Genomic DNA, 72,089 nt, shown 5'->3' on the forward strand with positions numbered 1-72,089 from the left:
CCTATCTAAGAGTCTCTTACAATATCCTATTGTATCTGCGTCTACCACTGTCACTGGCAGTGCATTCCACACACCATCCAATCTCTGTGTGAAAAACCTACCCCTGACATCCCCCTTGTACCGACTTCCAAGCGCCTTAAAACTATGTCCCCTCCTGTTAGTCATTTCACTCCCTCTTTCAGATCCACATTCTTTTTGTAGTGAGGTGACCAGAGTTGAACACAGTACTGCAAGTGGGGACTAAATGTCTCCTAATATAGCCTCAACATTCCCTCACAGCTCTTCAACTCAATCCTACGGTTGATGTTGGCCATCATACCAGACGCCTTTTTAACAGCACTGCCAACCTGCGCGGCAGCTTTGAGTGTCGTATGGACACGGACCCCAAGATCTCTCTGACCTTCCACGCTGCCAAGAGTCTTACCATTAATTTTATATTCTGTGTTCAAAATTGACCTGTCGAAATGAACCACTTCTCACGTATCTGTGTTGAACTCCATCTGCCACTTCTCAGCCCAGTTCTGCATCCTATCTATTTCCCGCTGTGATCTCTGACAACGCTGCAGACTACCCACAACACCCCCGACTTCTGTGTCATCAGCGGGGCCTTCTGGGAGTTGTAGTCAATATGTCTTCCTCCCAGCTCGCTCCCTGCACTTTTTTTCTCTGCCACCACAGACATCACCGGAATGGACTCACCGAGGCGTCGGAGGAGAACCACACCCGTCCCTGTGGGCGCCTAGACCGGCGACCACCGACCGCAGCGACTCACTGAACTCCGCCATAGCGATGGAGAGGAGCAGCAGGGGCTGAACAGGGGGCAGATTTCCACTAGCCTATCGCAGGTCAGGCCCGCCTCTGAACCCTGCTGTCATTGGCTGCAATGCGTGTCGGTCAAATGAGAATTCACACGGTGATTAGTTAATATGAACGTCAGTCAGCCTTCCTGTCTCTATGAGCTTGAGTTTGGATTTATATCGGGGATGGGATGCCACTTGTAGGAGGTGGAGTATTTGGTAAAGCAAATTGGGAGAAATGTAAGTTTTTAATGTGATGATGCATCTGTCTACAAGTGACATTATTAAGAAAAAAAGGGCGCAGGTCGTGGTGAGGAAGGATGTGATTTACTGGAGGTCATATTGACATAATATTTGAAGGGATATTTAACTTGGAGTTGTTTGGGGTATGATTTTGAAAATGGGGGGATTTAAAATGATATTAGTATTTCAGGATTGATTAATGAGGGCAAAATGATTTTTACTGAAACATGGAAAGTTGTGTTACTTTCTGGGTCATCTGCTGTCATTCTTAATCAAGATAATTTAAGTGAAGAAGTTAAACAGCGTTGGGATATGTTTCTAAGTGAATACCCTGATGTGTTGGAAGGCAGTTGTAGCAGTGATAATATCATTGACGTAGAGTTTTCTTTGTGCAAATTTTAAAAGTCTATTTTTAATGCAAGTCAGACATCCCCAGGAAAGGGTGATATATGTATTGTAGCTGTATGTAATTCTCTTTTGTGAAAATATTAACATTTTTGAATCGTGTTTAGAGATTGGGCCATCTCCCTCCCTCATGGAATATGGCAGCAGGATTGCCTCTTTTCTGAAACCTGGCAGATCCCAGTTTGATCCTGCTAGTTATGGCCTATATCGTTAATGTCTCATTTATGTAAACTGATGGAATGTATGGTAATCGAACGCTTCAGTTATATTTTAGAAAGAGAGATGATATAGTGTTTTATTAGAGTGGATTTTGGAAGGATAGAATGACATTGGAATCAGTTTCAGGTTTGGAAGATGATTATAAGAAAGCACGGCTAAATAAAGATGTTGTAATAGCAGTATTTTAATATTGTAAATACATATGATATGTTTGGAAGGATTGTTGATTAAATTTTGGAAATTAGGAGTGAGGAGAGATTGCATAATTTATCTGAGTTTTTTATTTGGACGGACTGTGCGGGTACGGGTGGGCATGTTATGTTTGTGTTTCTATGAGATGGAAAATGTGACCCCACAAAGCAGTATTTTAGCCCTTCATTATTTAATATTATGATTAATGGCATTTTCTCTGAGATGGGTACGCTGGGTTAATCCCTTTATTAAGATATATAGCTTTTTTTGATTAGAGGTAGCATTTCAATTTTACTGCAAATAGGATGCAATTTACAATTACTAGATCGAACAGTGGGCGAATAGATGAAGATTTAAAGCTTTCAGTCAGTAAAACACGTTATGTGTTTTACAAACAGGATTAATAGACCTGCACTTGATTTGAAATTATATGGTCAATGGTGAGATTTCCAGGCATGTGGATGGATAATAAGCTGACATGGAAGCACCATATCAGTAAAATAATTGATAACTGTAAAGGAGCATTAAATATCCTCAGGCATCTGTGTGGGTGTTCTTGGAGTGCAACATTAAAATCTTTGTTGACCATTTATATTTGTGTAATTCAATCTGTTCTTGAGTCTGGCTGTGTGGCTTACGAATCAGTTTCATGTTCAACTTTAAAATACTTGGATGTGATACGAGCACAGGCTTTAAGATTTTGCTGTGGTGCAGTAAAGTCGTCCCTTCTTTCGGCTTCATTGGTTGAAATGGGACAATTGCCCCTCCAGCGACAGAGGTTGAAGCTGTTGTTAACAAATTGGATTAATTTGAGAGGGCAAAGAAATTATCATCCTGTGCTAGAGGACATTTGGTTTTCAGTTTTAGATGGCTGGGTTCATATCACGCAGGTAACATGGGTGTATTGTTGGGTGTACTCTACTCAGGTGTAACCTTGAATACAGGGCCACGGTAGGAAACTTTGTCATATGGTGTGAGCAGAATTATCTGCAGCTTAATGTGAAAAAGACTAAGGAGCTGGTGGTAGACCTGAGGAGAGCTAAGATACCAGTGACCCCTGTTTCCATCCAGGGGGTCAGTGTGGACATGGTGGAGGATTACAAATACCTGGGGATAAGAATTGACAATAAACTGGACTGGTCAAAGAACACTGAGGCTGTCTACAAGAAGGGTCAGAGCCGTCTCTATTTCCTGAGGAGACTGAGGTCCTTTAACATCTGCCGGACGATGCTGAGGATGTTCTGCGAGTCTGTGGTGGCCAGTGCGATCATGTTTGCTGTTGTGTGCTGGCGCAGCAAACTGAGGGTAGCAGACACCAACAGAATCAACAAACTCATTCTTAAGGCCAGTGATGTTGTGGGGATGGAACTGGACTCTCTCATGGTGGTGTCTGAAAAGAGGATGCTGTCCAAGTTGCATGCCTCTTGGACAATGTCTCCCATCCACTACATTACGTACTGGGTGGGCACAGGAGTACATTCAGACAGAGACTCATTCCACCGAGATGCAACACAGAGCGTCATAGGAAGTCATTTCTGCCTGTGGCCATCAAACTTTACAACTCCTCCCCGGAGGGTCAGACACCCTGAGCCAATAGGCTGGTCCTGGACTTACTTCATAATTTACTGGCATAATTTACATATTACTATTTAACTATTTATGGTTTTATTAATATTTATTATGTATGGTGCAACTGTAACGAAAACCAATTTCCCTCCGGATCAATAAAGTATGACTATGACTATGACTATTGGATGATACAATATGTCCCACTGTAGCTTTCTCCTTAACCCCATTTTGTGTTTTTTTTTTCAATGACTGTAGTTAATTTTAGGTTACACAAGTGGATTCTGTTCTGCCTGAGAGTCTGTTGGTTCATGAGTTTATTAATGACAGTTACTATCATACAGTAACCATTTTTACAGATGGATTGAAACATAATTTAACTGGGAATGTTAATGTGGCTGTTTTCTTTTTTCTGTGTGTCTGAATTGCAGGTAATGATAAAGAAATCACTTACCAGCCATTTATGGGTATATGAAGCAGAATTCTTTGTCATCATTACAGTGGATGGAGGAAATTGGTCCTTACAAACTTGTAATTTGTTCAGAATCCTTTTCGGGTTTGATGGTTTTTGCAATATCTTCAGGTCAGACATTTTTTACAAGTATATTTAAGTAATTTTCCATATATACAAGATTCTGACCTTATTTTAAAAATGAACCCTTCAGTGAAAGGCTTTATTGGGAAAATTTATAACTTACTATTACGACGGGACAATTCTCCTTTCCTTAACATCAAGCAAGATTGGGAAAGAGAGCTTAATATGACCTTGATATCAGAGGATTGGTTGTGAATTTTGTGCCAGTCATTATCTAATTCAATTTAAAATTGTACATCGTTATTATTTGACGAAGGAGAGATTGTCTAAAATTTTTCCTAATGTAAATAATCAGTGTGATAGATGCAAAACTGAGATAGCTACATTGACACATATGTTTTGGTCGTGTTCTGTATTGAAACAATTTTGGAAATCCATTTTTTCTATAATCTCTAAAGCTTTAAGAATCAATTTACAACCTAATAAATTGACAGTTTTGCTTGGTATAATTCGTCAACATATTCACGGTATTTCTACATCTGACCAGTATGTAATTGCATTTGTCACGTTACTGGCTAGAAGGGCTATTTTATTAAAATGGAATGATGCCTCTGCTCCCACTTTGATACAATGGTTCTTTCAGGTGATTTTATGTGTTATTTTGGAAAAAATTAGCAGTGGAACTATTGATCCTAAATTTGACTTTGAGAAAAGGTGTGGCTCTTTTGCCCGTTATTATCATTTGACTTGAGTTAATTAAGATGGTCCTTTTCTGATGCTTGGTTATATGAATTTGGTTGGCAGTTTGATGACTTTTTTTTAATGGAAGTTTGTATGGCGCAAAGCTCCGGGGTTGTGCTCCAAATGGTTTTTTTTTCCCTTTTTTTTAGTTATTAGGGGTTTTCTCTGTTTTAGTTAGTAGGGGTTCCTTTTTATTCCTTCTTTCCTTTTTTTCCATAAAAAAAGATTTAATACTTTGTTTTTTGATTATTATTGCTTTTCTGTTTAGCCTGGTTGATAATTTAACTTTTACTCTACAAATGGATATGTTATCTTGATTATTTTGATGTATTTTTCTCTGTTGTTGATTTTCAATAATAATTAATAAAAAAGATTTAAAAAGCAAGAAAAGGGTTTGATGAGCCTTAAAACAGGTCATTCTAGCAGTAGGTCAGATTGACTGTTGGGACCTCGTCAAGCAGTATTTCATGTACAAATTTGGTTTATATGTCTGCACCTTATGGGCCCTGCACATCGCACTGGTGAGGGAAATGATGGGGTTGACTGTTTAGCAACACAACCTGTTAAAAGTTCAACTGTGGATATCGACTTTCCACTTAGCAAATCTTAGCTTAGGGGTTGGTAGTGTTAAGAGTTAGGGACTTATGGCAAGACTTGTAGGATAAAGGACAGGCACCTTTACAGAATACATAAACCAGCTGGGTTTATAGAAGAAGGGCTAAAAACAAGAACGGAAGAAATTATATTGACATGACTTAGAATTGCCCAGTCTGTGCTTAATTATGCCTTGTATCTAATTGGAAAACATCATTCTGTGTCGTGTACATTTTATCATTATGAAACTGGTAAACACATACTATTTCAGTGTGAAGCAGATATGGCTGAAAAAAATCAAATGCAGTCTTCAGTACAATCTTTTGGTGGGGTTGGTGGTTTTCAGATAAAAACTTTATTAAGTTCAGGGACTGACTTTAAATTAATTCACAGTATTGAACCGGCAAAGGCCTATAATAACGGTAATGTCACAATTATATCGGGGACATCAATATGCAAAGGATTGGGAAAATCAGGTTGTTGTTCGATCACGATAGGGCATTTGTTGAATGCCTACGAGATGGATTTTTAAAGCAGATTGTGTTTGGGCCTACTTGTGACAAAGGCCATTTTGGATTGGGTGTTGTGTAATAACCCTGATCTTATTTGGGAGCTGAAAGTAAAGGAACCGTTCGGAGGCAGTGATTATAATATAATTGAATTCGTTCTGCAATTTGAGAGGGAGAAGCCTAAGTCACATGTATCGGTCTGGCAATGTAATGAAGGGAATTACGGAGGCATGAGAGAGGAATTTGCCCAGGTGAATTGGAGAAGGATACTGTGGGGATGATGGCTGAACAGAGGTGGCTTTCGTATCTGGGAATAGTTTACAAGGCGCAGGAGAGACATGTCCGACAGAAGAATCTCTCAAATGGCAGGGTTAGGAATTGGTGGCTGACAAGGGAAGTTCAGGACTATGTATTACCAAAGGAAATGGCATATAATGGCAGGATACTGGGTGGTGTGGAGGCGCAGAGGGATTTGGGGGTTCATGTCCACAGGTCACTGAAAGTTGCCTCACAGGTGGATAGGGTAGTTAGGAAAGCTTATGGGGTGTTAGCTTTCATAAGACGAGGGATAGAGTTTAAAAGTCGCGATGTAATGATGCAGCTCTATAAAACTCTGGTTAGGCCACACTTGGAGTACTGTGTCCAGTTCTGGTCGCCTCACTATAGGACGGATGTGGAAGCATTGGAAAGGGTATAGTGGAGATTTACCAGGATGCTGCCTGGTTTAGAAAGTATGCATTATGATCAGAGATTAAGGGAGCTAGGGCTTTACTCTTTTGAGAGAAGGAGGATGAGAGGAGACATGATAGAGGTGTACAAGGTAATAAGGGGAATTGATAGAGTGGATAGCCAGTGCCTCTTCCCCAGGGCACCACTGCTCAATACAAGAGGACATGGCTTTAAGGTAAGGGATGGGAAGTTCAAGGGGGATATTAGAGGAAGATTTTTTACTCGGAGAGTGGTTGGTGCGTGGAATGCACTGCCTGAGTCAGTGATGGTAGCAGATACACTCGTGGAGTTTAAGAGACGACTAGACAGGTATATGGAGGTATTTAAGGTGGCGGTTTATATGGGATGCAGGGTTTGAGGGTCAGCACAACATTGTGGGCTGAAGGGCCTGTACTGTGGTGTACTATGCTATGTTCTGTATAAGGTAGAAAAGGTGAGCAGGATGTTGGATTATTGAAATGCCCATAAAATCCAACAAAAGGCAACGAAAAAAGCCATAAGAATGTTAAAGATGAAATATGAGGGCAAACTAGCCAATAATATAAATCAGGATACTAAAAGTTTAGTTTTCAGTTACATGAAGAGTGAAAGGGAGATGAGAGTTGATATTGGACAATTGGAAAATGATGCTGGTGAGGTAGTGATGGGGATAAAGAAATGGCAGATGAACTTAATAAACACTTTGCATCAGTTTTCACTGTCTTTTCCTGTCAGCACCGCCCCACTTGTCCTATTTAACCTGTCCAGGTGCGGGTGGACTTTAGGACCCGGGGGAGCTCAGGACCCGCCGCCCGCGGCTGCTGCTGAATCTGCGGTGTTTCTGTTCTGTTGTTGGATGCGGTGAACGAGTTAAAATTGACGGATCGATAATTCTCATCTCGTGTTTATTTCACTCTCCGCACATTTATATTTACAGACACTTTACTCCTGACGCCGGTCCCGGGACCCGACCCGTTTACAGAGCCGGAGCGGAACCGGAGCAGATTCTCAGCCACTGGTTTTCATCCCGAGGCCAGAAGAAAGGATAAAGTTTCCCCGTGAATTTATTCCCAGTGAAGGTGTGGAGATGGGACTTGGTCTCCGCGTTGTAAAATGAAACTGTCCCGGACTGGTAACTGAGATAAACTCCCACCCTCCCGGGGATGGAACCGGCAGGGAGACGGGACTCAGGGGAGGGGAGATAGCCGAACACGTCACAATCCCGATATAACACGTCACCAACCCGCCCGATGACCCAGAATCCGGTCTCCGGACTCAGTCTGTCCCCTCCCTCCCTCTCCACAGACTCTGCGGCGACTCCCAGACACCAGAACCGATTCCCCGTCACCTCCACCTCCCAGTAATGTCTCCCCGATGTGAATCCCTCCGATCCCAGCACAGAAGGCCAGAATGTGAATCTCTTCCCGATGTCAGGGAGATCCCTCCAGGTCCGGGTCCGTCTCACACTCTTCCGATCCTCAGACACCTCGAGACACGGATTCGCCGTTTCCACATCCAGGGTGACAGAGACTGGGGGGAGAAGCAGAGAATTAGAGAGTCCCCGGGGATCGGGGGGAGACTCGGGCAGCGCGGCCCCGGGGATCGGGGGGAGACTCGGGCAGCGCGGCCCCGGGGATCGGGGGGGGATTCGGGCAGCGCGACCCCGGGGATCGGGGGGAGACTCGGGCAGCGCGGCCCCGGGGATCGGGGGGAGACTCGGGCAGCGCGGCCCCGGGGACAGGAGGAGACTCGGGCAGCGCGGCCCCGGGGATCGCGGGGGGAGACTCGGGCAGCGCCGCCCCGGGGATCGGGGAAAGGCCGCTAGGCCTCAGGCGCAGTCGGGTGGCCGACACGAACCTTTCCCGAGGTTTGACCGAACAAAAGCGGATGGACAACGAATATCTCCCCAAGGGTTTTCCGCTGGACGGAGAGCAGAGATTTCCCGATCAAACAGACACAAAATGCTGGAGGAACCGAGCGGGTCAGGCAGGAGGTGTGGAGAGAGATGGACAGTCTACGGTTCAGGTCGACATCTTCCCTCAAGGATAGAAATAGACAGCAAACGAGTGCGGGAAAGGGGTGGATTAAGATGGGAAAGAGGTGGGTGAATAGATTTAAACTGGAGGTCACGGAGGCCCATCGGCCCAACTCGTTTGTGCTGACCAACTTGCTCTAGTGAGCTAGTCCCATTTGCCCATTATTCTTTTCACCTTTTCTTATCCACGGCCCTGCCAGGATGTGTTTTAAAACATTCTCCCTGTCCCCATCTCTACAGTTGATCAAGACCCGGTGTAAACAGAGATAACCCTCTTCCCTGTCCATTGTACCATGAATTTTAGTGCCATTAACAAACCTACTAACTATGTCACCGACATTATCATCCAAATCATTAATAGGAATGACAAACAACCCCGGCCCCAGCACTGACCTCTGCAGGTCACAGGCCTCCTGTCCTCTGTGTTTAAGAGACACTTGGACAGACACTTCAATAGGCAAGGCACAGAAGGAGACTGACCTAATGCTGGCCAATGCGATGAATGTAGATGGGTAAATAGGTCAGCACAGATGTGATGGGTCGAAGGGCACATTTCTATGCTGTACGGCGATGGTTCTGTGAACTGAATGGATAAGAACCCCCAAACCCCCCTCTCCCTTCGGGTGCTGGGAATTTCAAACAGACAGTGACCCCTGACCCTTGACTCCTCAGACAGGGAAACATCCTCCCTGTATCCTGCCTGTTGACCCCAGAAGAATTTTTAGTTTCCCTGAGATCTCCTCTCTTTCTTCTGAACAGGGAACAGAGAACATAGAACAGTACAGCACAGGAACAGGCCCTTCATCCAATGTTAACATTCATTTGTGAGTGTGAAGTGTGGAGTGGGGGAGTGTGAAGGTTCGAGACAGTAAAGGAGGTGATAATGGGAAACAGCAGCGGAGAGATAAACGGCAGATTGAACCAGAACCAGGTGGGAGAGGGGTGGAAAGCCTGTGGGTGAACTGTGTGTGTAGACGTAACGAGAAGCTGGAGTGGGACAAAGGTGGAGATGAGGATCCCTTTGTCCCCTTTCCCACAACCCCATCACTCGCAGCCCCTCAAGAGGAAAGGGGAGGAATTTTCAGGGACCCTTAAGCAACACATGTCCTGATGAAGTGTTTCAGTCTGAACTGTTGACTGTTTACTCTTTTCCATCGATGCTTCCTGACCTGCTGAGTTCCCCCAGCATTTTGTGTTTTTTGCTCTACTTTAAATATACTTAATTATTTGCCTCCACAGCTGCCTGTGGCAGATTCACTGTCCTGTGGCTGAAGAAATTCCTCCTCATCTCTGTTCTAAATCGACACCCTCTAGTCGAAGGCTGTGCCTTGTGTTCTCGACCCAGCCGCTATAGGAAACATCCTTCCGACATCCACTCTCTCCAGGTAGGTGTCAGTGAGATCAGGCCAAGACCCTTCATCAGGACCTGTGTTGCTTGGATTACCAGCATCTGCAGATTTTCTCATGTTTGATTTTTAAAGCAGAAGTTGATATGTAAACTTCTTGATTAGTCAGGGTGTCAAATGTTAATGGGGAGGAGGCGGGAGAGTAGAGTTGAGAGGGATATAAATCAGCCATTCTTCTGAACTCCCATGAGTACAGGCCCAGAACCATCAAACACTCCTCATATGTTAACTCTTTTATTCCCAAAATCATTCTGGTGAACCTCCTGGATCCTCTCTAATGCCAGCACATCTTTTCCGATATAAGGGACCCAAAACTGCTCACAATACTCCGTGTGGTCTGACCAATGCCTTATAAACACTCAGAATGACATCCTATTCGAATCCTCTCGAAATGAATGCTAACGTTGAGCTTGCTGAGCTTAACACTGACTCAAACTGCAATTAAACATAAGGGAATCCTGCACAAGGACACCCAAGTCCATTCTGCACCTCTGATTTTTGAATTTTCTCACTGTTTACAAAATCGTCTATGCCTTTATTCCGCCTGCCAAATTGCATGCACGACTTCGCTACTCGATAATCCATCTATCACATCTTTGTCCATTTTCGAATCTGTCTCTGTCCTTCCCCAGACTCTGAGCTTCTGCACCACTACCTTCCCCTTCACCTAACTTCATCTCATCTGCAAACTTGGCCACAAAGGCAACAATTCTGTCATCCAAATCATTCTTTGTCTATCTTGGCTTTGTGTTCCTCGAAGAATTCCAGCAGATTTGTCGGGTAAGATTTCCCCTTCAGGGAAGACACGCTGTCTTTGCCCTATTTTATCATGTGCCTCCATGTACCCAAAAGCAGTTCCATTAATACTGGACTCCAGCATCTTTCCAAGCACACCACATCCAGACTAACTCACCTGTAATTTTCTTTCCTCAGCTGCTCTGCCTTCTTAAAGAGTGAAGTGACCTGTGCAATTTTCATTTGTCTTGAATATCCAATTATCTAGTGATCCCTGAAAGATCATTATAAATGCCCCCATATTCTCTTCAGCTAACTTTCCGAACACTGGGGTGTAGTCCATCTGGTCCAGGTACCCTCAGACCATCAATCTTCCCACGCACTTTCTCCTCAGTAACATCAACAACACTCAATTCTGTCCCCAGACACTCTCACATTTCTGACACACAGCTGGTATCTTCCACAGTGAGGATTGGCACAAAATATTAAATACGCACTTCGACAATGTCCTTTGTCACATGTCTCCTCTCCAGTGTCATTTTCTTGGGGTCCAATATCCACTCTTGTCTCTCTTTTACTCTTTAGAGTTTTGTGTCCTCTTGAGTATTGTAGGCAAGCTTTCCCTCATATCTCATTTTCTCTCCTTCGGGCTTTGTAATTGCTTTCTGTTGATTATCAAAATCTCCTCAATACTTCAACATCCTGCTAATTTTTGCTCTATTGTATGCCCTCTCTTTCACTTTTATGCTGTCTTTGACTTCCCTTGTTAAACAAAGTTACCTCATCCTCTGTGGATAATACTCCTCCGTCTTTGGGATTTATCTATCCAAATTGCCCCCAGAAATTCCAGTCTTTGTTGTTCTGCAATCATCCCTGCTGGCGTCCCCTCCCAATCTACTTTGGTCAGCTCTTCCCTCATGCCTCTGTAACTAACTTTACTCCACTCTAATACCGATACATCTGACTTTATCTCCCTCTCAAACTCCAGGGTGAATTCTATCATTTTATGATCACTGCTTCCTAAAGATTCTTTTCCCTTAGTCTCCCAAATCATATCTAGTTCACTATACAAATCCCACTCTAGAATTGCCTTTCTCCCATTGGGCTCAACCACAAGCAGTTCAAAAAAGCCATCTTGGGGACTTTCTACAAATTCCCTCTCTTGGGATGCAGCACCAACATGATCTTCCCAATCTACCTCCTTGTTGAAATCCCCCATTCCGACTGTCACATTGCATTTTTTTTCCATTTCCTAGTGTAATTTGTATCCCATTTCGATCCTGGCTACTATTTAGAGGGCTGTATATAATTACCATCAGGGTCTTTTTACCCTTGTAGTTTCTTAACTCTACCCACAATGACTCAACATCTTCCCATCCTTTGTCACCTCTCTCTAAGGATTTTATTTCATTTTTTACAACAGAGCCTCCCCATCCCCTCTGCCTACCTGCCTGTCCTTTGAATACAAGGTGTATCCTTGGATGTTGGACTTCAACCAGCATCTCCTTTCAGCCGCAACTCAGTGACGCCAACAACGTTATACCTGCCAATCTCTACCTGTGCTACAACATCATCTACCTTATTCCGTATGCTGGAGCATTCAAATATAACACCTTCAGTCCTGTATTCATCAGCATATTCGACACTGTCCACATGAGCTTAAGCAAGATCTATGATATCAATGATAGACCACAGTTCGGGTATTGTCTGCATGTCCACTTCCCCGAATATAGTGAAACATAGAAACACAGAAAACATAGAACACAATACAGGCCCTTCGGCCCACAAAGCTGTGTTGAACATGTCCCTACCTTAGAACTACCTAGGCCTTACCCATGGTCCTCTATTTTTATAAGCTCCATGTAGCCATTCATGAGTCTCTTAAAAGACCCTGTCGTTTCCACCTGCAGCACCACCACCAGCAGCCCGTTCCGCGCACTCACCATTCTCTGCATAAAAATCATACCTCCGACATCTCTGTATCTCCTTCCAAGCACCTTCAAACTATGCCCTCTCATGCTAGCCATTTCAGCCCTGGGAAAAAGCCTCTGACCGTCCACACGATCAATGCCTCTCATTATCTTGTACATCTCCGTCAGGTCACCTCTCATCCTCCGTCGTTCCAAGGAGAAAAGGCCGAGTTCACTCAACCTATTCTCATAAGGCATACCCCCCTCCAAAAAAAAAACAGGCAACATCCTTGTAAATCTCCTCTGCACCCTTTCTATTGGTTTCCACGTCCTTCCTGTAGTTGTAGTGAGGTGACCAGAATTGAGCACAGTACTCCAAGTGGACTGACCAGGGTCTTATATACGTGCAACATTACCTCTCGGCTCTTAAACTCAATCCCACGATTGATGAAGGCCAGTGCACCGTACGCCTTCTTAACCACAGAGTCAACCCGTGTAGGATGTCATTACACTGGACAGGAAGGTTCAGGAGGATGTTACCGGGACTGGGGGGGTTTGGATTAAAAGTAGAGAGTGTTTAAGCTTGGGCTATTTCGCTGTAGTGTAGAATGTTGATTGTTGATCCCTTATCGAGGTAAATACATTCACAACGGGCTGAGATAAAGTGAGTCTTTTTCTGAGAAATGGGAGTACAGAACCAGAGGGCTCAGATTGAAAGTGAGAGGGGAAGTTTTTATGAGGGATCTGTGAGGCAACATTCCCACAGACAGGTGGGTGGGCAGATGGAATTTGCTGTCAGATGCTGTAGAAACAGGTAAAATTAAAATATTTTAAGATGAACTTACACAGGTACATAGATAGGAAGTGGTCAGAGCGATATTGGACAAACACACACAAGGGGGACGTGCTCAAGAAGGCATCTTGGTCTTGCAGATGTATGAAGTGGTTCGTGGGTTCAAACCCTCCCAGATCATCCTCCTGAGGAATCTCACCCTTGAGTCTGTCTGTGAACTGTTGATGTGACGTCGCATCAGGGGGCAGCTCAGTGCACAGAACAGACTGGGTAAGGACGGCAGATTTCACTCCTAAGTCGGGACGTGGGCATATTTCTTTGACCATGTGTCACACTCAGATATTATGTGTGTGTGTGTGTGTGTGTGTGTGTGTTTGTGGTAAATATCAGTGTGTTTGTGTGTACACATCGAAGGAGAGTGTGCACATTGAAATATTTGTATGGCACAGCGTGTCATCACATGTCTGGTGTGTGCTGCCAATGTGTGACATGTGTGAGTTGTTTAAATAAATAAATTACCGTGTCTGAAGAGAATAGTTTCTAGATTACTGAAGGAAATATCAACGTACATTGCTGCGTCTCTGACTACAATCTGCCAATCCTTCCTGTGTATGTGTGTGTCGGGCTGTTTTGCCAGTCTGGTTATGCTGTGTGTGCTTCTCCTGAGATGAAATCCTGAATGATGTCAATGCTGGTTGCGTTGTCTGGGCTCATTCTCACAATGCTTCAATGTTGTGGTCTGATAACCATAAGCTCATAAGATATAGGAGCAGAATTTGGCCATTTGGCCCACTGTGACTGCTCCACCATTCAATCATGGCTGATCCTTTTCATCTCCTCCTCAGCCCCACTCCCCGGCCTTCTCGCCACAACCTCTGATACTGTGTGCAATCTAGAACCTGTCAAGCTCGGCCTTAAATATGCCCAACGACCTGGCCTCCACGGCTGCCTGTGGTAACAAGTTCTGCAAATTCACCACCCTCTGGCTAAAGAAATTTCTCTGCGTCTCTGTTTTTAAATAAGACACCCCTGTATCTTGAGGCTGTGCCCTCTTGTCCCAGACTCCCCCACCATGAGAAACATCCTTCCCACATCTACTCTGTCTTGGCCTTCCAACATTAAAAAGGTTTCAGTGAGATCCCCCATCATCTTTCTAAATTCCCGCAAGTACAGACCCAGAACCATCAAACATTCCTCGTATGATAACCCTTTCATTCCTGGAATCATCCTTGTGAACCTCCTCTGGACCCTCTACGATGCCAGCACATCCTTTCTCAGATGAGGAGCCCAAAACTGTTCACAATACTCAAGGTAATGCCTCACCATTGCCTTATAAACCCTCAGCATCGCATCCCTGCTCCTGTATGCTAAACTCCTTGAACTGAATGCTAACATTGCATTTACCTTCCTCACAACTGACTCTACCTGCAAGTTAACCTTCAGGGTGCTCTGCAGAAACACTCCCACACCCATCTGCATCTCAGATTTTTGAATTGTCTCCCCATTTTAAATAATCTGCATATTGTGCATGACCATGAATTTCCCAGCATTGTGTATCATTTGCCACTTTCTTGCCCAGTCTCCTCATCCAAGTCCTTCCGCAGCCTACCTGTTTTCTCAACACTACCGGCCCCTCCACCAATCTTATTATACGCCAACGTGTCCTATCTTGTCCAGTATCACCAAGTATTCCATAACCTCATACTTAACAATTGACACTAATGTCTTCCCACCCACAGAGGTGAGGCTAACTGGTCTATAACTTCATTTCTGCTGCCTTCCTCATGACTAAGAGTTGGGTGACATTTGTAATTTCCAGTCCTCTGACACCGCACCAGAGCCCAATGATTTTTGAAAGATCATTTCAAATGCCTCCACAATCTCTACCGCTACCTCTTTCAGAACACTAGGGTGCAGTTCATCTGGTCTGAGTGACTCATGTCCCTTTTTGAGCACCTTCTCCCTTGTAACAGTAACTGTACTCACTTCTCTTCCCTCGCACGCTTCAACACCTGACACAGTGCCAGTGTCTTCCACAGTGAAGACTGATGAAAATACTCATTTAGTTCGTCTGTCATCTCTTTGTCTCCTGTTATTATATATCCAGCCTCATTTTCTAGTGGTCCTACATCCACTCTCATCTCTATTTTATTTTTTCGCAATACTTGAAAATCAATTTGATATTGTTTGTTTGTTTGACCTGCTGCGTTCGCCAGCAACTTTGATGTGTGTTGCTTGATATTGTTTGCTTACTTGTTTTATAAAGACAGGTGTGTAAAAAGGGCCTGAAGGATCATTGGAGACCCAAGTCACCCCAACAACAAACTGTACCAGTCGCTACCATACAGGAACTGGTTCCGCAGCATAAAAGCCAGAACCAACAGGGTCCGGGGACAGCTTCTTCCACCAGGCTATCAGACTGATTAACTCGTGCTGAGACAACTGTATTTCTATGTTATATTGACTAGAATGTTATACATATTATTTATCATCAATTACTATAAACTGCACATTTAGACGGAAGATTTTTCCTGCTTGTTTATAGAAAGGATGTAAGTAGTAAAGTCAATTCAATTCAATTCCATATTTCATTTTTCCCCTCCCAATAATTTTTTTTCAGTTCCTCTCTGTAAGTATTTAAAAGCCTCCCAATTCGCTGTCTTCCTATTAATTTTCACTTTGTTGTATGCCCACGCTTTGGCATTTACATTAGCTTGTCTTCCCTTATCAGCCACGATTGTACTATTTTGCCATTTGAGTATTTATTTATTTTTCGAATATATCTATCCTTCACCTTCCTCATTTTCCCAGAATCTGACATCATTTCTGCTCTGCTGTCATCCCAGACAACATCTCCCTCCATTTTACTTTGGCCAACTCCTCTTTCAGACCACTGTAATTTCTTTTACTCCTCTGGAATACTACAACGTCAGACTTTACTTTTTTCCTTATCAAATCTCAAGTTGAACTCAGTCATGTTGTGAGCATGGCCTCCTCAGGTTTTTTTCCTAAGATATCATCTCCAGTTCAATACACAACATCCAATCCAGTAGAGCTGTTCCCCAAGTTGGCTCAACGACAAACTGCACTAAAAAGTTATCAAATGGCATTCAACAAATTCACTCTCTTGAGATCCATTATCAATCTAATTTTCCCAATTGACCTGCTTGTTGAATTCTCCCATGACTATTGTAACATTGTCTGTTTCATTGGCCTTCTCTATTTCCAGTTGTAATCTGTGGTCCACATCCAGCTACTGTTGGGATCCTGTATATGTCTGTCATCAGTGTCATTTTTACTCTTGCAGTTCCTTCACTCAACCCACAAGGAATCAACATCTTCCAATTCTATGTTACATCTTTCTATTGATTTACCAGGAGACCCATATCACCCCCTCTGCCTACCTTCCTATACCACTGATACAATGTGTAACCTTGGACATTCATCTCCCAACTACAACCATCCTTCAGCCATGATTCCCTGATGGCCACAACATCATACCTGACAATCTGTAATCGAGCAACAAGATCATCCACCCTATTTCTCACACTCCATGCATTGAGATATAACACTTTGGGTACTGTATTTCCTATCCTTTTTCATTCTGCATCCCTAATGCACTGATACTCACCCAGCTGGCTGCAGTTTTGTCCTCGTATCTGGCTGCCCCATCTGACAGTCTGACTGCACACTATCTTTGCATTTTTACCATCAGTCCTATCCCTTCACTCGTTCCTAACCACCCCCCCCCCCAACAAATTAGTTTAAACCCTCCCCAACAGCTCTATCAAACCTCCCTGTGAGAATATTGTTCTCCCTCGGGTCCAGGTGCAACCCATCCCTTTTGAGCAGGTCATTTCTCCACCAGAAAAGATCCCAATGATCCAAAAACCTGAAGCCCTGCCCCCTGCACCAGCTTCTCAGGCATGCTTTAATCTGCCAAATTATCCTGCTCCTACCCTCACCAGCACGTCGCACAGGCAGCAGTCCAGAAATTATAAACCTGAAGGTACTGCTTCTGAGCTTTCTACCAAGCTCTCCAAATTCTATTTTCAGGACCTCTTTGTTTTTACTTCCAATGTCATTGGTCCCAAAATATACCGATATATATGACCACCCCCACTAAAATGATGTAGACACGATCCGAGGCATCCCTGATTCTGGCAACTAGGAGGCAACATACCATTCGGGTGTCCCACTCACATCCACAGATTCTCCTGCCTGTTCCCCGACTGAGTCCCCAATCACTACCACTCCCCTCTTTTCCCTCGAACAACAGTGAGAGTTGCCAATCCAGAAGGAGGGAGACCTGCGTCAATCAGAGTCTGCACTCACAGAGCACGAAGGACTTGTGTATTTTTCTGACAACCCCGGTGACCACACTGATGCCCGCTTTTATTCCCTACAATATCATCAAGTCAGCATTAATTTCCCAGCTCCTGTGGTAGGATTCAAACTCATGTCTTGACATGTTAGTGCAATGTGCCTGGGATCGGGACACAGTGGTTCATCGGCCAGTCCCGTGTATTGGTTGTATTGTGGCTCTGTGCTGGTGTGTTCAGGGGTCTGACATCTCCAGCTGACCATGTGACAGTGACGCCCCCCCCCCCCGGTCGGTGGGGTTGATATGGAATAGACTTCAGTTCCACTTTAACCTAATATTACAGCAATCTTTGCCTCAAATTTGAAATTAATTGTGATCTCACAAACAAGAAGAAATGAATCTTTGTAAGTTTTACCTCGATTAATGCCATCAAGTGTTTCTCTCAGCACTGTGTTCAGCAAATAGATGTGATCAAATTTTTCAACCGGTAGGGCCTCATCTGTCACTGACAATTCCGGGACATCATCATTAATCCTGTAATTAATAAACTGATGGTGATAAACTGCTATTCTGAACTATTTCACAAATCCATACAGGGTTTCAGTAAAGAGCATGTCCTACCTCCTGTTCCGATGAGCTTCCTCCTGAAATAAATAAAACACAAATCTGAATAGACAGAGACTATCGACATCCTGAATTTCATCCAAACCATTACAAGGTGTTGAAAATTCCCACCCCTGCAGTTACTCACACAAACAGACAATACAGAACCAGGGGTTGAAAATTCCCACTCCTGCAGTCACTCACACACACAGACAATACAGAACCAGGGGTTGAAAATTCCCACCCCTGCAGTCACTCACACACACAGACAATACAGAACCAGGGGTTGAAAATTCCCACTCCTGCAGTCACTCACACACACAGACAATACAGAACCAAGGGTTAAATTACAGGAAAGGTTTCTGAAAATTAGATCATTACTGAGAGGATGAAACTTACAGGAAAGACAGGACGGGTTGCGCATTTTCATCTGGATAAGACGTCAGGGTGATAAGATGGAGCAATTGAAGATCAGTGATGGATTTGATCGTGTCATGTGGAGAAAGTATATCTATTTATGGGCAGGAGAAAGTATATCTATTTATAAGCAGATGAAATTCCAGATGGATCTTAATAAATCCCATAAGAAATTTAGTGAAGAGGATGTGGAACTCACTGCCACAGGAGTGTTTGAAGTGGAACAGCAGAGATTGAATGTCATGGGGAAACTGGATAAACACGAGGGACCAGGGAGTTCGGGGCACTGTTGCTGGGTGTGGTGAGTAGGTGGGAGGAGGTTTGTTTAGCAGGGAAACAGATAGGAGAAGATGGACCGAATGGTCTGTTTATGATGGAGAATGGGATATTATTCCGTATGAAGTTTATCTCAGAAAGTAAAGAAACAGTGAATGTTTCCCTAATCTGATGGAAACTGGGTATGGAGGATAAGTCTGATGTGTGGGTCACATTCTTTGTTCTCAGTGATTGACAGAGAGACCCTCACACCCACCGCACCAGACACACTCACAGCCTGTGATTGGAACTGTGTGTTAATGGGAGATTTAGAGGATATTTAACAGGTAATTAAGGACACAGTCTGTAACTCTGTGTTATTTTCAGAGTAGATTACATTCTGTCCTGGGATGTACAGAAGTTGTGGAAGTCCAGTTCTGGGACAGCAACAACTCTGAATAGTTTCATCAATTGTCTGGTGAGAAACAGTTTACTGCCATTTGTAAATGCTGTGTGTAGGAGCAATGCACCTGTTTTCTGTCTGCAGTGTATTCTGTGTTACGTGTTTATTATGGTAACACGTCATGTGAGTGGGGGCGTGGGAAAAGCGAACCGAATAAGTTACATATTCGAACTTTGTTCTCAAAAGTTTTGAGTTGGGGACGGACGGATGTCATATCTTTGTTGAACGATACGTTGCAGCTTAACTTACGATTTATAATGCTTAAGATTCATTGCTTCCAAATTGTACGTTGCTAATAGAGGATTGAATACATATCTTAGACATTTTGGAACATCATCATTGGAGTGATTGGAGGGTGTGTCATTCAAGTATAACAATCTGTGTGAGGTTGCCTGCAGCGGCAATTGATTTGTTAGAACTGGCCACTGTGCTGCGTTTATTTCAAATATACCACTGTTCATTTCGTGCTCTTTGACAGGAACAAATTGAAATATAATCCCTCACCTTGAGAAATATCACACTGTCTTTTTACATAGAAACATAGAAAATAGGTGCAGGAGTAGGCCATTCGGCCCCTCGAGCCTGCACCGCCATTTATTATGATCATGGCTGATCATCCAACTCAGAACCCCGCCCCAGCCTTCCCTCCATACCCCCTGACCCCCGTAGCCACAAGGGCCATATCGAACTCCCTCTTAAATATAGCCAATGAACTGGCCTCAACTGTTTCCTGTGGCAGAGAATTCCACAGATTCACCACTCTCTGTGTGAAGAAGTTTTTCCTAATCTCGGTCCTAAAAGGCTTCCCCTCTATCCTCAAACTGTGACCCCTCGTTCTGGACTTCCCCAACATCGGGAACAATCTTCCTGCATCTAACCTGTCCAATCCCTTTAGGATCTTATACGTTTCAATCAGATCCCCCCTCAATCTTCTAAATTCCAACGAGTACAAGCCCAGTTCATCAATTCTTTCTTCATATGAAAGTCCTGCCATCCCAGGAATCAATCTGGTGAACCTTCTCTGTACTCCCTCTATGGCAAGGATGTCTTTCCTCAGATTAGGGGACCAAAACTGCACACAATACTCCAGGGGCGGTCTCACCAAGGCCTTGTACGACTGCAGTAGTACCTCCCTGCTCCTGTACTCAAATCCTCTCGCTATAAATGCCAGTATACCATTCGCCTTTTTCACCGCCTGCTGTACCTGCATGCCCACTTTCAATGACTGGTGTATAATGACACCCAGGTCACGTTGCACCTCCCCTTCTCCTAATCGGCCACCATTTAGATAATAATCTGTTTTCCTATTTTTGCCACCAAAGTGGATAACTTCCCATTTATCCACATTAAATTGCATCTGCCATGAATTTGCCCACTCACCCAACCTATCCAAGTCACCCTGCATCCTCTTAGCATTCTCCTCACAGCTAACACTGCCACCCAGCTTCGTGTCATCCGCAAACTTGGAGATGCTGCATTTAATTCCCTCATCCAAGTCATTAATATATATTGTAAACAACTGAGGTCCCAGCACTGAGCCTTGCGGTACCCCACTAGTCACCGCCTGCCATTCTGAAAAGGTCCCGTTTATTCCCACTCTGTGCTTCCTGTCTGCTAACCAACTCTCCACCCACACCAATATCTTACCCCCAATACCGTGTGCTTTAAGTTTGCACACTAATCTCCTGTGTGGGACCTTGTCAAAAGTCTTCTGAAAATCCAAATATATCACATCCACTGGTTCTCCCCTATCCACTCTACTAGTTACATCCTCAAAAAATTCTATGAGATTCGTCAGACATGATTTTCCTTTCACAAATCCATGCTGACTTTGTCCGATCATTTCACCACTTTCCAAATGTGCTGTTATCACATCTTTGATAACTGACTCCAGCAGTTTCCCCACCACCGACGTTAGGCTAACCGGTCTATAATTGCCTGGTTTCTCTCTCCCTCCTTTTTTAAAAAGTGGAGTTACATTAGCTACCCTCCAATCCTCAGGAACTAGTCCAGAATCTAACGATCCATCTGTTCCTTTAACTTTGAGATTTCCTCCTGAATCAACCCGATATTCTCTTGAATCTCTCGAATATTTTTCTCCATTCGATTTAGAATCCTCTCCTCTTCCTCCCTGAGATCCCTGAGTAAACTCTGCTCTTTCTCAGTGATAATCTGGCGCAGTTCTGCAAACTGAGACGTGATGTGGGTCTGAACGCTTTGTGACTGTTCCTATCGAATGAAAGGTGAAGATTAATTTACTATATTGCTGTCTGTATTTCCTGATGACGTTAAGGTGACCATTCGGTCCATTAAAATTCATGCTTCTGAATCATTCCCGTCAACCCCATTCCCTCACGTTTTCCTGAAACCTCCCTCATTGACCTATTAACTCCCACCTGATTCACATACAATCTCCCCCACCTTCACAGGGTTAATTGTAATTAACCATTCATCCAGCATGTCCTTGGGATGTGTCTGAAACTGTCGTGGTCACAGGAAGAGCATGCAAACTCCACACAGACAGTACCAGAGGTCAGGATTGTACCCAAATCACTAGAGCTGCGATACTCTGCTATTCTGCATTAAAGGGAGCAAAAGTATACAGTAATATCAGAAAATCCGCTCAGGAAGCCTCATCCGGACTCTGGAATTCTTCTCTTTCTGTTGCTGCTCCTTTTCCTGGAAGTCTGATTTCTTTTTAGTGAGAGAGTCTAAGGAAGATTTTAGCTGATCCTGGAAGTCAGAGAGCGGAAGAAATAGAAAAAAAAAAGGTAGAACAAAAGAAACAGGGGATCAAACCCGACTACCGCACACAAAATGCCAGAGGAACTCAGCATCTACAGTGGCATGCAAAAGTTTGGGCACCCCGGTCAAAATTTCTTTTACTGAGAATAGCTAATCGATTAAAAGATGAACTGATTTCCAAAATGCATAAAGTTAAAGATGACAGATTTCTTTAATGTTCTAAGCAAAAAATGTTTTTTTTTATTTCCATATTTTGCAGTTTCAAAATAACAATAACATTGCGGCCTAAAAGTACTAATTTAACTTCATCAGTCCACAGGACTTGTTTCCAAAATGCATCAGGTTTGTTTGGATGTTCTTTGAACTCTTCAAATAGAACTTTCTGGCCACAATGAGCAAAGGTATGTTTGGAGCAAAAGAGGGTGCAGGATTTCATGAAAAGAATCCCTCTCCAACTGTTCAGCACGGGGGTGGACCGATCATGTTTTGGGCTTGTGTTGCAGCCAGTGGTTTGGGGAACATTTACTGGTAGAGGGAAAAATGAATTTAATTAAATACCAGCAAATACTGGAAGCAAATGTCACACCGTCTGTAAAAAAGCTGAAAAGAGGATGGCTTCTACAACAGGATAATGAACCTAAACGCACCTCAAAATCCACAATGGACTACCTCAAGAGGCGCAAGCTGAAGATTTTGCCATGGCCCTCACAGTCCCTCGACCAAAACATCATCAAGAATCTGTGGATAGACCTCAAAAGAGCAGTGCATGCAAGATGGCCCAAGAATCTCACAGAACTTGAAGCCTTTTGCAAGGTAGAATGTGCAAAAATCAACCAAACATGAAATGACAGACTCAGCTGGCTACAGAAAGTGTTTACAAGCTGTGATACTTGCCAAAGGGGGTATTACTAAGTACTGACCATGCAGGGTGCCCAAACTTTTGCTTCGAGCCCTTTTCCTTTTTTGTTATTTTGAAACTGTAAAAAATGGAAATAAAAACATTTCTTGCTTAAAATTTTAAAGAAATGTGTCATCTTTAACTTCATGCCTTTTGGAAATCTGTTCATTTTTACTCGCTTAGCTATTCACAGGAACAGAAGTTTTGACCAGGAGTGCCCAAACTTTTGCAAGCCACTGTATGCAGGGCAAAGAAACAGTCGGTGTTTCGGGATGTGACCCTTCATTCGGACTGGGAAGGAATGGGGCAGAAGCCAGAGTAAAAAGGTTGGGGATGAGAACCAGCTGACAGGTGACGGGTGAGACAACGTGAGGGAGAACCTGGGTGAGGGTGATGAAGTAAGAAGCTGAGAGGGGACAGGTGGAAGAGGCAAAGAGCTGAAGAAGGAGGAAACTAACACGAGAGGACAATTGGCCATGGAAGTAAAGGGAGGAATTCGGTCTGTTTGGGCCCCTGAATGGTGACGAGGGAGGAGGTGTGGGAGTCAGGTGTATCACCTGTCCCGTTTACAGGTATCGGTGTCAGGAGGGAGATCAGTGGGGAGGAGCGAGTGGATAAGAGAGTTTCGTAGAGAGCGATCTCGACGGAGAGCGGAGAGTTGTGGAAGTGACATGGCGGTGGGATGTGCTTGGTGATAGAATCCCATTGGAGATGGCGAAAGGTGGGGGAATGATGTGTTGTTTACGGAGGCTCGTGCCGTGGATAATGACGATGGGGTGAGTATCAAATTCAGGTTAGTTTTACCTTGTAGATTTTAACAGCTTCTTTAATCGGCAGGAAGCGGTGCTCTCGGTGTTCCTGCGCATCTCTACAGATCAGACAGATCAGTGTCTTGTCCGTTTCACAGAACAGCTTCAGTTCTTCCTCATGTTCCTCGCAGTGAAGTTTACCTTCCTTCCCTTTCGGATTCAGGTTTAAATTTTGAATTTTTTCAACCAGATTTGCTGAGGCCCGACTGGCCCTGAGGGTGCGGTCAGCAATCTCCTCTCTACACTCCGGGCAGGAGTTTCTCTCCTCCTTTTCCCAATACTGTGTGATACAAGAGCGACAGAAGTTGTGCGCGCACTCCAGCGACACCGGATCTGTGAAGAAATCCAGGCAGATGGGACAAATTGCCTCCTCGCTCAAACTCTCGACCTGTTCTTTCGAAGCCATGTTAACTCCTGGCACTTCCTGATTCAGAACGCCGCCGATCCCCTGCAGTACCGCGATTGTCCACTACAGGCGCTGCAGACTCAGCAAATGAACATTACGTTACTGCCTGTGATTTCCACACCAGGGTGGGATCGGAAACACATAAACTGGTCGGAAATGAACACTTGGCCATGGATTGCCCAAGCCCGGCTGCAAAAGGAGGATGGTCGGCATGGGGCTAGTAATCACAGTGCGACAGATACTTCAGGGAACACTGGCGAACTGCTGTTGGCCTGTGCCCCAGTAGGCGTGATGGGCTAATGAAGAAGCGGAACAGAAGTGAAGCCAGAGGGAAGAGCCTGGTTCAGTCTGAGGCAGGACTGAAAGGGACAAGTTCTGAAAAGAGAGGTACAAGAGTCTGCAGGTGCTGGAATCTCGAGTAAAAAAAACGTGATGCTGGAGGAGCTGAGCGGGACAGGCAGCATCTGCGGAGAGGAATGTACAATAGACTTTCTGGGTCGAGATCCTTCATCTGGACTGTCTCAACCCGAAATGCCTGACCCGATGAGTAATTCCAGCAGCTCGTTTTTATTTTTTTTCTCTCTCCAGATCTAAAGAGAGTAAGACTTTGGTGCAAAACGGTGGCAAATATTGAAAGCAACTATTAAATTGGTTCATGCCATGAAACTGGGGATGAGGAGACGATATTGTTCTGTGAGGAGACAGATGCAGTGGTGATGACCGACCTGTGGCTGCAGGAAAAAAAAACACAGGACCGGACATTCTACGTCACAGGGAGCAAAACAGTATTTTTTCGGTGACGTCCTGATCTCAACAGCCCTTCGTGTGAGAAACTTCGTGACTAAACGCATCCAGTGGAGGACCTGGTCTCCCTCACTCAGCCCAGAAGATGAATATTATTATGGTGACTAATGCCCATATGGATATTCAAAAGGGTAAACCGTACAATGCCTTCACCCAATGAATTTACATTCGTTGTTAGTGGGGTATTAAGTGCCATTTTACATTCGTTAAAACCGATAGGACTGTTGTCGCTCATGTGGCCCCCTGGGGTGGTTTACTGCAACAATAATTGAGAAGCTTCCTCAGCCAACCGGGCCCCTCCCTGTCCAGTGGCAAAGGAACCCTAGAGCTCAATGGTGTCCCTGCAGCCGAGAATGTGCCAGTCGGCAGAATTCCTGTACGACAGCGGTTCCCAGCATTTGTTATGCCATGGATCAATGTCACTAACCGTGGATCCCAGGGTGGGAACACCTGCTCTACGGACATCTCGATGTGATGTCAGACCAACACTTTTCGGCAGTCTTTCACCGAGTTGACGATCTTCCAGCAGAGACAAAGATACAATATATACTTGTTTTTATTGTCCCAGGATTGAAATATCACAGACTAGGTGGCATGCATTTACGCTGAGAGGGGTTCAGTTTTAAGGTGATGTGCAGGGTAGGGTTTTGTTGACACAATTGTGGTGGGTTCATGAAATGCCCTTCCAGTGGTGATACTCAAGGCAAATACGACAGAGGTTATCAGGAGGCTCTCGAATAGGTATATGAATGTGCAAGGAATGGACAAGTGGGGATATTACTGGCAGATTATATTAGTTAGGTGGGGCATTAAATGATAAATTAATGACATGTTTCTGGACTGCATTGTTCAGTGCTCGATGTTCATCAGAATGTTGTTCCACCCTTGGACTGGATACAGCAAATCTGGCTGATTATATTAGTTCCTGTGAAACCTTCATCACCCTTTTAGCAATAAATCAAACCTACAATTCCTTTTTGACAGTTCCAGGTAAATTTATTATCAACACGTGCAGACATTACCACATACTTCATAAAGAATCAATTTCTTGCTGCTGTTTAGAAGAAAAAAAACACAACAGCATTTATTAAAAACGACTTCAAAGACAGAGAAACAACTAATGTGTAGGGAAAATAAAGGGTGCAGATAAAAATATGATGATGATATTGAGTTGTGGACTCCTTGAAAGTGAGTCTGTAGTTTGTGGAATCAGTTGAGATTTCTTGGTGAATTAGGTTCAGGAGCCTGATGGTTGTAGGGTAATAACTGTTCCTGAACAGAAGGGTCCAGTATCTCTTTCCCACATGTAGCGGTGAGGAGAGAGCATATCCTGAATGCTGGGCGTCCTTCATGAGAGATGCTGCCCCCTTGTGGCAGAGGTCCGTGTGAGTGTGTTTAATGGTGTAGAGAGGTTTGCCTGTCATGGACTGGGCTGTATCCACCGCTTTCTCTACATTTTCTCTTCACCAGGTTATTTAAGTAAACATGACAGGAGGTCGCCCAGAAATACCATAATGTGGAGCAAATTGAGGAATCAGATGTGCAGAGGGAGTTGGGAGTTGATTTAAAGTCTGAAAGTCAAAATCGCAAATGTCAATTTACTCTTCAGGAAGAGAAGGAGTCGGTAGCTTGAGCCGAGTGGTTGGAAGATATTGGAGTCGATTAGTAAGGATGAGGTTTCGGTGTACTTGGAGCACCATTAGAAAATGGCACAAAGAACTGTTCGGTTTCCTTAAGGGAAAACCTCCCCTGACTAATCTGTTGGAATTTGTTGAGGAAGCAACAAGCAAGATGGACAAAGTAATATCGGTGGATGTTTTGAACTTCGATTTTCAGAAGGTCTGACAAGGTGAGGTTGCTAAAGAAGATAAGAGTGCAGGTATTACAGGAATGATACGAGCATGGACAAAGCATTGGCTGGTTGGCAGCAAAGAGTGGGAATAAAGGCAGCCTTTCCTGGTTGTCTGCAGTGACCAGTGGTATTCCTCAGGGATCAGGGTTGGTCCACTTCTGTTCCGTGTTGTGTCAATGATTTGAATGATGGATTTAATGCCTCGGTGGCAATGTTTGTGGAGAACATGAAGGTTGGTGGAGGGTCAGGAAGTGCTGAGGAAGCAGGGGAGCTACAGAAGGAATTGGATAGATTAGGAGTATGTGCAAAGCAGTGGCGCATGGAATACAGTGTCAGAAGCACATGGCCATGCATTTTGGGAGAAGAAATAATAGTGTAGACTATTTTTCTCGTCAGTGACAAAATTTTAAAATCCATGTTGAAAAGGGGACCTGTGTGGCCTCAGACAGGATTGACTAAAGGTGAACTTGCAGTTTGGGTCATGGTGAGGAAGGCCAATGCTTTGTGAGCATTCATTTCAAGAGGACTAAAATTTAAAAGCAAGTATGTAATGTTGAGGACTGTTGAGGCACTGGTGATGCCTCGCTTGGAGTATTGTAAGAAGTTTTGGTCTCATCATATAGGGAAGGATGTGTTGACATTGGGGAGGGTTCAAAGCAGGTTCACAAAACTGATTCGGACATGAAAGGCTTATATGAAGAGCGTCTGAAGGTACTGGGACTGTGATCACTGGAATTTGAAAAACAAGGAGGAGCTAGTTAAATGCTATTCAATAATAAAACGCCTAAATAGGATGTAGAGAGGATGTTTGTAGTGTGGCAGCCTATGACCAGAGGAGACAGCCTGAGAATAGAGGGACATTCCTTTGCAATGGACATGCGTAGGATTTTCTTTACCAAGTGTGTGGTGAATCTATGGAATCCATTCCCACAGTTGGCTGTGGCGGCCTCGTCATTAGGTGCATTTAATTAAACGTGTGAAGAAGTATAGGAGAGGAGAGTGGACTGTGGGAGAACAGGAAGGTGGAGGGATAACAGAGGAAGGCGATGGAGATGTGAACACAAAACAGGAAGTCTCCAAAGTGGGGATGTTTAAATTTTGTTTATGAACACATAGAGTTGTGTAGGCCCTTTAGGCTCCGTGAGCTGAGCCTCCCAGCGAACCCCCAATTTAATCCGAGCCTAATCATCCGACAATTTACAATGGCCATATATCCATAAGTAGGGCGAAATCTGGACTTTCTGTTCACCTACCTGGATGACATACTTATCGCCAGCCTCTCCGGCCAGGAGCATACAGCACATCTACACCTGCTCTGCCGCCGCCTCAGCGACTACGGCCTGGCTATCAACCGCGCCAAGTGCCAGTTCGGCCTATCCACCATCGACTACTTGGGACACTGGATCGACCGCCATGGAGCTGTTCCTCTGCCGGCGAAAGTTGAGGCCATCCGCCAATTCGCCAGGCCCAGCACTGTTAAAGGTCTGCAGGGGTTTGTTGGGATGGTTAACTTTTACCACCGTTTCCTGTCCTCAGCGGCCCGGAGCATGCGGCCCCTTTTCGGCTTGATGTCCGGCAAGGTCAAAGAGGTCACCTGGACAGAGGAGGCGAAGGCGGCTTTCGAACAAGCCAAGAACGCGCTAGCAAACGCCACGCTCCTGGTCCACCCCCGGGTCGATGTCCCCACTGCCCTCACCGTGGATGCCTCCGACGCGGCAGTTGGCGACGTGCTCGAGCAGCTCATCGAAGGCCAGTGGAAGCCGCTCGCCTTTTTCAGCCGGCACCTACGACCCCCGGAACTTAAGTACAGCGCTTTCGACAGGGAGCTGCTGGCCCTGTACCTTGCCATCCGGCACTTCAGGTACTTCCTGGAGGGGAGAGAGTTCACGGTCTTCACAGGCCACAAGCCCCTCACTTTCGCGTTTGCCAAAGTGTCGGACCCGTGGTCGGGCCGCCAACAGCGCCACCTGTCGTTCATCTCAGAGTTTACCACCACGATCAAGCTCATCTCCGGGAAGAGCAACGTGGTGGCAGACGCGCTGTCACAAACCTCCGTCCAATCGGTGTGTTCTCTGTCTCCGGGACTGGATTATGCGGCGTCAGCCGAGGTGCAACGGCTGGACGGAGAGATGCCGACGTACCGAACCGCAGTGTCAGGACTCCGCCTCGAAGACATACCCATTGGGCCCGAAGGTAATGAAATCCTTTGCGATGTGTCCACCGGGCAACCTTGGCCCATTGTCCCGACCGCTTGGAGGCGCTGCGTTTTCGACATCTTGCACGGTTTAGCTCAGCCTTCCATCGGGCGACCATCCGGCTGATCACAGACAGGTTTGTGTGGCACGGCCTACGCAAAGAGGTCGGGCACTGGGCCAGGACATGCACGCACTGTCAAACATCCAAAATCCAGAGGCACATGAGGGCTCCACCGCAACCCTTCCAGCCGACACAGAGGAGGTTCGAACATGTCCAGGTGGACATCGTCGGCCCACTGCCGGTTTCGAGAGGAGCGAGATACCTGTTCACCATGGTGGGCAGGTTCACGAGGTGGCCGGAAGCTGTCCCACTCGCTGTCACGGCCACGGAGACATGCGCCAGAGCCCTGATTACCACCTGGGTGGCACGGTTCGGACTCCCAGCCCACGTCACTTCAGACAGGGGTGCGCAGTTCACATCGGCTTTGTGGTCTGCTCTGGCACAACTCCTCGGAACCCATCTCCACCGAACGACTGCTTACCACCCGCAGTCTAACGACCTGGTGAAACGTTTCCACAGGCACTGGAAATCGGCCCTGATGGCACGCCTCCGAGGGCCAGACTGGGTGGACGAACACCCCTGGGTGCTGCTTGGTATCCGCACGGCACCCAAGGAGGACCTCGCCGCGTCATCGGCTGAAGTGGTTTACGGTGCCCCGCTCACAGTTCCCGGTGAGCTTGTGCCGGCACCCCATGACCCGGAGGACACACCTGCTGGGGTCCACCTGCTGAGATCTCCCAGCGGCCACCCATTTTACTTCTCCATCCCATTCCCATTCCGATATATCTATCCACGGCCACCTCCGCTGCCGTGATGACGTCACGCTGGGGTTGGAGGAACGACACCCGAGGGAGGCGATGGACGTGCAAGGAGATAAGGCGAGAGCGGGAAAAGGGGATTGGAAATGGTGAGGGAGGTGGGTGGGGGTATTAACGGAGATTTGCGAAATCGAGTTGATGGCCACCCAAACGGAATATAAGGTGCCGTTCCTCGCTGAAAACCTTCCTAATGTCCATGTAGACAACGTCCACTCCCTTGACTTTCCCAGTCAGTCCGTGTCCTCCTCTACCGCAGTGATGAGACCACGTTCAGGCCAGAGGAACAACACCTTCTATCCCGTCTCGGTAGCTTCCAATCTGATGGCATGAAGATAGACATTTCGAACATCTGGTCATTGCTCTCCGCTCATCTTCACCATTCCCTACTCCCATCTCATGTTGTCTCCGCTCCTGCTCATCAGCCCTCTTTGGTGCTCCTCACCCTTTCCGTTCTTCCGTGGTCGTTCGTCTGTCCTCCCGTATCAGATTCCCACTGCTCCAGCTATTTATCTCTGTCATCGATCGACTGACCAGATTTTACCCTCACGCCGTCTCTGTTCCTGTTTCACCTATCACCGACCATCTTGTACATCTTCCTTCACCCCCCCCCACCCCCACCCCCACCCCGCCACCACACCTTCTCACTCCGCTTCTCATCTTTCCTGTCAGTCCTGGTGAAGGGTCTCGGCCCACAATCCGACTGTTGATTCTTTCCCGAAGATTCCACCCGGCCTGCGGAGTTCCTCCACCAATATCTGTGTGTGTTTCTTTGATTTCCCTCACCTGCACATGTTCTCTTGTATGCCTTACCTTCATCCATTTTCATTTAAGTTCCGTGACGTGCTCTATAGGGTTGGTTTGCTGACTTGCGGCGGACCATGTTGACACGCCCTAACCAGTCCATGTCTATCCAAATACTTATAACCGGGTCTGTTAGAATACCTTCCCATATCTTTCTCACAACTGATGTCAGACTCACCCGCCTATAAAGTGGTTTATGTTTAGATCGTTTTTTATCAGCGTGACAACTTTGGCTATACTCTAATCCTCTGGCACCTCTCCTGTCGCTGGCAATGATTTAAATATCACCGGTAGGGCCCCAGCAATTTCGTCATTTGCAAGCCCGAGGGAACACAGAGCACTGACAAATCAATAATCCATGAACCCAATGGCTTGTCCCCCACGGCCACCTGTGCAAATGAACAACAGAGAAGCACCACTCACTGGTGAAAGTAATTCCTTCTCATCTCCATTCTAAAAGGGCGCCCATCCGACTTGAGGCTCTATCTCCCAGTATAGGAAAGATACACCCCATATTCATTCTATTGAGGGCTTTCAACATCTGATAGCTTTTCAATGAGAATGCTCCTCATTCTTCTGACCCCCATCCAGCAGCGGCCCAGAGCTGTCAAATTCACCTGATATGACAAGCCTTACAATCCAGAAAACATTTTCGTGAAACTCCTTTGAACCCGCTCCACTATCAGCATATCCTTTCTTGGATAATGGGGCCGAAACATAAGCAAAATACCCTAAAGCTTTACTGAATCTCAACATTACCTCCTTATTGTTATCTCCTAGTGTTCTCAAAATGAAGTCTAACACCGTTCTGCCTCCTCATCTCTGACTCAAAACGTAAATTAAACTTGAGGGAATGTCCTCCCTCGTATTACCTCGATGTGCTGAAATGCACGAAACAGGCGGTTTGAAATACAAGTGTTTTCACTGTACACAGTGACGATAAGAAACATACAATTGTTTTAAATGACCAAACTCGGGTTGGAGGAGCAACAACCCATATTACTGCCAGGCAACATCCAATCTGCTGGCATGAACGTGATGTCTACAACTTCCATTAATTTATCATTACTCCCTCCTCTCTTTATCCGATTTCTATTCTGGTTACCCTGTCACTCCTTGTCTCTCACCTGCCAATCACCTCATTCTGGTTCCACTCCTCCTCCTTTTCCTCCCCGTTTCACTCTCCTCTCCTAATAGAATCCGGAGCTTCTGCTGCTCCTTACCTCGTCCATCTCCTGTCTCCCAGCTCCTTATTTCAGTTCCATCCATTAATACCCTCCTTAACAATCACGTACCACCTGCTAGCTTGTACTTCTGCCACTCTCCCCAACATCTCATTCTATATTCTACGCCCTTCCTTTCCAGTCCAGTTGAAGGCCCTTTGCCTAAAACGTTGACTGTTCAGTGTTGTCCACAGCTGGCTGATCATTGCGGCTGAACACCACCAGCTGGGAGTGTTGTCCACAGGTTCGATTCATTGCGGGAGGACTCCACCACGAAGGAGTGTTTTACAAAGGGAATCTGCTTGACTCAGCTTTAATATAACCTGCATATGTCGTGAAAATAGTTAACTGGTCCTGCTGCCATAAAGATAACAAATTACACGTCAGCTGCCGGTGATAATAACGCTGATTCTGACTCAGTGCGGCAGAACACCAGCAGCTGAGAGGGTTCTCCAAAGAAATTCTGATATTGAAGCAGGATACGACCAGATGGTGTCAGTCATTGTGGGAGGACACAACCCGGTCGAAGACTCTCCTCCAGCATTTTCTGGGTGTGGCTTGGATTTGCAGCATCTGTTGATTCTCTCTTGTTTGTGACCAGATGGGAGTGGTGTCCACAGGGGACCCGTCATTGCGGCAGGACACCGCCAGGTACTACAGTTGTCCACATGGGGACTGCCATTTAGCAAAGTTACACACACAAACCGCCAGAAGAACTCAGCAGGTCGGGCAACATCTGCGGAAATTAAGGAACTGTCGACATCGGGCAGAGACCCTTCTTCACGGGTGGAAAGGAAATGAGACGACTCTGGAATGAGACAAAGCGGTGGGGTGGGGGAGTGGAAGGAGGGTACCTGGAAGGTCTGGAATCGGGTGGAGAGGATTCTGGAGGGAGACGGTGAATAGCCAGACGGTTTGGTAGACTTTGGTACTAATGACGTAGATATAAAAAGAGAGGAGGTCCTGAACAGAGAATTTAAGGAGTTAGGTCGGACGCTGAAAGGCAGGACTACCACCGTAGTAATCCCACGTGTTAACGAGCGCAAGAATAGTATAATCAGTCATATTAATTCGTGGCTGAGAGACCGGTGTAGGGGACAGGGTTTCAGATTCCTGGATCACTGGAGCCTCTTCTGGGGGAAGAGCGACCTGTACAAAAAGACAAGTTACACCTGAACCGAATGGGGTCCAATATTCTTGCAAGGAGGTTTAATAGAGCTGTTTTGGAGGGTTTAATCTAATTTACCAGGGGGATGGAAATCGGGATAAGGCTGAGATAGGGGAAAAGAGAAATAAATCAAAGATAGCGTGCAACAGAGATGATAAAAAGGACAAGCATGAGACCAGGCTTAATCATAGACGGTGAGATGGGTTACAGGGCAATAGAGTCGTGGTGCAGTCGAAACAGAAAGCAACAAGTAATGGACTGAAGGTGCTATATTCGAATGCATGCAGTATAAGAAATAAAATGGACGATCTTGAAATTCAACTACAGATTGGCCATCTCTGAAACTTGACTGAAGGATGTCTGCCACTGGGAGCTGAAAGTCCAGGGATATATAATGTAGCCAAAAGATAAATTACTAGGCAGAGGGGGTGGCGTGACCATAAGAAACGGATGACATCGGATCGGAAGGTGTAGAATCGCTTTGGGTTGAGTTAATAAATGGCAAGGTTAAAAGGATTGTGATGGCAGTTGTCTACAGACCCCCAAACAGCAGCCGGGATGTAATTTACAAATTACAGCAGAAGATAGAAAAGGCGTGTCAGAAGAGCAAAGCCATGATAATCGTTGGGCATTTTATCATGAAAGTGGATTGGGAAAACCAAATCAGTACTGGACCTCAAGAAAGAGAATTTGTAGAATGTCAATGGGATGGCATTTTGGAACAGCTTGTTGTTGAGCCCACGAGGGAGTCCAATGTGCTGGATTGGGTGCTGTGCAATGATCCAAGAATGATAAAAGAGCTTCAGGGTTAAGGAACCCCTTAGGGAACGGTGATCACAATATGATCGAGTTCAATTTGAAATTTGAGAAGGTGAGATTACAATCCAACATGTGGGTATTTCAGTAGAATAAAGGAAATTACAACGGCATGAGATGGGAACTGGCCGAAGTTGACTGGAAAGCGACACTAGCAGGAGGGATAGCAAAGGAGCAAAGGCTGAAATCTCAGCGACAAGTGAGGGAAGTGCAAGACAGATATATTCCAAATAAGAAGAAATTTCCGAATGGATAGGAAGAAGGAAGAGGTCCTGCAAAGAGAGTTCAGGGAGTTAGGTGCAAGGTTGAAGGACAGGACTCAGGACTGCTACCCGTGCCACATGCTAGTGAGGCTAGAGATAGGAAGATAATGCAGCTAAATAGGTGGCGAAGGAGTTGGTGCAACAGGGAGGGTTTCATTTATTTGGACAATTTGGCCTTGTTCCAGGGAAGGTGGGACCTGTTCCGACGGGACGGGTTGCAGCTGAACTGCAGGGGTCTAACATCCTTGCGGGAAGGTTTGCTTGTGCTGCTCCGGGGGGTTTAAACTAGCTTTGCAGGGGAAAGGGAACCAGAGTGTTAGAGAAGATAGCGAAGTAGAGGAAGATAAAGGTCATGCGAGAACTGCAAGAATAGACAGAAATCAAAGATTTGTATGAGGTAGAAATGCTCTCAGATGCATCTATTTCAATGCAAGGAGTATTGTCGGTAAGGCAGATGAGCTCAGGGCGTGGATTGGCACTTGGGATTACGACATTATTGGTATTAGTGAGACATGGTTGAAGGAACAGCAGGACTGGCAGCTTAATGTTCCGGGGTTCCGTTGATTCTGACGTGACAGAGGGGGAGGGATGAAAGAGGGAGGAGTGGCAATACTAGTCAGGGAAAATATCACAGCTGTGCGTAAACAGGACAGCCTGGAGGGCTCGACTACAGAGGCCATATGGGTGGAGCTGAGGAACGGGAAAGGTGCCACCACACTAATAGGGTTATATTATAAACCGCCCAATAGTCCGAGAGAATTGGAGGAGTAAATCTGTAGAGAGATAGCAGAAAGATGTAAGCAACAGAAAGCTGTAATAGTAGGAGATTTTAACTTTCTGAATATTGTCTGGGACTCCCACATTGTGAAAGGGCTGAATGGCTTGCTGTTTGTCAAATGTGTTCAGGAAAGTTTTCTAGATCAATACATAGAGGTACCAACGAGAGAGGATGCAAGACTTGATCTCCTATTAAGGAACCAGACAGGTCAAGTGTGAGGAATATGTGTAGGAAAACATTTTGGGTCCAGTGACCATAATGTCATTAGTTTCAAGTTAATTATGGATAAAGATAGGTCTGGTTCTTGAGTTGACGTTCTAAATTGGAGAAAGGTCAATTTTCTGGAGATGAGAAAGGATCTATGAAGAGTGGATTGGGATAAGTTGTTTTCTGGCCAGGCTGTGTTCAGTAAGTGGAAGGCCTTCAAAGGCTTTTGTTTGAGAGTGCAGAGTTTGCATGTTCCAGCCAGGATTTAAAGCAAAGTTAACAGGCATAGGGAACCTTGGTTTTCAAGGGCGATCTGGTTAAGCAAAAGAGAGAGGTGTATAGCAGGTGCAGGCAACTAGGAACAAATGAGGTACTTGAAGAGTATAGAAAATGTAAGAAAATACTAAAGAAGGAAGTCAAGAAGGCAAAAAGAAGACATAAGGTTGCTTTGGAGGACAATGTGAAGGTCAACCCGAAGGGTTTCTACAAGTATATTAAAAGGATAGTAGGGGACAAAATTGGTCCCCTAGAAGAACAGAGTGGTCGTCTATGTGTGGAGCCTCAGAAGATGGGGGAGATCTTAAACAGTGTTTTTTTTTTCATCAGTATTTACTCAGGAAGCTGGCAGAGTGTATATGGAAGGAAGGGAAACAAGCAGTAGTGTCATGGAACATATAGAGATTAAAGAGGAGGAGGTGCCTGCTGCCTTACGGCAAATAAAGGGAGATACATCCCCCGGGCCAGACAGGATATTTCCTCGGACGTTGAAAGGGACTAGTGTAGAAATTGTAGGGGTCCTGGCAGAAATACTTCAAATGCCCTTCGCCACCGGTATGGTGCCAGAGGACTGGAGGGTGGCTCAAGTTGTTCCGTTGTTTAAAAAAGGCTCTAAAAGTAAACCAGTTAATTACAGACCGGTGAGCCTACATCAGTAATAGGTAAGTTATTGGAAGATGTTCTGAGAGATCGGATATGCAAGTATTCGGACAGCCAAGGGCTGATTAAGGATAGTCAGCGTGGCTTTGTGCGTGGTAGATCGTGTTTAACGAATCTTGTGGTATTTTTTGAGGAGGTTACAAAGAAAGTAGATGAGGGAAAGGCTGTGAATGTTGTCTACATGGACTTCTGTGAGGCCTTTGACGAAGTCCACATGGGAAGTTAGTTCAGAAGTTTCAGACACTAGGTATCCATGTAGATGTTGTAAACAGAATTCGAAACTTGCTGTGTGGGAGAAGACAAAGAGTGGTAGTGGATATTATCATTTAATTTGAATTAATTTATATGGTTTCCTTCCAATTTGATGTTATATAAATGTGATTTGGCGGCTGCGTTTTGTTTTTTCTTCTGTTTTATATATATAGATGATTGTAAGAAGTATTGCTCCGGGAGTTGGTTCCTAGTGTTGTTGTCGTTTTTTTTTTTTTTTTTTTGTGGTTAGTGTTTTTTATTTTGTTTTTTTTTTGTTACTTGGGGTTCTCTTTTTCCTATTTTTTTTCATTAGCATGCATATTTTTTTTTCTTCAGCTTTATTAATTATATATATATATATATACACACACACATACTAATTTGTTGAACTTTTGTATTTTATAGCTGTAGAAGATTATGTATCAATAAAAAGATTTTAATAATGAAAATGATAATTGCTTCTCAGACTGGAGGCCTGTGACTAGTGGTGTACCTCAGGGATCTGTGCTGGGACCACTGTTGCTTGTTGTCTATATCAATGATCTAGATGATAACATGGAAGATTGGATCAGCAAGTTTGCTGATGACACTAGGATTGGAGGCGTTGTGGACGGTGAGGAAGGCTTTCAAATCTTGCAGAGGGATCTGAACCAGCCGAAAAAATGGTCTAGAAAATGGCAAATGGAAATTAACGCAGACAAGTGTGTGCTGTTCCATTTTGGAAGGACAAATGAAGGTAGGACATGCACAATAAAAGGTAGGACACTGAGGAGTGCGGAGGAGCAAAGGGATCTGGGAGTTCAGATACATAATTCCCTGAAAGTGGTGTCACAGGTAGACAGGGTTGTAAAGAAGGCTTTTGGCATCCTAGCATTCATATATCAAAGTGTTGAGTATAGGAGTTGGGATGTTATGGAGAGGTTGTATAAAAGATTGGTGAGGCCAAATTTGGAATATTGTGTGCAGCTGTAGTCACCTAACTATACGAAGGATATCAGTAAGATTGAAAGAGTGCAGAGAAGATTTACTAGGATGTTGCCCGGTCTTCAGGAATTGAGTTACAAGGAAAGTTTGAACAGGTTAGGACTTTATTCCTTGGAGCGTAGAAGAATGAGGGGAGATTTGGTAGAGGTTTACAAAATAATGAGGGGTATAGACAGAGTGAATGCGAGGAGGCTCTTTCCACTTAGGTTAGGAGAGATAAATACGAGAGGACATGGCTTTAGGATAAAAGGGGAAGGATTTAGGGGGAACTTCTTCACTCAGACAGTGGTGGGAGTGTGGTACTAGCTGCCATATGACGTGGTAAATGCGGGTCACTCTTAGGTTTCAAGAACAAATTGGATAGATAAATGGATGTGAGTGGTCTGGAGGGTTATACATTGGGTGCGGGTCAATGGGACTAGCGGAATAAAGTTTCGGCACAGACCAGAAGGGCCGAATGACCTGTTTTCTCTGTTGTATTGTTCTATGGGTCTATGGAAGAGGGACACTACCTCGACTTACAAGTGAAGTCAGAGCCAAAGTAAAAGCAAAAGTGAGGGCATACAAGGAAGCCAAAGCTAGTGGGAAGATAGAGGATTGCGAAGCTCATAAAAACTTGCAGAATTTAACTGAGAATGTGATTAGGAAGGAAGAGATGAATTATGAAAGGAAGCTAACGACTAATATCAAAGAAGATACCAAAAGCTTTTAAGTCGGTATATAAAGTGTCAAAAAGAGTCGAGGACAGATATATGACCAATGGAAAATGACGCTGGAGATATTGTACTGAGAGGCGCAAGATGGCAGAGGAATTGAATACGTATTTTGAACCAGTCTTCACAATGGGAGACATCTGCAGGATACAGGGCATTCAAGAGTGTCAGGAAAATGCAGTTGGTGCATTTTAAGGTACGACTGGGAAGGAGCTCAGGAAGCTTAATCGTCTGAGGGTGGATAAATCTCCTTGACCTGATAGAATGCAGACTTCGGTTATGAAGGAAGTAGCTGGAGAGATTGCGGAGTCATTAACAATGATCTTTCAGGAATCGATAGATCCTGACATTGTACCGAATGACTGGAAGTTTGCAAATATTGCTCCGTTATATAAGAAGGGTGGGAGGCAGCAGAAAGGAAACAATAGACCCGTTGTCCTGACATCAGTAGTTGGGAATTTGTTGGAATTGAATGTTAGGGATGAGATAACGGAGTACCTGGAGGCACATGACAGGATAAGCCAAAGCCAGAATGGATTCCTGAAAGGAAAATCAGGCCTGGCAAACCGACTGCAATGTTTTGAGGAAATTACAAGCAGAGTCGACAAATGAGATTGAGTAGATGTTATGTACTTCGATTTTCATAAGGCCTTTGACAAGGTGCCGCACATGAGGCTGCTCAGCAAGATGAGAGCCATTGGAATTACGGGGAAGTTACTAGCATGGGTGGAGCATTGGCTGATCGGCAGAAAACAAAGAGTGGGAATAAAGGGATCCTATTCTGGCTAGGTGCCTGTTACCATTGGAGTTCCACAGGCGTCTGTGTTGGGTCAGCTGCTTTTTCCGATGTACGTCAATGATTTGGATTATGGGATTAATGTATTTTTTGGCTTACTCGCCGATGATGCAAAGATAGCTGGGGGAGCGGGTAGTGTTGAATATACAAAGACACTGCAGAGATTCTTAGATAGCTTAGGGGAATGGGCAAAAATGTGGCAAATAAAAAAACAATGTTGGAAAGGGCATGGTCATGCACATTGGTGGAAGAAATAAACGGGCAGACTATTATTTAGTTGGGGAGAGAATTGAAAATGCGGACTTGCAAACGGACTTGGGAGTTCTTGTGCTGGATACCCTAGAAGTTAACCTCCAGGTTGAGTCAGTGGTGAAGAAGGCCAATGCAATGTTGGCATTCAGTACCAGAAGTATAGAACATAACAGCAGTGATGTGATTTTGAGATTCTATTAGTAACTCGAGAGACCACACTTGGACTATTGTGTGCAGTTTTCTGCTCCTTACCTTAGAAAGGACATAGTGACTTTGGAGAGTCACCGCGTAAATAAATGCGTTCGTGGAGCAGCTGAAATCCCTCAATAAAGCCCCGACGAAGATAAAGATCCATTCAGAATCATTGAAATTAACTCCTGTTCCTGAGACCTGATAATAAATGACATTTACAACGTTCGTCATCCACAGGAGGATGAAACTGCCGGAGAGGGTGAAGAGTAAAACCACAGACCTCCTCCTGCTCTCCATCTCCGGGTCACTGCGGTTCTCCCCCTTGCTCTGACCCTTCAGCCCCTTACGGACCCGACTGGCCACTAAAATGTGTCTGACTGTCAGAGCGTTGAGCAGCAGGATCCCAGCGAAAGGGAGGAACGGAGCTAAAACCGCACCGAGCCAGTAAGATACTACCCACACGGGATCAGTGAAAACATTGTCCTTAGGATCACAGAACCAAGGTATATTGTCGATGACCATCCAAGGCTCATATACGAAGACCCGTGGAACGTTTCTCAGACAGGACAGTACGCCGGTTGTTGTTAGAACCGCAGCCGCAGTTTTCCCGGTGCAATATTTTGTTTTCAGCTTCTGGCAGCAAATGGCGACAAACCGGTCAAAGGTGAACGTGACGGTTAACCAGACAGAACAGTCTGTGGCTCTGAACGACAGTACATTGATAACACTGCATACAGGGGTGATGCTCAGAAACCTGGACATATAGTAATAAAGTCAACGGATTCTGTAATGCCCGGGAGTCTGTTGATTCATCAGAGTATAAAGGAAAATTATTATGATATGTCAACCATTAATTCAGACTAAACAAAAATAAATTAAGTAGGACTATTGGTGTGGCAGTTTTGTGCCTAAATTACAGGTAACGATAACGAAAGGACTCGCCAACCATTTATCAGTATATACAGCAGAACTTGTTGTTATCTTTTTAGGCTTGCAGTGGGTGGAGGAATTTTGTCCATGTAAAATTGTAATGTGTTGAGATGCCTTTTCGATTTTGCTGTGTCTTAAGAAGATCATTCTATCAGTGAGTCAGATTTACTATTGGGAACTCATCAAACATTATTTCATTTTGAAAATGTTGTTTTTTTTATGTCCCCTTCTTGTGGGTCCCTGCACACAGAAGTGCTCAGAGGAATGGGCGGGTTGACTGTTTAGTTACACGTTTTGTTAAAAAAATCAGCAATGGATGAAGACCTCCCAATGAGCAAATCAGAAGCTAAGAGGTATGTAGGGTTAACAAGTCGGCTCTTCTGGCGAGACTGAACGGTTAATGGGCACAAGGGGAGACACATTTACATAAAACTGTTAAGTTTGTGGGAGAAAGGAGTAAGAAAAAGGAGGGAAAGAATTATATCGATACGGCTCAGAATTGTTTATACTATGTTCATTTGTTCATTATGTTCTGTTGCAAAACATCGTTCTGGGTCGTGAAGGTTTTGTCATAATGAAACAGTTGAACACATACTACTTCATGGTGAAGCATATCCGGTAGATATAACTCAAATGCAGGCTTCATTACGATCTTTGGGGGGTTGATATCTATAATTTTAAAACGTTCTTAAGTTACGGGAGGGACGAACGTAACTCACAGTATTGTGTTTCATTACGTACAATCTATAGAGTTTGTTGGGGTAATTTAGCTTTCATTAGATAATAAAAGAAGAGTGCGGGTTTTATTCCCAATTCTCCGCACCACACTCCAGTCGAGTTAGTAGCAGGAATGCGCCTTTAAGTTGGAGAGACAACTGCCGTTTATCCAAAACCCGCCCTATTTTTCAAATCAGCCAATCACTCAGTGGGAAGGAGGAGACGGGTGTGATTGATACTGGATTAGTTAATCAGCATCAGACGAGACCTCTGTCGTCTTGTGGGAACGTCGGACTGTGAAATTGGTGGGCCGGAATGGGAATAGATGGGCATATCAGCAGACCAATGAGTGGGCGGCATTCCGGAGTACATCTTGGACTAATATCTGGCTGGGCCAATCAGGTACTGAGATTCCTGGATCCCAAACACACACTCTCCTGATGTGGCGGAGCTGTCGGTCAATGGGATAATCCGCCCGTGAACAACACCTGGGAGATCAGGCAGTAAATGTGAGGAGCTGGAGCCCGTATTGGAGACACAGCGGCCGCCTCTGGCTTGTGCTCAGGACGCGGCTTTATTCATGAACTGAAGCACCGAGGTGACCGGATATTTTACCGCACTGATCACCTGCTCCCTGAATTTCGACTGAGTCACCGCGTAAATAAATGTGTTCGTGCAGCAGCTGACATTCCTCAGCAAAAGCCCCACGTAGTGAAAGATCCGTTCAGAATCATTGAAATCAGATCCTTTTCCTGAGACCTGATAATAAATGACATTTACAAAGTATGTCATCCACAGGAGGATGAAGTTGCCGGAGAGGGTGAAGAGTAAAACCACAGACCTCCTCCTGCTCTCCATCTCCGGGTCACTGCGGTTCTCCCCCTTGCTCTGACCCTTCAGCCCCTCACGGACCCGACTGGCCACTAAAATGTGTCTGACTGTCAGAGCGTTGAGTAGCAGGATCCCAGCGAAAGGGAGGAGCGGAGTTAAAACCGTATCGAGCCAGTCATATCCTACCCACCCGGGGTCAGTGAAATAATTGTCTATGAGATTACAGAACCACGGTACATTGTCGATGATCACCAAGGGTTCCCGTGTGAAGTATCGGGGTATGTTTTTCACACAGAACAGCACGCCGGTTGTTGTCAGAACCATAGCCGCAGTTTTCCCGGTGCAATATTTTGTTTTCAGCTTCTGGCAGCAAATGGCGACCGATCAAAGGTGAAAGTGACGGTGAACCAGACAGAACAGTCTGTGGCTGTGAACGTCAGTACATCGATAACACTGGACACAGGGGTGATGTCCAGTACATTCCACGTGAAGTAATACAAGTTGATTTGAAACAAGACCTCTATGACAATGGTCAGTAGATCGGCCGCTGCCATGGCCACCAGGTAGCGAGTGGTGCAGGTAGAGAGGCCGCACTTTCCCCGGGACAGGATCACAATCGCCACTAAATTCACTGGAGAGGGGGAGGGGGAAAGAGGGAGAGAGAGGGAGACTGGGCATCACTGAACACATTCTTCGGGAATTAACAAAGGTTTATTCAGCTGAAGATCAGGAGTGCTGGAGTCTGTGAACGGCTGCTAACCTAACAGCAGACACGGGTCACCCTGTCTCTGACCTGCCATCTCCAGTGTGGAAAGAAGACGATGCGAGGGCAATCGTCGGCGATAAAAACGAGTTGTTTGAGCAACAATCGGTGCTGATCCCGATTCCAGTCGCCGATGGGGCCGGTTTCACTGATATAACCGTGAATGACCAAGCCTCTGGAAACTCAGCATCTGATGGGGCCGAGAAGGGAGGCAGAGGGGAGCAAGACGCCCAAAATATTGGATGAACTCAGCAAGTCAGGCAGAACTAATGGAATTGCACAATCTCTCCTATCGGGCCGAGACCCTTCTTCACGACGAAGCGTTGCCCCGATTTACGATGGGTCACAGGGAGCAAACAGGAACAACTTAGTAACCTGAGGCTGGATGGCTGCGTTAATGGATTAATTCTACAGCGCAGTTCAATTCGATAAAACACGTCTGCAGATTGGTGGATTCTGGTTCAGGGGATCAGACGCAATTATCAACCAACAGGCAGTGGGATCCGACTGTGACAGACTTTACAGGGAGACGTGAACTATAGGACTATAGTGTAGCTCTGACTAATAGCTCAGAAGCAGCGAACTTCACAATGTGAACCACTCCCAGTCACACCCTCCCGGCGAGCTGCCTGTCCCCAGCACTAGGACTGCTCCAGACAAGGTGTCATTAAATTGACCCGGTATTACCTTGCTGAAGAACCTCGCTCCCCAGAACTGGCACAACTCCAGATAATGTCCCATTAAAACTCGCCTATTCACCCCTTCACATAGAATTGCCTGTCCCCTGCACTGCGACAACTCTGGACAAGGTCCCGCTAAAACACTACCACCCATCCCTTCTCGGAGAGCTGCCTGTCTGTCCCCAGTACTACTACAACTCTGGACAATGTTCCATTAAAACCTCCCTCATCACACATTCCCGGAGAGCTGCCTGCCGACTTCACTGGGACAAGGTCCCGCTAAAACCCTACCACCCATCCCTTCCCGGAGAGCTGCCTGTCTGTCCCCAGCACTATTACAACTCTTCACAATGTCCCACTAAAACCTTTCCCATTACACATTCCCGGAGAGCTGCCTGTCCACTGCAGTGGGACAAGGTCCCGCTAAAACCCTACCACCCATCCCTTCCCGGAGAGCTGCCTGTCTGTCCCCAGCACTACTACAACTCTGGACAATGTCCCATTGAAACCTTCCCCATCGCACCTTCCCGGAGAGCTGTCTGTCCACTACACTGGGACAACTCTGGACAAGGTCCCGCTAAAACCCTACCAGCCATTCCTTCCCGGAGAGCTGCCTGTCTCCAGCACTGGCACAACTCTGGACAATGACCCATTGACACCTTACCCATCACACATTCCCGGAGAGCTGCCTGCCCACTGCACTGGGACAAGGTCCCGCTGAAACCCCGCCACCCATCCCTTCCCGGATAGCTGCCTGTCCCCAGCACTGGGAAAAATCTAGAGAAGGTGTCATTAAAGGCACAGCAACGTTCGAGTCAATCCCGTTAGTTAGAGGAGAGTCGGAGGCTTTGCTCCTCGTGTCATTAAATATGAAAAATCAGACTGTTGCATTAACAGGATCGATATCTCTGACCGATATTTGTGCAACGTTCATCAGGTTGGATGATCGTCAAATTAACACAACCAGGTTCACGGCGGTTAACAGAAACACCAAACATGAATTGCTCTGCTCACTCACCAGGAACTCCAATGACGTCAATCAACACGTAGAATATTTTCTCCACACTCTGGTACCGATCCAACATTGCAGACATTTTCTCTGTCCAGTGATTTGTCTCCCTGTGCTACAGGCGATCTCTCCGAATGAAATGTTAACGCAGCACATACCTGGGGTTTTTAATACCATTTAGCAACTCCACAGGGACAGATTTCAACAGATTTAACAATAAAGGTTTTTAAATGATTTATAAACACATTACATCAGACAGGTTCAATTCCCGGGATGAAACATTGAGATTAATTTAGAGAATTAATTGTGTGAGTTTTTATTTCTTCTAACAAAGATACCCGAACCTTCCGAGCTGCCTTATGAAATAAAAAAAAAGCAAGATAAAATCTGCAGATATTGGAAATCCAAGTAACACACACCAAATGCTGGAGGAACTCAGCAGGTCCCCTTCTAACTCTGACTGAACTCTTCTTCCAGTGCAGCCGAAGGGTCTCGGCCCGGAACGTCGACTGTACTCGTTTTCATTCATACAGCCTGGCCTGCTGAGTTCTTCCAGCTTTTTGCGTCTGTCGCTGTCAGCAATTAAATATTCTCCAATGTAAATGTGTACTTCAATAGAATCATTTGTCAAATACAGAATATTGAAGTATAGCCTGTCATTGTAGCTTGTGAAATTGTATTGAATTACTACTGTTACCATTCTCCTCAAGTGTTTAAACTCTTGATAAAGTTTCTGTCTGGGGGTCTCTACCGAGAGAGTCCCTAAGAAAATGTCTGTTTGTGGTGATGAATAAATACTTTCAGATTCACGAAACTCTCTGACTTCTGCAGTAACTTAGTCACAGTCAGAACCTTTGAGGGCTCCTTCAGGATTCACCCGAAACCTAATGCATGGCCATCAAACTCAGGGACTGTTTGTCTGGTGTTTGATCTCATATTCCCTACCGAAGGCTTTGGATTCTTGGCTGCTGAATTGCGGGTCTTTGTGTGACACAAGTGTCTCTGGCATTCCATGGTGAGTGAATACAGCTTTCAGCTGCTGAAAAAACTGCTGAGGACAGCTTGGACACCTCAGCTTTCCAGGACTGATCAAGAGTGAGAAGATATTTGTCTCTTTTCAGCTCGAAGATGTCTGTGCCCGCAATTTTTCATCGACAGTGTTGGAATTTTGCGCGACGGAAAGGGTTCCGCATGATTTTTGTACAGGTTTCCGCATGCTTCACATGTCTTTACGTAATCTCCTAGCTGTGTGCTCAGACCGGGCCACCACACGGATTGCCTTGCTCTACGGCGACGTTTCTCGATGTCTTGATATCCTTGACTTTTGAGAAGCAGGAATGACGAGTATGGAGCAAACAATCAAGCATGTGAGTATGTTTTCTTGACGCCAGTAAGGTCTGCGTTGGTGAGCTTCTTTTGGAACAGATGGCCAGCGATGCTCACAGTATTGCCTGACCTTGCTGCAGATTTGGAGCAATACACACAGTGTTCTGGAGGAGCTCAGCAGGTCAGGCAGCATCTCTGGATGGGAATAAATAGTCGATGTATCGACCCGACACTCTTCATCAGGTCCCTCCATCAGCAGATTTCGTCCTTTTACATCATCGCGAATTTCGTCCAGTTCACTCTGTGATGCCGGATTGATTTCACTTACCTGAGCGAAATAGATGTTGGCATCTTCCATGAGGGCAGTCAGCTTCAGTGTACTCACTGTTTGCATGGCATCCTCGACAGAGTGTCTAGTGTTTGAAAAGTTTGTCCCAGACATCTTCACTGACCTAACAGAATGGAATAAACTTCATTCTGAATATTTGCAGATGTGGAGGTAAGTCAATCTAAAGCAGGGACTCAGCCCGAAAAATCGACTGTTTACTCTTTCCCTTTGATGCCTCCTGGCCTGCTGAGTTCCTCCAGCATTCCGTGAGTGTTGATTTGGATTTCCAGCATCTGCAGATTGTCTAGTATTTCGAGCTGAGATGGTTAGCAAGTTGCCTGTCGGCTGTTTCAAGTGGGAATTACGACAAGAAAACAAGGCGAGGATGGTAAGGACCCAAGAGCTGGAGTATCCGAGACTAGAATCGAAACACAATATGGGTCTGAAAGGAATGACATATTCCTAGCTAGACGCTAGACAAGAACCCAAAGTCAAGCTGACGTTTGAGCACCGAAGCTCAGTTCAGCTGCTCTTTAAATATTAAAATCCTGGCGCCAAAACATGGACGCCAATTAGTGGAGCAGACATGAATATTTAAAAGGACCGCGACAGTTAGCCATAATTTGGAGAATCGGAGCGTCTGAACCTCGGAAGCTGGCGTGGTTGGCTGCGCATCGTAACAGGGCCCCATGTCCTTTGACCGAATCCTGACGACCCTGGCCACTTGGAGAGATGATGATATTTGACAAGGACGAGCGCCCGATCCACGTTGTCCCCTCCAGGAACCCAGCGGCGTCACTCGGCTCCGAATCTCAGTCAGTCCACGAGGAACTGTCCAACATGCCGAACAGTCCGTGAGTCCCGAGTTCATTTTACCATGAAGACCTGTTCCCCAGCAACAAACATGGGCGACAGCGGGACTGATGGTGGTGGGGCAAACGGGTTGGTATTTATAGGTTTGAGTTTGGAAATGTGGAAGGTGGGATCGATCCCTGGAGCTACAAGGTGTAAGCGGAAGAGTTTACTTTCATGAGAACCTTGAAACATCCAATGAACCTGGGTGCCTATTACTTAGACTCCACCCAGAGGGGCAAATCCTGAGAAGACGCCGAGACCAGGCTGCAAATCTGGTCCCCGTCTTCCCTTGCCATTTGCGCTTATTACGGCCTTCCGGGTGGGGGGAAAAAAAGCATCTCGCCCAAGTCCATTTTCCTGACGAGAGCTTCAGCCACAGTAATCCCAAACTTCAAGAAACCCCCACAGTAACCCCTTCAAGGTCGGCGGAGGCGCGGCAGTGAAGGAGAGAGTGCGGGGATTGGCTGAGCAGGAGCGGTTGATTTAAAAGCCGGTCGTGAGCAGCCAGCAACACAGACCTTCAAGGTCGGCGGAGGTGCGGCAGGTGAAACTAATTACTCAAATTATCAGCTAATATAAGCAAGGTTTGCTCTGGGGAGCGGCCTGTCGAGGCAAGGGACTTGTGAGAAAAGTGAGTCTTTGGCGAGGAGGCTGAGGGAGAAGACTACGCCACAGTTGGAGAGAGGGTGAGAAGTGGTGAAGAAATGACCGCTAGGCTGGTTCAGTGTGCTGCGTGCATGATGCGGGAGGTCAGGGACACTGATGGTATCTCTGGCTCCTACAACTGCGGAAAATGTGTCCAGATTCAGCTTCTGAAGGACCGTGTTGCAGCACTGGAGAGGCAACTGGATGACCTCAGCTTCATCCGGGAAAACGAGAGATTTCTGGACAGGACCTACAGCGAGATCGTTACATCGAGGATAGCGGAAGAGAGAAGAGGAGCGACGATGAGGAAGGAAAGGATGTTTGTAGTACAAGAGACCCCGGGGGATGTACCTCTCGTAAACAGGTTCACCCTCTTGGAAGCTGTCGGGACAGAAGACACTGCCAGCCTGAGAGGCGGTCAGGTCAGCCAGTCAACAACTGGGGCTGAAGCAAAGCCGAGGAGAGACGTCAGGCAGAGCCGTGGTAGTAGGAGACTCCATAGTGAGAGGTGCAGAAAGGGGTTTCTGAGGCAACAGGCGAGATTTAAGGATGGTGTGTTGCCTCCCTGGTGCCGGGATCCAGGATGTCATGGACCGATTGCAGGACATCCTCAAGAGTGAAGGTGAACATCCGGAAGTGGTGGTGCATGTCGGCACAACTGACGTGGGGAAGAAGAGGAAAGACATTCTACAGCGCGACTTCAGAGAACTCGGGAGAAGGCTGAAAAGCAGGACTTCCAGAGTGCTTATCTCCGGTTTGCTTCCAGTTCCTCGTGCTGGAGAGGGCAGGAACAGGGAGATAATGGATCTGAATGTGTGGCTGAGGAACTGGTGCAGGAAGCAAGGATTTACATTCTTGGACCACTGGGGTATGTTTCGGGGTAAGGATGAATTGTTTAAAAGGGACGGGTTGCACCTTAATAAGCGGGGCACCAGCGTTCTGGCAGGTAGGTGTGTTTAAACTAAGTAGTGGGGCGGGGGGCGGGGCGGGAGGGGACGAACTGGAAATATAAGGATGGAGATAAAGGGAAAGTCAGAATAAGAAAAGTTAAGAACGACAGCAGAATCAACAGAGCAGAAAGCTCAAGAAGGGATCGTACAGTATGGCCAAGCGAAACAGGAATTGATATGGGAGGTGAGGGGAGTATTGAATTAAAGGTATTGTATATGAATGCACGGAGTATAAGAAATAAAGTGGATAAGCTTGAGGGACAGTTGGAAATTGGTCAGTATGATGTTGTGGGAATAACAGAGACATGGCTTCAAGTGGACAGGGCCTGAGAAATGAATATTCAAGGTATACGTCCTATCGAAGGGACAGACTGATGGGCAGAGGGGGTGGGGTGACTCTGTTGGTGAGGAATGATATTCAGTCCCTTGCGAGGGGGAACATAGAATCAGCAGACGTAGAGTCAGTATGGATGGAGCTGAGAAATTCTAAGGGTAGAAAGATCATAATTGGAGTTATCTACAGGCCCCCAAACAGTAGTCTGGATATAGGATGTAAGTTGAATCAAGAGTTAAAACTGGCATGTCGCAAAAGTAATGCTACAGCTTTTATGGGGGATTTCAACATGCAGGTAGACTGGAGGAACCAGGTTGGTACTGGACCCCAAGAAAGGGAGTTTGTGGAGCCCCTCCGAGATGGATTCTTGGAACAGCTTGTACTGGAGCCTTGAGAGAGAACGCAATTCTAGATTTAGTGTTGAACAATGAACCGGATTTGATCAGGGTCCTCGAGGTAAAGCAGCCATTAGGAGGTAGTGACCATAATATGATAAGCTTTAATCTACAATTTGAGAAGGAGAAGGGAAAAACGGAAGTGTCAGTATTACAGTTGAACAAAGGGAACTATGGTGCTAAGAGGGAGGAGCTTGCCAAAGTTCAATGGAACAACACCCTAGCAGGGATGACAGTGGAACAACGATGGCAGGTTTTTCTGGGAATAATGCCGAAGGTGCATAATCAGTTCATTCCAAAGAGAAAGAAAGATCCTAAGGGGAGTAAGGGGAGGCCGTGGCTGACAAGGGAAGTAATGGACAGTATAAAAATAAAGGGGAAGTATAACTTAGCGAAGATAAGTGGGAAGCTGGAGGATTTGGAAACTTTTAAAGAGCAACAGAAGGTAACTAAAAAGGCAATACGCGGAGAAAAAAAATGAGGTACGAAGGTAACCTAGCCAAGAATATAAAGGAGGATAGTAAAAGCTTCTTTAGGTATGCGAAAGGGAACAAAAAATAGTTAAGACCAAAACTGGGCACTTAAATACAGAAACGGGTGAATTTATTATGGGGAACAAGGAAACGGCAGACGAGTTGAACAGGTACTTTGGATAACAAGGGAAGACACAAACAATCTCCCAGATATTGCAGTTGCCAAAGGACCTCGGGTAATGGATGAACTGAAGGAAATTTATATTAGGCAGGAAATGGTGCTGGATAGACTGTTGGGTCTGAAGGCTGGTAAGTCCCCGGGACCTGATGGTCTGCATCCCAGGGTACTTAAGGAGGTGACTTTAGAAATCGTGGACGCATTGGTAATCATTTTCTAATGTTCAATAGATTGAGGATCAGTTCCTGTGGATTGGAGGGTGGCTAATGTTGTCCCTCTCTTTAAGAAAGGAGGGCGAGAGAAAACAGGGAATTATAGACCGGTTAGCCTGATGTCAGTGGTGGGAAAGATGCTGGAGTCAATTATAAAAATGAAATTACGACACTTTTGGATGCAGGAACAGGATCGGTCCCAGTCAGCATAGATTTCCGAAGGGGAAATCGTGCTTGACTCATCTTCCGGAATTTTTTGAGGATGTAACTATGAAAATGGATAAGGGAGGGCCAGTGGATATAGTGTATTTGGACATTCTGAAAACCTTTGATAAAGTCCAACATAGGAGATTAGTGGGCAAAATTAGGACCCATGGTATTGGGGGCAGAGTCCTGACATGGAATGAAAATTGGCTGCCTGACAAGAGACAAAGAGTAGCGATTAACGGGTCGCTTTCGGAATGGCAGGCGGTGACCAGTGGGGCACCGCAGGGTTCAGTGCTAGGACCGCAGCTGTTTACAATATACATTAATGATTTGGATGGAAGGATTAAAAGTAACATTAGCAAATTTGCAGATGACACAAAGCTGAGTGGCAGTGTGAAATGTGAGGAGAATGTAATGAGAATGCAGGGTGACTTCGACAGGCTGGGTGAGTGGGCGGATACATAGCAAATGCAGTTTAATGTGGATAAATATGAGGTTATCCACTTTGGTGGTAAGAACAGGAAGGCAGATTATTATTTAAATGGAGTCAAGTTAGGAAAAAGGGAAGTACAACGAGATCTGAGTGTTTCTGTACATCAGTCACTGAAAAGAAGCACGCAGGTACAGCAGGCAGTGAAGAAAGCTAACCGCATGCTGGCCTTCATAACAAGGGGAATTGAGTATAGGAGCAAAAAGGTCCTTCTGCAGCTGTACAGGGTCCCGGTAAGACCACAGCTGGAATATTGTGCGCACTTTTGGTCTCTAAATTTGAGGAAGGACATTCTTGCTATTGAGGGATCACAGTGTAGCTTCACAAGGTTAATTCCCGGGATGGCGGGATTGTCATATGTTGAAAGATTGGAGCGACTGGTCTTGTATACACTGGAGTTTAGAAGGCTGAGAGGGGATCTTATTGAAACATATAAGATTATCAAGGGATTGGACACGCTGGAGGCAGGAAGCATGTTCCCGCTGATGGGTGAGTTCAGAACCAGAGGCCACAGTTTAAGAATTAGGGGTAGGCCATTTAGAACGGAGTTGAGGAAAATCTTTTTCACCCAGAGAGTAGTGGATATGCGGAATGCTTTGCCCCAGAAGGCAGTGGAGGCTAAGTCTCTGGATATTTTCAAGGAAGAGATGGACAGAGCTCTTAAAGATAGCGGAATCAAAGGTTATGGGGATAAGCTGGAACCGGATACTGATTGTGGATGATCAGCCATGATGACAGTGAATGGCGGTGCTGGCTGGAGGGGCCGAATGGCCCAGTCCTGCATCTATTTTCTATTGCCTATTGAATACTGATGTGAAATGTGATTTGGTCACTTATTCCGGCTCCAGGCATACTTTCACTCCTCCACCACTGAGTTGGCTACATCCCTGCTTTCTCTACAGTGCCCCTTATGATTTTAATGTATAGACAAGATGTTCCCTCCAGATAGGGAGGCCGGACATTCCGGCTTTTGAACACTCTGTCCTCCGTGCTGCGCCACCTCGAGCCGGACGTTAATTTGTCCTCCTTTTTTTTTTGGGTCTGACAAAGAAACTTCCATAAATTACCTCAGATATACTTGAAACAGTGGGAAGTGAGAGAGAAAACACCCGTTAATATATTTTTATTGTGTGGAGTTTCCGTTGTCACTACTACTCATGCGCAGAGTACAAGTGACGTCAGCACGTCCGAAAGGCACGTCAAGCTGTTCAGAAAATCCGAGGTCTCTTTTACAAACCTGAAGAAGGCGAGTGCTTACATCTCCCGATTCCATGCAGCAATGCTCACTCAGAACGGGTTTCTTCAATGATGACCTCAGCTTGGAGGAACGAGAAAAACCTTCTGCAAGTGGACTCAGTCAAAGCAGAGCTCCAAATGTGTAACAACTTCTCAGAAGAGTGTCCAGCCATGTACAAAAAAAACTCCTGGCCAACAGAAAACTCCTGGAAATGGCAAGTAAAGGGCAGAAATAAATATAAAAACATAGACATCCGTATCTGGCAGTCCATGGTAGGCCTAAGTAGGCTACTTCCTTTAGTTTGTGAAGTAAGTTAATTTGGTTAGCATATCTGCTTCAGCAGGAGTAAAATGATGATTCATTTCTCTCAATTCTTCATTGATACTGTATGAATACTTGCATGTCATATGCAGAATGATGAATCATTGAATAGGAAAAAGGGCTCTGGCAGAAAATCACTGATTAATGATGAAACAGATAGGTTTTTTCTGGATTTATATAGGCAAAAGAAGGATCATGTTAGATTTTTTTATTTAATAAAATAAGTGATCATTCATTTGCACTTGTTGTTTTTGCAATACGGTTTAAATTTTATTTAAAAAAAGTTGAAACGCACTGTGTAAATAAGGTAACCTATCACCATATATGCAATGTCCTCCTTTTTGGAAATTTAGAAATGGCCACCCTCTCTCCAGGCTTATTTAGCAAAATCAGTCCCTGTCCCTTACCATCTTTCAGCACTGCAGATTATCCTTTTAATTTGCATATTGCTGCACATCCATCAAGGGCATTGTCTAATTTCCACTTTCTAAACATTCCTTATCATTCCTTTTCCTTCTTGACTGCATTTACAACATTCCTGATCATGCAATGTTCTTAGATCTGGATTTTAATCTTTCCCCCTCATATAAACCATTTGGATTTTGAACCACTCAGCTTTAAATAACTCTCACAGGTCAGGTGTGAGTTACAGCCGCTCCCAGTCTCTGCTCTCCCCAGCTCCTACCTACCATGCTTCTCATAAGCTTGCAACACGCACAAAATACTGGGAAAACTCGGCATCTATGGAAAATAGTAAACTGTCAACATTTCGGGCAGAGCCCCTTTCCAGAGACTGGGAAAAAGAAATGAGAGGTCAGGATAAGAAGGTGGTGGAAGGTGAGCAGGACGTACAAGGTGGGAGGTGATCATTAGCTGCCCTTAGTTCAGTAAATTCCTCCAAGATTGTGCCCTTCTCTGAGGATGACTGTTATCAAAATGGTCTCCCACTGAAACTCATCAATTACACGGGTCATGCCCAGTGCAAGGACTGTTCAGTGTCCCTAATGCATCTGCCTTTACCACCATCCCCAGCAGTGAACTCCACACAGTTTCTGTGTTTAAAAGTTATCCTCAGACATTCAACCCCCCGCCCCCCCCCAACATGTTTCTCCAATCACCTTAAAATTGGGCCTCCTTGTTTTAGGGACTTTCCCTTTGGGAAACATTCTCTGGGTGTCCACTTACCTGATGCCTCCTGTCATTTTGTATACCTCCAACAAGTTCCCCCTCATCCTGCTTCCTGCCAAAGAGAAAAGCCCTATCTTACTCCACCTATCCTCCCAAGATACTTTCTGTGAAGTTCAATGTTGAAAGTAAATTTATTGTCAAAGTACAAATTTATGCGGGCATGCACAGTAAGTACAAAGATACACAGAGGAATCAATGAAAAACTGCACACATCAAAGACTGACCAACCCACCAATGTAGAAAAGACAACAAAGAGAAGGAATTGTGTAAATAAACGAAAAGCAAAGCAAAACGGATGATAAATATGCTGTAACTATCAAGAACATGAGCTGTGGATTCCCTGAGAGCGAGTTCATTGTTGTGCTGAGTGACATTATCCCCTCTGCTTCCAAAGCCTGATCGTTGGGGTTTAATAGCTTTTCCTGAACCTGGTGCTGTGGGACCTGAGGTTCCTGTAACTCCTTCTTGATGGCAGCATGGAGAAGAGAGCATCGCCTGGATGGTGGGGTCCTTGAATGTGGATGCAGCTTTCCTGTGACAGCCCTCCTTGTAGATGTGTTCAGTGGTGAGGAGGGCTTTACCTGTGATGGACTGGCTGCATCCACAGCATTTCAATTGTTATTGCATTCAAGGGCGTTGGTGTTTCTAAACCAGACCAGTCAGGCTATTCTCCTTAAATATCTAGAGAACATTATCAAAGTTTTAGATCACACGCTAAATCTGCTGAAACTGACATAGTATAGGCTGTAAATGCTGGTAAGTATTTCCAGGATGCCAACAAATTCCACTCCTCGGAGCCTCTACACTAAGAAAATCTGAGTAAATGTTGGGGAAATTACAGCCACACACTAGTCTTTCCAACTTTACAGAACCTGCCTACGTTTCTGTTCCTCTTTCTGCCAGCAGCATTTCAAAAACCTTTGCAAATTGAAGCAGACATCATTCAAGGTTCTCCTTTGTCAACTCTCTGTTACATCCTAAGAGATGTCCGGTGGGACTGAGGGGATAGATAGTGTTCATGAATTGTAGTACAATATCACGTTTGTACAGTTCCCTGTCCTTGAAGTGTTTAACGGTGGAGTACAGTGCTGGGTGTGTACAGGACCGTGTGCTCACTGCACAGTGCTGTGAGTTTTATTGTTCTGTGTCCTGGTGGTGAAGCTCTAGATATTGTGAAGTTCACTGTCCCTGTAGTCAAACGTTGATTATTCTTGTGCAGTCACATGTACAGGATATGCTTATACCAGAGATAGACCATTCCGTTCCCTTACAGTACGGGTCAGATGTTGTTAAGATTTTTGTTCTTACAGTACGGTGCCAGCAGTTTAAACATCACATTTAACTGCATGTGGTCTGTGCCCCCCAATGGTCTAAATCCCCCAAAGGACTTACCCATCTAAATGGTCTGAGAGACCCAACAGCACCTCCTCTTTAGTATGAACATGCTGGAAAATATCACCATACCGCCTTTCTCATCACGCTTTCCTCCTTGTACACTGAGTGAACACCAGTGTTCATTTACTACCTCACATGCTAACTCTGCTTCCGGGTGTAAACTCCCACCTTTGTCCTTGAGTGTTCCTGTCCTCTTCCCACTCAACTGTTCTTTCTGTGTATGCATAAGATGCCTTGGGATTTCCATTGATCCTCCTGAATGAGGACATTTCCTGGTCACTCTTCACTCTCCTGATTCACTGTGTGACTTCTTTCTTGCTCCCTGTATGTTCCTCCAAGACCCTGTCCAATTTCATCATCCTCGTCCTTGCACATGACTCTTCTTACATTTTTAAACAAATACAATATTCCTCATCACCCTAAGTTCCTGACCATCCCTGTCCCTCTCTACCCTCCTCACAGGGACAGGGAACTAATAAATTCTGACCGGCTGGGCTGTACGTGACTCTCACATGTCAGACAACAGCTAACATCAGCTCCATCCAGTAACAACCAGTAACATCAGCTCCCAGACTACTCTCTATGACACCTGCCCAATTCTTCCACAAACCTAAATTCATCCACCTTCAGGTCCAGTCTCATCCTTAATCAATAACTGGCTGAAACCCTTCGGAATTATAGTCCTTAGATCTTTCCCAGTGGAATTCCAGACATCTCGCTAGGCTCATTGACCAATACAATGTCAAGTATGTCCCCTCCCTGGTGGATCATCTACATACTCTCTCCGGAAACGTTCCTGAGCACAACGAACAAATAATGCTCATCTAAGTATCAGGCAGTAAGGAAGCCTCAGTCATTCTGGGGAGACTATTTACCAACTACAGCTACTCTGTTGTTTTCACATCAGCCCATAACCTGCTGACATATCTGTCCCTCTCTCTTACTGTCTATCGGGAGGCCCGCACTATAATCCCATCACAGTGATTGCATCTTTCTTATTCCTCAGTTCTACCTGCATTGTCTGACTGGATGAGCCTCCGGGATAACCTCAACCTTGTGACATTGTGCCTGATCAGCAACATAGCTCTCCACCCTCATTTCCCTCCCTCTGCACTGTCTGAATCACATGAATCCTGGAATGTTTCGATACCAGTGCTGCTCTTCTCTCGACCAGATCTCTGTAATGGATGAATCACGGTGACATGTACTAATCCAGGCTCTCAGGACATCCGCTTTCACTGTTGTACACCCTGCTCTGAAATAAACGCACTCCTGCCCTCCGGTGCCACTGTGCTCATCAGCCTGGCCGTATCTTGACTTCCTGTTAGGGTTTCTCGACCTCATCTCTACCTTCCGCTCATTGCAACTTACTGACCTGTAGCTCTGGATCCCAACACCCCCTCCATATGCCACATGATAAAAATCATCATCGTGTCTCCTGCAAGCTTCCCTGTGAGAATATTACATCCCCTTCACTGTAACCCATCCTCCTGACACCAGTCCCGCTTATCCTGGAAGAGGGACCAATGATCTTATTTCCTGATGCTCTCCCTCCTGCACCAGATAATTAGCCACATATTTAAGTGTACCAACTTAGTATATCTTATATCGCAAGCATGTGGCATCTGAAGGAATCCTGTAATCACCACGCAAGAGTTCCTATTTCCTAACTTTCTGCCCAACTCCCTTAATTCTCTTTGCAAAACATTGTCTTTCTGTTATTAGTTCTAATAAGAATCACAACCTCCGACTGCTCACCCTGCCTTTTCAGAATGGCCCGAACTGTCTCAGAGACATCCTTGGTCATGGCCTGATAGGGGTGACGCACCATCCTGCAGTCTCACTCATTTCCACAGATACTCCTGTCTGTGTCCCCTGCTAAAATGTTTGCTATATCTGATTCATATCTTTCCATCCCATGTATTTAGGTGCTTTCTCATCGCCTGTTTGTAATGAACATTATTTTAAAAATCATTTATTGTGTTCTTCTTTGATTCAGCTCAGGCAATTTACTTATGCATTCGCAAACAAAGGAGACTCCACACGTGTTGAAACCACGCAATTTGTTAGAACTCATAGTATTTTAATACAGCACAAAAAAAACTAATGTCTACAGTAGTAGCTGTACATAATTCAAAATAATACTTATCATCCACTAAACCAGCCGATCTCAGTGATAGAGTGGAACCACAGATCCCGCAATGTCACACAGCCTGTTTTCTATCTATCTATCTATCTATCCGTCTGTCTGTCTATCTCCCTCTCCCTCACCCTCTCTCTCACTCTCTCCCGCTCTCTCTTTCTGTCTCCCTCTCCCTCTCTCTCTCTCCCTCTCTCTGTCTCTGTCTGTCTGTCTCTCTCTCTCTCATTCTATTTTCTCTACCTCTACCAAACGCCCATTCCCTCGCGCTCACTGTCACGACGTCTTCCCCGCAACCTCTCCCTCACGGTCACTCTAGCGTCGTCTCCGTGGCGCCCTCTCCCTCACGGTCACTCTAGCGTCGTCTCCGTGGCGCCCTCTCCCTCACGGTCACTCTAGCGTCGTCTCCGTGGCGCCCTCTTCCTCAGGTGCTGTCGTGCGCGCCCTTTCCTCGCGATGTCTCATTCACTCTCTCCTTCGCACAAAACAGGGAAAGAGTAAACAGTTTACAAGACTCTGGTGAAGGATCTTGACGCGAAGCGCTGACAGTTTATTCTTTTCCAGAAATGCTGCCTGGCCTGCTGAGTTCCTCCAGCTTTCTGTGTGAGGAAAAGAGTAAACAGTCGACGTTTCGTGGCGAGACCCTTCATCAGGATCTGATTTTGTGTGTGTTGTTTTGTATTTCGTGCGAATGCAGATTCTCTCGTGTTTGTTTTGTTACTCTGTTCATCACATTGTTTCCATTTACCGACAAGTGAGGGGATAGAATAGGGAGCATGAAGGCAGCTGACTTGTAATACCTTACAACATTTATTTCTAATGTTTAATGAGTTTCAAAATCCGATTCATTGGGTATTTCACCACATTCTTCATTTCCTCTCGGAATTTGCTCTGAGTCAGGGCGTAAATACACGTGTTGGTGCAGGAACTGAGAACCTGCAGCATTTCCGCTGTCTGTCCCGTGATGTAACGGGGATCCGTGACAGAATAAAAGAAAACTTTTGAAATCCGTTGATAGATGGAAAATACCACCCTTGTTCCCCACAACAATATGAAACTACCGGTTATGGTGAAGAGCAAAACAATGGATTTGCGTCGGTTCTCCATCTCCCGGTCCTTTTCACTCTTTCCACTCTTTTGTCCCCGGAGCCCCCTGCGGGCTCGACTGGCCGCTAGAATCCGCCTGACAGTCAGGATATTGAACAGCAAAATCAGAAAGAATGGGACACAAGGGGTTAAAATTCGGTGAAACATCTCAATTGCCGCCCATGCGGGAGAGTTTTTGTAACTCGGTGTATGAACACAACCCCAGGGAACACCATCAATTATTTCTCTGGGCCCGAATGCAAAGCCGGAGGGGATAGTCTCCAAACAGGCCAGCACACTCACTGTCCCGATAACCACAGCCGCCGTTCTCTCGGTGCAATATTTTATTTTTAGCTTCTCACAGCAAATCGCCACAAATCGATCGACGGTGAAAGCGACAGTCAGCCAGACTGAGGCGGCAGTGCTCGCATTCATCGACCATAGAATGACTCTGCACACAGAAGTGCTGAACAGGAACGATCGGGGAAAATAAATCGGAGCAGTCCAGTTCAGCAGCGGATGGGAGATAACGACCAGGAGATCGGCCGCTGCCATTCCCATCAGGTAGCGAGTGACACATTTGGAGAGACCGCACTTTCCCCGGGACAGGATCACAATCGCCACCACGTTCGCTGGAAGAGAGACGGGAACAGCAAGTTGAGAAAATACTGAGCAGAAGCCAATGCGGCAGTCTGAGGGGATCCTGTAATATTTCCACTTTATTGTTGTATTTAACGGTGGGAAGATTGAGAGAGAGCATAGAGCTGGCGGAGAGAGAGAAGGAGTTCATACTGTAAAATAATGTCAGTATGGTCTGAATACAGATTCCTTACTGATGTGCGAAATGTGAAGAGACACGGAAAGATAAAACTGGGTAACTACCTCCTCAGGGTCAATACTAGATGGAACATTTTCTGCCGGCCCTTTCCGCGTCTCCTCCTGATGAAATGAATAAAACCCGACGCTGATGGCGAGATTCTTCCGTTTGTCCATTAGCAACTTCCATGGCGATCCTGGTCAGCGACAGAACCGCCGAAGGACGGAATGAAAACAGGAAATGCTGGAAGCACTCACCCAGGCGAAACAGAATATGTGGGAAACAGTTAAAGTATCTCTCCTCAGGATTGTTCTGAGAGAGACCCCGGACACGAGTGTTAACTGGTTTCTCTTCCCATAAAAGCTGCTTGGGGCTCAGTGTTTCCAGCATTCCCAGAGTTTGTTTCCTGTTCCAGCATTTACCACCTCACTGACTTTACAACAGAACACTGACTGATTCGAACAGATACTGCGCAGACTGACACAACCTCACAGACAGACATGACGCCTCCCACTGAACCCATCACAGGGAAGCAGGGGAGAGGAATTCAACGTCCAGCAGCGAACTCGGTGCCGGAGTCAGATGTCTGTAACGGTGTCAGGTGTAGATATAATAGAATACATTTCACAGTATTGATAACTATGAAGCAAGCGTCGGTTGTGTTAATTGACAGCATCGACTTCACTGTGTTGTCCATCATCTGCTTTCTCTTCAGTCATATCTCAGACATTTACTAAAAATCGATTGGATTGATGGGTGCTCCGAAGTGGACAATCACTCACATTCAAATGCAGACGATCAATTGGCATAAGCTCGGCGGGCTGTATAAACACAATATTTGCAAATGCATCTCATTATGAAACACAAACCGCTGGAGGAACGCTGCCTGACCCGCTCAGTCTCACAGAAAGTGGCTGATTGGCTGATTTCCTGCAGCGGTTTGCTTTTAGATAGAAATCCCAGCATCTGTAGTCCCGGTGTTTCCACTCCATTCCTGAAATGCGGAATACCGGGACAGGAATGTGAGAGTTTAAACCAGCGGCAGAATCAATCACGTCATTGGGATTAAACTTCAACATCCACCCACGGCAGCTGACACTGCGGCTTACCGGCAATTCCAAAGGCAGAAATAAATGGATAGTAAACGCCTTGTATTCGCCAGATGACTGGATACACCATTCCAGTGAGCAGCTGTGATCTCTGTTGCTCCTGTACTCCCAGCTCCGGCAGACTGCTGATGCATTCCACGCGGCCCTGATTTATACAGAGGATCTGTCTCCGGAGACGCGGGTATACACCTCACCAACTTTCTCAGTTACAGACCTTTGAACAAACACTTTAATTCAATACCATTGTCTCTATTGTAAATATCGCGGCGATTGAAGACAAATGCATCAAAATTCTTTGTCATTTCCTCAGCATTGTCTCTGGTGGAAATGGGCCGGTAGATTTACTTTCAAAGACTGAGCTTTGTCACGAAGCAGCTACACTTACAGATTTCATCTTTTTGTTGGCTAATTATTCATCCCTGAACGGAGACCAGCGACAATGACCGACCCCTACCTCTGTCCCTGCAGTTTCCCATTTTGAACTGTCCTTCAGTCCTTCAGCTTCTTCCTGGTGACACACACACTCACACACACACACACACACTCACACAGAGTGAGAGAGAGAGAGAGAGAGAGAGAGAATTGCACAAATGTATTCCTATCTTATAGTGACTGTCCTATTGTACATACTGTTTATTGTAAGTCACTATAAATTGCACATTGCAAATTTAGACAGAGAAAAAACACAGATTTTTACTTCTCATGTATATAAAGCCTGTACGTAATGAAGTCAATACAATTTGAAATACACAAACACAGATTCGAACAAAGATACAATAGAGAGACCGAGATCAGGATGGAAACGGTAAAATGAGCACGTTGCTAATGTACAAAGACGAGAAAATCTGAAGATGTTGGCAATCCAGGGCAAAACAAGAAACTCTGCTGAGTTCCTCCAGCATTTTGTGTGTCACGTTGCTGATGTAACAATCTTTAATGGGTATCTTAAATCAGTCAAAGGTCAAAAGAAATTGAGAATAAATATTTCAGTCTGCAAAGGAATGGGCAAACTGGTTAAATAATAAAGAAATATACTCGAAACAGGGTGATGAATGATGCAGGATGGCTGGAAGTGAACGAGAGAAAGACAATCGTGAGATAACACGGTAGATGACAGAGAGAGAAAGAGGGAGCGAGAGAGAGAGAGAGAGAGAGAGAGAGCGAGAGAGGGAGAGAGAGAGAGAGAGAGAGAGAGAGAGAGAGAGAGAGAGAGAGAGAGAGAGAGAGAGAGAGGAGAGAGGCCGATAGGCAAACTGACAAATGGATAAGTCAAGCAGGCAGAGAGACAGCCAGAAACAGATGTATAGATTGCAGGATTGTGGTGTTACTCCTGTATCTCTGAGTCTCTGTTACAATGTGAGAGAGTGGGGTTCATTCTGTACCTGTCAATCTATGATACAGTGTTAGAGTGTGGAGTTCATTCTGTACCTGTCAGTCTATCATACAGTATGAGAGTGTGGGGTTAATTTTATACCTCTCAGTCTATGATGCAGTGTGAGAGAGGATTCAGCTGTGGCTGGATGGGAGACGCCAGAGAGTAGTGGTGGATAACTGTGCGTCAGATTGGAGAACGGTGTGTAGCGGTGTGCCTCATGGATCTGTACTGGGTCCAGTGTTGTTTGTCATATATATTAATGATCTGGATGATGGGGTGGTAAATTGGATTAGTAAATATGCAGATGATACTACGATAGCTGGCGTTGTGGATAATGAAGTAGGTTTTCAAAGCTTGCATAAAAATTTAGGCCAATTAGAAGAGTGGGCTGAAAGATGGCAGATGGAGTTTAATGCTGGAAATGTGAGGTGCTACATTTTGGTAGGACTAATCAAAATAGGGCATACATGGTAAATGGTAGGGCATGGAAGAATGCTGTAGAACAGAGGGATCTAGGAATAATGGTGCATAGTTCCCTGAAGGTGGAATCTCATGTGGATAGGATGGCGAAGAAAGCTTTTGGTATGCTGGCCTTTATAAATCAGTGCATTGAGTATAGGAGTAGGGATGTAATGTTGAAATTGTGTAGGGCATTGGTAAGGCCAAATTTTGAGTATTGTGTACAGGTCTGGTCACCGAATTATAGGAAAGATGTCAATAAAATTGAGAGAGTACAGGGGCGGTTTACTAAAATATTGCCTGGGTTTCATCTCCTAAGTTACAGAGAAAGGTTGAACAAGTTGGGTCTTTATTCTTTGCAGCGTAGTAAGTTGAGAGGGGACTTGATAAAGGTGTTTAAAGTTATGAGGGGGATTGATAGAGTTGACGTGGATAGGCATTTTCCATTGAGAGTGGTGGAGATTCAAACAAGAGGACATGAGTTGAGAGTTAAAGGGCGAACGTTTCGGGGTAACATGAGGGGGAACTTCTTTACTCAGACCGTTGTGGCTGTGTGTAACGAACTTCCAGCAGGTGGTTGAGGCCGGTTCGATGTTGTCGTTTAAAGTTAAATTGGGTAGACATATGGACAGGAAAGGAATGGAGGGTCATGGACCGAGTGCAGGTCGGTAGGGCTAGGTGAGAGTAGGAGTTCGGCACGGACTAGAAAGGCCGACAAGGCCTGTTTCCGTGCTGGAATTGTTATATGGTTATATGAAGAGTGTGGGGTTCACTCTGTACCTGTCAGTCTATGATGCAGTGTGATACGGCACAGGACCGAAAGAAGCTGCAGAGGGCCGTAAAACTAGTCGACTCCATCTTGGGCACTAGCCTACAAAGTACCCAGGACATCTTTAGGGAGCGGTGTCTCAGAAAAGCAACGTCCATTATTAAGGACTCCCAGCACCCAAGGCATGCCCCTTTCTCACTGTTACCATCGTACCGAAGCCTGAAGTCACACATCAGTGATTGACGGACAGCTTCTTACCCTCTGCCATTCGGTTCCTAAATGGACATGAAATCTTTGGACAATACCTCCCACGTTTATAATATACGGTATTTCTGATTTTGCACGTTTTTATATCATTGAATATACTTATACGGTAATTGATCTATATTTTTATTTAGAATTATTATTATTTGTTTATATTCCTTATTATTATTACTTTCTTTCTTTCTGTTCTAAATATTCTATTGCATTTCATTTCACAGCTTGTCACACCAGAGAGTCAGCCATTCTTGTCTGGCGCGTAGTGTTAGGATTGGTCTCCTTTCGGATTAACCTGGTCGCGGTATGAACGTTCCTGACTCGACCCTTGCTTTTTTTTTCACGAGACCCAGTGGCTAGCTGAGCGCTCAACCCGGCACGGATAGAATTGCATTGAACTGCTGCTAGTAAGTTAATAAATTTCAGATCACATGCTGGTGAAAATAACCCTGATTCTCATTCTGATTCTGAGAGAGTGGGGTTCATTCTGTGCCCGTCAGTTTATGCTACAGTGCGAGAGTAGGGTTCATTCTGTACCTGTTAGTCTCCGATACAGTGCGAGAGTGGGGTTCATTCTGTACCTGTCAGTCTCCGATACAGTGCGAGAGTGGGGTTCATTCTGTACCTGTCAGTCTCCGATACAGTGCGAGAGTGGGGTTCATTCTGTACCTGTCAGTCTCCGATACAGTGCGAGAGTGGGGTTCATTCTGTACCTGTCAGTCTCCGATACAGTGCGAGAGTGGGGTTCATTCTGTACCTGTCAGTCTCCGATACAGTGTGAGAGTGGGGTTCATTCTGTACCTGTCAGTCTCCGATACAGTGTGAGAATGGGGTTCATTCTGTACCTGTTAGTCTCCGATACAGTGTGAGAGTGGCGTTCATTCTGTACCTGTTAGTCTCCGATACAGTGTGAGAGTGGGGTTCATTCTGTACCTGTCAGTCTCCGATACATTGTGAGAGTGTGGAGTTCATTCTGTACCTGTTAGTCTCCGATACAGTGCGAGATTGGGGTTCATTCTGTACCTGTTAGTCTCCGATACAGTGTGAGAGTGGGGTTCATTCTGTACCTGTTAGTCTCCGATACAGTGTGAGAGTGGGGTTCATTCTGTACCTGTTAGTCTCCGATACAGTGTGAGAGTGGGGTTCATTCTGTACCTGTTAGTCTCCGATACAGTGTGAGAGTGGGGTTCATTCTGTACCTGTCAGTCTCCGATACAGTGTGAGAGTGGGGTTCATTCTGTACCTGTCAGTTTCCGATACAGTGTGAGAGTGGGGTTCACTCTGCACCTGTCAGTCTATACTTCTGTGTGAGAATGTTGAGTTCATTGTGTATCTGTCAAATCACTCTGTAAGAATTGTTTTCTGATGCCAGTCTGAAATCTCCCTTTATTCCGTCTCCACGTTTCCTTGTTGATGGATTAATTTTGAAGTAGCACTTGGCATCCTACTTACATCTACCCTTAATGATTCTGAACACTTCTATCATATTTCCTCTCATTATATGTCAACTGAGGCCAAATAGATTTAATTCTGTTAATCATTTCTGCATAGCTCACACCCTGCAGTCCTGCAATGAGAATAGTCGCCCTTCTCTGATCTCTTACCAGTGCCTTCACATCCCTTACAAAATATAGAGATCAGAATTGTACACAGCTCTCAAGGCGTGGCCTCACAAGTGCGTGAAACAGCTTAAGGAGATGTCTCAAGCTCTGAACTCCTCTGAGCGCATTACATAGCCCAAAATTATATTCGCCTTCCTAATTGCTTCAGTGCATTGCCTAGATGTTGATAGTAATGTCTTCCAGGAGATTCAAATCCTTCTCATACAATGCACTTTCTTACACAAGACCCCAATTGTATATTTATATCTAATACTTCCACTTCCTCTATGTAATATTTTACATTTACTTACATTAAATTTCACCTGTCATTTATCTGCCCGCATCAGGATTTTGTTTAGATCCACCGGTATTCTGCTGCCTGAATGTTATCAGCCCATCTCTCTAATTGTATGTCGTCTTCAGACTAAGCTAGTTTATTAGTTCTGTGCTTATCCAAATCATTAATGTAAATAAAGACAGCAGCAGCCCCAAAAATGATTCTTGTGGACCCTCACTTTTAACATCTTCCGAGTGTGAAAATGATCCTTTCACCATTAATCTTTCCTTTCTGTTTTTGAGGCAATTCTGCACACATTCACACCCCATACCCTGAATGCTTACCTCCTGTAATTTGAATATTAACCTCTTCTGGGGTACCTTCTCAAAATCCTTCTGAAGTCCAGGTAAATGATATCTCATCTTTGTTGTTATCATAAATTTTAGTTTCTCCGTCATAGACCTGCAACATATCGGTAAAAAAATGATTTACCCTTTCTGAACCCATGTTGCCTTTCTGATAACAGAAGACCATATAACTTTAAGATATAGGAGCAGAACTAGGCCAGTCGGCCCATCGAGACTTGTCCAACATTCAGTTATGACTTATCCTTTCTTTCTCCTGCTCAAACCCTTCTCCAGGCCTTTTCCCCACCAGCTTTGATGCCATGTCCAATTGCAACATACCTCAAGGAGATCTTCTGATTTTCTTGTGAGAATGATGCAATGGTCTTTTGGAGGTCACCTGATGTAATTTTCACGCCGATGTGAGGTCACATGATGACGTGTTCACCACGGGTATAAAAGGGAAGACACCTGATGATGCAGTTAGTTTTCCAGTTAGGACGTCAATGAGATACTCCGCTCCGCTGCTCATTTGCATTATGACGTAGTTTTGATTTTTAAACGGGGTTTTATGTTTTAGTGTAAGGTACAGCAGTCTGAGCCGGCAATTTGACTAATCGCTGCCAGATTTGTTAATGTATCTTTTCAGTAACATTGGAGAGTGAAGACGGGACCCTGAAGGAGACGTTCGACTGGTTTGGAAAGGATGGACCATTATTGAATTTGTTCAATAAAGAGTGATCTGCATGAGATAGCCTCTGCTAAAAAGGCTGTGCGGGATCTATTCTACGGAGGAGGATGTTCAGTGCCTTTAAAACCGTTTTATTTCCGTCGTCGTGAATCCTGTGGACGAGCAGGATCCGACTGGGAGTGGCAGTTACGTCGTGTCTTCGAGGAATTCGTTACTTCATGAAAGTCTCTCCTAATTGACTATATAAATCTCTTGGACTTCAAAATTTACCATTCGAGGAACTGTGTTTGAATTTATTGCTTTAAGAACTGGTTTCGCATTTATCGCTTTAAGAACTAGTACTGAGTAGCGGTTCACTGAAAGGCCGCATAGCCATTTACTTCCGGTTAGGGTTTTCGGTGTTTTTCATTGTTTATCAGGGTTTAATAAATGCTTGTTTGTTGATAAATCCTGACCCGATATATTCAGTGTTGCCGATCACGTGACATTAATTGGGGACTCGTACGGATATGTTCCGATTTTGAGTTTAAGTGCTTGTTTAATTATCAAACCTGATTTGGAAAAGGGAATATACCTGATTCTTTTGTTTGATTGGGGTGTGAGTGGTATTCAGCAGCAATAGATGTTGACTAGTTTATGGAAACACCAAACCCGGAAGTTTTAGTGAATGCCAGAAAACCTGAGGTGTCAGAGGTTGCTACAAGGTTAAACCTTAAAGGTATTACAAAGGGTACAACTAAGCTCATAATTCAGAGAAAAATCACTGAGTATTACGTAAGTTTGTGGGAGTTTGATGAGGAGGTGTTAGGGAGGTTTCTAATGAGTCACTGGAAATGCAGCTGCATCTTGAACAGATAAAGTTTGAGAAATTTAAACCGGAAATGGCTGAAAGAGAGGCAATTAAAATAAGAGAATTTCGATAAAGAGGAGCTGAAAAGCTGAGGAAACTTGAGCTAGAGATGGAAAAATTAAAGTTTAACTTCTTCACTTAAATTTCCTGATTATGAATCTCAGCAAATGGTCCAGCTATTTCAGTAGCTGTCATTTTGCCCTCATTAATCAATACTGAAATAACTATAGGCATCCGTTAGTCTCATGAGACCATGGATTTGCGCCTTGGAAGGCTTCCAGGGTGTAGGCCTGGGCAAGGTTGTATGGAAAACCGGCAGTTGCCCATGCTGCAAGTCTCCCCTCTCCACGCCAGCGATGATGTCCAAGGGAAGGGCATTAGGACCCATACAGCTTGGCACCGGTGTCGTCGCAGAGCAATGTACGGTTAACTGTCTTGCTCAAGGACACAACACGCTGCCTCACCTCAGCCAAGGCTCGGAGTAGCGACCTTCAAATCACTAGACGAACACCTTAAACACATGGCCACGCGGCAACACTGCAATTTTATGATTCTTACAAATCACCATATTTCCTTAATCATACCCGAAACAGCTCCAAGTTTAATATCGCTTTCAAATTATCTCCATGTAACCTCCAGTAAATCACCGCCTTCCTCACCACGGCCTGCGCCCTTTTATTGTTAATAGTGTCACTCGGAGACTGATGCATCATCACATAAAAACTTAAATTTCTCCCAATTTGCTTCACCAAATAGTCAAACTCTTACAAGTGTCTTACTGTCCCCGCTGTAAATCCAAACTCAAGCTCATAAAGACAGGAAGGCTGACTGACGTTCACATTAACTAATCACCTTGTGAGTTCTCATTTGACCGACAGGTACTTCAGCCACTGACAGAAGGGTTCAGAGGTGAGTCTGAGCTATGATAGGCTGGTAGAAATCTGCCCCATGTTCAGCCGCTCCTCTTCCGCTCCATCGCCATGATTGATTTCAGCAAGTTGCTGCTGTCGGTTGTCGCCGGCCTCGGCCAAGGACAGGTGTGATTCTCCTTCGACGCCTCAGTGAGTCTGTTTCGGCGATGCCTGTATGTGGCTGATACCCGAACCCAGTATCCAAATTCAGAATTATAAAACTAAAGTCTTTAATTGTATGCATCACGGTTTATTATTTCGAGGTACTTATTTGTTACAGGCTATTAAATCACGGAGCATCCACATAAACAGTGGGCTTTCGCGATGGACCCGCATCTCAATCTCACCCGTTTTTCAGGACCAGAGATTGTCTTCCCTGGACCTACGCAGCCGAAAGAGCCTGAGGGTTACAATTGTGAGGGCTCGTCCGGGATTGATTTCGTTGGGTTCTGTGCGATGCTGCATTGAACCAGTGGGATGTGTGTTTAAGATTGTGCTAAACTATTGTCCGGTAAAGTGATCACGATGCGAGGATATGGACGCTGCCGCGTTTGAGCGGTGATTTGAATCCACAGTGGTACTAGTAACGAATGCGCGCGGGTTTAATGGGATAGATATTCGTATTCCTGATGAATTTTTAATTTGACATTACAGTAGTGTTAAAGCTGTAGGGAAAGTTACGTTTGTGGGGCGGAGATTTGATAAAATGGCGGGTACAGACTTTGTTCTAGTTCAGATGAGCGCTGACACAACGGCAGTGAAGCTGCCTGGTACTATTGGCGCCCAGGTGGAGTGGGGCGTGCACTGTCCATACTTTCCGGGAAAAGATGAGTCTAGGAGAGCGGGCCAAATCGCAAGTCGAGTCTTGCGTAACCGGGTGCGGAAACATCAAAGACTGGGTTCCCTCGTTTGTGCATAGCGAGTGGAATGCGTGGTCTCAGTGAGGAGTGGGTTGGTAGTGTTATCCTATTGAATCAATGGAAAAACTCTCAGCTGTGGTGGCCCCGCCTTTTCTCAGGAACGAAGCCCATCCCTAAAGGGGAAGAGGAGTAAGGGACTTGGGCGGAGCAGACCTCCCAGTAGTTAGAATCGTGGCAGTGCTCTGAAGACATAAAACCACAGCGATTGGTTGAAAGTTTTAGCAGGACGTGGTGAGAGCCGAGAAGGCACAAAACCTACTTGCCAGTTCTGCGACCCGTCTTCAAGCACTGGGAAAGGTGTTTGGTGCGACGAGAAGCCTAATGAAGCTTATGGCAGGGTTTCAAACATTTGCCAGGACAAGGGGGCGAAGCTGTCTGCCTATATTTTTCGGCTGGAGTGGCAGCTAAGTTGCTTGCGGCACAGAAGGCCGATTCAGACGACTGAGGTGGATCAATTAAGAATGGACCAAATAGCGAAAGGCGCCCAGGCCCTGAACCTGATTGCTTGTGGTCTCTGACTGTCTCGTACGACGCGCCCCCCTCCGTCATTTTTTGAGCTTATCAGAGAAGTAAGGGAGGCTGAGAATGCGGGAGGGCTCCGCCAGCAGGGTACTGGTCCCGTGCGTTGAAATGACCACGGATTGTCTCTCCAGGGAAGTCGTAGATGAGACTGGCAGAGTTGAGAAGTGAGATGTCCCAGTTGTTATCAGTGGGTGTGGGCCACACGAATGATGGAGCTGATAGGGAGGCGGATCCCCTAAGAGGACGGACTATGCAGAGGGCTGCTAACAGCCGGTGTCGCGCGAGAAGGGCAGCGGCCTGTATTTTTTGTTATAAATGTGGTGGAGGGACACTTCAAGCTGGAGTTTGAACGACAGGAAACCCATCGGAGAATGAACCCCCTGTCCATAAGCAGAAGGAGACGTTGGTAAAACGCCAAAAGAGACCCAGTGAGGTATGTCCTGGCCAATCGTGGGAAGTACATTCCCAGCAATATGTCAAAGAATACTCCAGGGGATGTCCTGTATCACGATCAGGACGCTGGTTTGCAACGTGTTTCGTTTGTTAGCCGGCGTCTGTCGCCCCCTGAGAAAAAAAAACTACCCCATGCACAAGTTGGAGTTACTGGCGTTGAAATGGGCCGTTGTGGATAAGTTGAGTGGCTACATCTACGGGACCAGGTCTGATGTGACAACGGACAACAATCCCTTAACTTCTATCCTGACCTTGGCGAAATTGGATGTCATAAGGCATCGGTGGTTACCAGCGTTTTCTGCTGTGATTTCAGCCTGAGGTACCGGCCGGGAGGTAGGAACATTGATGCCGATGCTTTGTCGCGACGTTCGTATGAAGAGCTGGACAGGGACGAGGAGTGCGAACGTTCCTGTCCCGGGAGTGAAAGCCATGTGCCAGATATCCATCACGGTGAAGACAGGGGAAAGTCAAGGGCAGGATCGAGCGGTAGATCAATTGGGAGCTTCTGATGACTCCATTCCACAAGTTTACTGCAACCTAATTGCTCTGAAGACAAACCAGCTACCGGGATTGAGTCCTGGGGAAGTGTCAGTTGTTCAGTCAGATGACCTGGGCTTCGGCGCCTTTTGGTCAGCGGTCGAAGAGTGAGACACGGGCCAAGCTGAGAAGGCGAAACAAGCTATGATGCCTCCATTACTGAGAGAATGGCCCAGATTGGTGTTGAGGAACCACATCCTGTATCGGGTAACGTCACTTCCGGACAGGTTTCGGCGTTCTCAGTTGGTTCTGCCTGAGAAGTATTGGAGGATTGCGTTGAAGTCAGTTGTTGATGATTCTGGACATTTGGAGGCGGAAAAGATCTATGGATTACTCAGAGATCGGTTCTACTAGCCCCGAATGAAGCCGGTGTTCCAGGAATACTGCAAGTCGTTCATTGGATACATACGGAGGAAGACGCTGTCTACGAGGACCACTCCGTTGTCTCACTTGCAGAGTGTCGGACCCCTTGAACTGGTATGTATGGATTTGCTATCAATAGACGCAGATGCCAGCAACAAAGCGAATGTTTAGTCATGACGTATCACTAACGCAGATATGCGTAAGCTTTCCCGACCATGGATCACAGGACGTTCACGGTGACCAAAGTGTTAGTGGGGGGAAGAAGCATTTCATTTATTATGGCTTCCCCAGGCGGATACATAATGATCAGAGTCGGGACTGCGAGAGGAGGCTGACACATGAGTTACTCGGCAAGCACGGAGTCAAGAATCAGAGGACGACGCCTTATTGTCCGCAGCGTGATCCCCAGCCCGACAGGTCTAATCGGACCTTCCCAGACGTGCTCTGAACCTTGCAAATCAGCAAGAAGGACAAGTGAACCGAATATATTGGACATCTGGTCCACAGCTACAACTGTCCACGAAAAGAAGCTACCGGGTACTCGCCATATTATCTCATGTTTGGGCAAGAGGCGATGTGTCCATTGACCCTTGTGTTGGGACCGGGGAAGAAGACCTACCACCGAACAGGTGGAGTCAACATAATCAGCATCTGGTTCATATTTATAATTCTACACCAAATGAAGCTACAGGGTACTTGCTATATTATCTGATGTTTGGGTGCGAGACAAGCTTGCCGATTGACTTTTGTTTGGGGACCGACAAGGACAACCTACTACTGAAGACTTATCTGAAGTATGTGTCTGCTAGGAGGAGGGAGCTGAAAGAGGCTTACGAATTAGCTGAAGTCGCAGCTGCCAAGCAGAATCAAGGAAATAAGAGGAGGTATGATGAAAAGTTTCGTTTCTCCCAACTCATGCCAAGACATCGAGTCTTCATAAGGAATTTTGGGTTACCTAGGGAGCAAACCTACCAGATTCCCGGAGAAACTAGTGGACTGGAATCGTTCTGTCAAGATTCTCCATTGGAACCACCCTCTGCCTCTGGGACAAGAAGTGCGGGTTGACTCGAAACCGACTTTGAGCATACTCCTAGTAGCAGGACTCAGCGGCGACGCGGGGCGACAGAAGAACCAACAGCGGGGGCGATTAGACCGGCCCCTCCCCCGAATAGGATACGGACTCTGAGGATGAGGAAATGGGGGTTTGATGAAGGGAGCTAGGGCTTTACTCTTTGGAGAGAAGGATGAGAGGAGACATGATAGAGGTGTACAAGATAATAAGAGGAATAGACAGAGTGGATATCCAGCGCCTCTTCCCCAGGGCACCACTGCTCAATACAAGAGGACATGGCTTTAAGGTAAGGGGTGGGAAGTTCAAGGAGGATATTAGAGGAAGGTTTTTTACTCAGAGAGTGGTTGGTGCGTGGAATGCACTGCCTGAGTCAGTGGTGGAGGCAGATACACTACTGAAGTTTAAGAGACTACTAGACAGGTATATGGGGGAATTTAAGGTGGGGGCTTTTATGGGAGGCAGGGTTTGAGGGTCGGCACAACATGTGGGCCGAACGGCCTGTACTGTGTTGTACTATTCTGTGTTCTATGTTCGATGTTCGATGATGTATGCTGCCTTTTGCTAATTCCCCACTGATTATTCTCACGGTATCAGATGAAAGCAGGGACGGGGGGTGAGGGGAGGGTGGATTCTATCTGTGTATAGATTGTGA

At 45.5% G+C, this 72,089-nt stretch overlaps 1 protein-coding gene and 1 pseudogene across 1 annotated transcript; both read right to left on the reverse strand.

Moving 5' to 3' along the window:
• Window positions 1-7,400: 7,400 nt before the first annotated feature.
• Window positions 7,401-24,323, reverse strand: LOC140185317 (E3 ubiquitin-protein ligase TRIM39-like). Its single transcript, XM_072238713.1, has 4 exons — window positions 23,898-24,323; window positions 18,334-18,356; window positions 18,128-18,246; window positions 7,401-8,039 (listed from the first exon to the last, which is right to left on the reverse strand). Exons 1-4 carry the CDS (start codon window positions 24,306-24,308, stop codon window positions 7,486-7,488), a joined length of 1,107 nt encoding a protein of 368 aa, XP_072094814.1. The 5' UTR covers window positions 24,309-24,323; the 3' UTR covers window positions 7,401-7,485.
• A 17,304-nt stretch (window positions 24,324-41,627) lies between these two features.
• Window positions 41,628-46,026, reverse strand: LOC140185042 (probable G-protein coupled receptor 139; annotated as a pseudogene).
• Between the last annotated feature and the right edge of the window lie 26,063 nt (window positions 46,027-72,089).

Source organism: Mobula birostris, chromosome 20 (genome assembly GCF_030028105.1).
Source record: "Mobula birostris isolate sMobBir1 chromosome 20, sMobBir1.hap1, whole genome shotgun sequence".
NCBI lineage: Eukaryota > Metazoa > Chordata > Chondrichthyes > Myliobatiformes > Myliobatidae > Mobula > Mobula birostris.

Excerpts from the sequence above, each read along its gene's own strand:
- LOC140185317 (XM_072238713.1), bottom strand. The coding sequence starts at position 24,308 with ATGGCTTCGAAAGAACAGGTCGAGAGTTTGAGCGAGGAGGCAATTTGT. Across the intron at positions 18,357-23,897 it reads AAGCTGTTAAAATCTACAAG|GAGGAAGCTCATCGGAACAG; the intron begins GTAAAACTAACC and ends TATTTATTTCAG. Across the intron at positions 8,040-18,127 it reads ACTTGATGGCATTAATCGAG|TCTCTGTCACCCTGGATGTG; the intron begins GTAAAACTTACA and ends TTCTCCCCCCAG.